This window comes from Mesoplodon bidens, assembly GCF_964165515.1.
Source record: "Mesoplodon bidens genome assembly, chromosome: X".
NCBI lineage: Eukaryota > Metazoa > Chordata > Mammalia > Artiodactyla > Ziphiidae > Mesoplodon > Mesoplodon bidens.
Window position 1 is genome coordinate 79,162,290 of NC_138163.1, and position 72,089 is coordinate 79,234,378.

Sequence of the window (72,089 nt, forward strand, 5' to 3'; positions counted from 1 at the left end):
TTGCAATTCCTACCAAATCGCAATTCACATCACACTTCCCTCCAGGCTTACTTCCTAATTTACTCGTTTAAAAATTTATTTATTGGGGCTTCCCTGGTGGCGCAGTGGTTGAGAGTCTGCCTGCCGATGCAGGGGACGCGGGTTCGTGCCCTGGTTCGGGAGGATCCCACATGCCACGGAGCGGCTGGGGGCCCGTGAGCCATGGCCGCTGAGCCTGCGCGTCCGGAGCCTGTGCTCCGCAACAGGAGAGGCCACAACAGTGAGAGGCCTGTGTACCGCAAAAAAAAAAAAAAAAATTTATTTATTACTCATTAACCAAAAAAAAAAAAAAAAACAAAAGGACTGAGATGCATGTCTGAGTGTTTGTTCTACTATCCTTAACTTCTATTTCTCCAGCTATTTCTTCACTTGGCTTGAGTGGATGGCTCATAATTTTCATCAGAAGACCTTTGATTGTTCCTTAGTCTTTTTTTTTTTTTTTGATTTAGTTCCCCAACCAGGGATCGAAACTGCACCCTTGGCAGTGAAAGCACGGAGTCCTAACCATGGGACTGCCAGGGAATTCCTTGTTCCTTAGTCTTTAATGCCACAACCTTGATTTTAACAAATAATGCCACTTGTAAATGAGACCTAGAGAAGGAATGCAGAGGAGAGAAGATAAAAGGAAAGGAGACTGAGTTTGAATTGTGCTTATCCTTCTTCTTGGATTGATCTTTTCCTGATGAAGAAGAAAATTGCTACTCAGTTCAGCTCCCACATAAGGCTAGAGATTTGGGATTGTGCAGTGGGGGAAAGTAATGGATGAGAGAAAAAAGATAGGAAAGAAAAGAGGAGTGAGTGAGCATAAGGGGTAGGTGAGTGTGGGTGCAAGTGTGGAGCGTGAGCAGGATCCAAGTATCAGGGTAGAATGATAGAAGCAAGTGCTGAGGTGAGCGTTAAGGAGTGGGAAGGGAGGTGGGGAGCAAGGAGAGATAAGTGTTGAAGGAGAAGCCCTAAGGTTTTAGTCCCAAGCACTGCACATTTGAGCTACTGCAGCTCAGAAGTATGTGTTCGTGTGTGCGTGTGTGTGCTTAAGAGCTGGCATCTCAGAATTCTGTTCTTGATGGCACACTCAAAAATGAATCTCCCTGCTGTATAAAAAGTAAATAAAATAAAAATTTTTAAAAAATGAATCTCTATTCACCTGTTTTCCCAGGAACCAAAACAAGAGAAAATGAGTTAGACGGATCTTGGCAGTCTTTGAATAGAGATTTACACTTGAGATTGGCCCCAAGAACTTCCAAAACGATGCACAGCTGATCAGAGTATTAGTGGTGGAAAATACTCCATTAGCAAATGTAGCCTTAAGGACTTTTCAGAGAAGTTGTTCAGTGTTTGTTCCGAGTGGCAACCTCTAATCTTCCTCAGCCAAGGAATTTGGAAGTGGAGAGTAAGCAAGAACATGAATATGGACATGTAAGACGTTTTTCTTCTTCAATATGGTAAGGGTAAACTCAGCTTTGTCCTATCAACAGATTTTATTCCCCCCACTATTTCCACCCAGGTTGCCCCTACCTTCAGCTGAATTTTTCCAACTCAGGTATTTGGACACTTTTGCCTATAAGAGCTCCAGGCCAGTATTGTGCTGCCCCCGGGTTTCCCCGTACAAACCGAACTATCTGGAGCTCAACCATATTTCATTCTACTTCTCACTCTCACCTTCTTCTATTTATGCAGGAGAACAGTAATGGTGTCATCTTCCTGGAGCAAATCAATTGTTCCTTCTCATAGACTGGTGGCTTTGTTTGTGTCTACTCGTCACTGACTATAAATCTACCACCTCATGTACCTCCTGTTCCTTGATTGACATGAGTCTCAACATCCCCATGCTGCTGGTAGCCAACAAGGATGACCTGCTATGGAACCACCCCCCGTCATCAGAAGACATTGTGCAGGTTTCCAGTGACTTGGATAGCAAGCTCTCTGCCAGGGAGTATGTATCATACCTTCCAGAAGCTATGTCAGGAAGAGGACCACAGGCATATTCAGCTTGGTGACAGGGCCAACCACAGTGCTCAGGTCAGTGGGGATCAGGAGGCAGTAATAACAGTGCGAACAGCAGCAATGAGGGCAATGCAGAAAAACATTGGTTCCTGTTGGTTCCTTTCTCACCTCAAGTCTCCCAACGTACAAGCAGGCACTGACCTCTAAGGGCAGGGCATCTTCTACCCATACTTGAAGAGTCAGAAGTGGTGGGCTGAGAATTGGAGCATTTTTTTTCTTTCTCTTCCTATATTACTGAACTTCTTGATTTCAAAGTTTGTGGTTTTCTGCTCTCATTGATTATTTCTTATGGAAGCAGAAACTCTCTGAGAAGATCCATCCCTTCATACCACCAGATGCCTCTTCATCAGACTACATCTGCCCTTAGCTCAGAAAAGGTAGAATTGGGTTCCCTAAAATTGTCACTGTTGCTTAGTAATTTAGGGATTACCCCATTGGTCTTTAGGTCTTTTTTTCCTCCTCTCCATCTTATTCATTTACTTTTAAAGTCAAATAAATGAACTTGCTCCTGAGATTTTGTTTGGGTTCCTCTTCTTTTCCTCAAGATGATCCCAGGGATTGAAGAGCTACATGTAAAAGAATGAAATTAGAACATTTTCCTCATACCATATACAAGAAAGAACTCAAAATGGATTAAATACTTAAATGTAAGGCTGGAAACCATAAAACTCCTAGAAGAAAACATAGGCAGTAGAGTCTTTGACAGAAGTCTTAACAATATATTTTTTGTATCTATCTCCTTAGGCAAAGGAAATAAAAGCAAAAGTAAACAAATGAGACCTAACTAAATTTACAGGCTTTTGCACAGCAAAGGAAACCATCAGCAAATCAAAAAGACAACCTACTAAATGAGAGAAAATATTTGCAAATCATATGTCCGATAATGGATTAATATCAAAAATAAATAAACAGCTCATACAACTCAATATCAAAAAAACAAACAACCATATCAAAAATGGGCAGAAGGGGCTTCCCTGGTGGCGCAGTGGTTGAGAGTCCGCCTGCCGATGCACGGGACACTGGTTCGTGCCCCGGTCCGGGAAGATACCACATGCCGCGGAACGGCTGGGCCCGTGAGCCATGGCCACTGAGCCTGCACATCCGGAGCCTGTGCTCTGCAACGGGAGAGGCCACAACAGTGAGAGACCCACTAAAAAAAAAAAAAATGGGCAGAAGACCCAAATAGACATTTTTCCAAAGAAAACATACAGATGGTCAACAGGCACATGAAAAGATGCTCAATGTGGCTAATCACCAGAGAAATGCAAATCAAAACAACAATGAGATATCACCTCACAACTGTCAGATGGCTATTATCAGAAAGACAACAAATGACAAGTGTTGGCGAGGATATGGAGAAAAGGGATCCCTAGTACACTGTTGGTAGGAATGTAAATTGGTGCAGCCACTATGGAAAACAGTATGGAGATTTCTCCCTTTTGGCTATTGTGAATAATATTTTTAATTTCCTTCTAAAATTGTTCATTGCCAGTGTATAGAAACACAACTGATTTTGTACCCTGCACTATTGCTGAAGTCAGTTATTAGTACTAACACTATTTTTCCGAATGTTTTATGACTTTATGTATATATATGTATAAAAGATTGTATCACCTATGAATAGAAATAAGCTTACTTCTACTTTTCCAGTTTGGATGTCCCTTATATCTTTTTTTTTTTTTTTTTTTGGTACGCGGGCCTCTCACTGTTGTGGCCTCTCCCATTACAGAGCACAGGCTCCGGACACGCAGGCTCAGCAGCCATGTCTCACGGGCCTAGCCGGTCCGCGGCATGTGGGATCTTCCCGGACCGGGGCATGAACCCGTGTCCCCTGCATCGGCAGGCGGACTCTCAACCACTGTGCCACCAGGGAAACCCCCTTATACCTTTTTCTTGCCTAAATGCTCTGGTTAGAACTTCCAGGACAATGTTGAGTAGCAGAGGTGGAAGTGAGCATCCTTGTCTCGTTCTTGATCTTAGGGCAAAAGCTTTCAGAATTTCACCACTGAGTCTGATATTAGCTGAGTTAAAAAAAAAAGCCCTTTATGATGTTGAGGAAGTTCCTTTCTATTCTTAGTTTGCTGACTTTTTTATAATGATAAAGCATTGGATTTTATCAAATGCTTTTTCTGCATCAATTAAGATGATCATGTTGTTTCCTTCATTCCATCAATGTGATGTATTACATAGATTCATATTCCTATGTTGAACCGCTCTTGCATTCCTGGGATAAATTCTGATTGGTTGTGGTTGTAATCCTTTTAATATGTTGCTGGATTCAGTTTGCTAGTATTTTGTTGAGAATTTTTGCATTTTTGTACATAAGGAATATTGGTCTGTAGCCTTTTGTAGTGTCTGTCTAGCTTTGGTGTCATGGAATGAGACAGGAGATATTTCCTTCTCTTTTAACTGGTGTTAATTCTTCAAACTTTTGGTAGATTTCACTAGTGAAGCCATCTGGTCCTGGAGTTTGCTTTGTTGGAAGGTTTGACATTACTGATTTAATTGCCTTACTTGGTATAGGTTTGTTAAGGTTTTCTATCTCCTCTTGAGCCAGATTTGGTAGCTTGTGTGTTTCTTGGAATTTGCCCATTTCATCTGGGTTATCTACATTTTTGGTCTTCAGTTGTTCATAATAATCACTTATTACTATGTAACCATAGTGATTGCATTATTACATGATAATAGTGATCACTTATTATAATCTTACAAACATAAAAAAGTAAGGTCTTTTTATTTCTGTTAGGCTGTAGCAATGTCTATAAGGTTTTTAAAAATTATAAAACAAGGTCTATTTTCTCCCTTCTGACACAATAGTTGTGAATGCTGCCACCCCCACAGAAGATGCCCCGCTGAGAAATGGGGAGTGGTAGGTGGGTAACCAAAGGTGCCATAATGCTCTCTTACTGTATTTTTCTTTAGCAATCTTTCTTCATTAAGCACTCCTCTAGTTGCTCTTAGTTTTTTATTAGATCTCAGAGTTCTGAAAAAGTTGATTCTGACCGTTTTTCCCAGCCTAATGGTGGTAGCTTTAGTGGATGGATGAATCCCTGGAGCTTCCTCTCCTTCATTCTTAGTGATGTCATCCCTCCCCCCAACATTTTATTTTGATTATGAAAACTTTCAATCACACAGCAAAGATAAAAGAGTAGTACAGTGAAGACCTACCACATAGATTCTACCACAGACATGTTTTATACTTGTTTTTAATCATATAATCATTTATCTATGAATCCCTCTATCAATCCATTAACTCATCTTATGCTTTGATGCATTTCAAAATAAATTGCAGACTTCCATAAACCCTCTGACACTTCCATATGTATATCATTAATAGAGTTCAATATTCCTTTTAGTATTTTAAACTCTGATGTAAAGTATACCTACGATGAAATACACAATTACTAAGTATACATTCACTGAGATTTGACATGTGTAACTTTGACATTTGAGGAATGTCCCAAATACTCTGATGAGGTTAGTAGGATCTTGAGATAGTTAAAAGATCCTCAGGGCATGTGGCCCAACTTTTCTATCTGAGGATTCTCTCCATAGCATCCCCACAAAATCCACTATTGGCTTCTATACCTTCAGGGATTGGCATCTCACCAATACTGGAAGTAGTCTGTTCCATCTTTGGACAGCTCAGAGTATTCAGACGTCCTTATTCAGATATCCTAGAGCTACACACAACAAGATGAATCATCTTTCTCCCACTGCAGACAGTCCTTATGAGCTGTAAAGAGCCCTTCCCCAAGTATTCCCTTCTCCATAATATGTCTTGGTTCCTTTAACTGCTTTTCCCTGCACCCACCAGCCTGCTAATTCGACTCGGAATGCTGTATCAAAGTCTTCTTTAAATGGCACTGTGTCGAAGCCAAGGACAAACTCCCACTAAGGTGGGCTGTTCAAATTAGAGGGAGTTGAGTACTTTTCTTTCACTCTTTCCTCTGATGCTGAACGTCTATAAGACTTTTGCCCCTTTGACTCAGACCCTAGTCGAGCTTGCTATAAGACGTTGACTCTTTTCCCCCAGGCGACTCAGTGTTTCTTTGATTATTCCATGCTGCCATCTGGTGGCTAGATCAGGTAGTTCATGCCTTTTTTTGTTTGTTTTTGAACTATTGGAGCAGGGGAGAGGAACTATAGGTTAAGAAGTAAAATAAGCGGAGTCTTAAGAAGAGGACTTGATTCCTTCCCCTCATATAATTCCTGCTGTATGTCATGCATACATACTTTGGGAGCCCAAAGTATAGTGCGTGGACACAGCTAGGTTATGGCCACAGAAAGTATGTCGGGAACATGCCATTTCGGTCCAAATCTGACTAATTAATTTTGAGCAAGTCACTTTTCCTTCTAGTGTCTCAGTTTCCACACCTTGATCCCAACATATTTATAAAATGAAACCAAGCAGAAGTGAAGGCAAAGCCAGGTTGTGAAAGGAGGAATGTGAAGTGGAGGACTGAGGGCTGAAGTGAGGGAGGGGGCAGCAGGAAAGGGATAAGTAAAGCCTGAACATGATAAACAGCAGGAGAATGCAGGGCTGCTGCAGGGCTGCTGCAGGACATGCTGGGTCCTAGGCTCACATTTCGGGGGCCTGCCTTTCTATATAAGTAGTCCCTTTCTATAAATGTCATGGACCCATGAGAGGTGTAGTGATTTAGCAATGAAGATTTAGAATGATGGGTAGAGAAGAGGTACTTATACACTTGTTTATTTAACAGTTCATGTGGAAATTCTCCATAATGTCTGAGTACTATCTCTTCATTTTTAGGCCTAGAAACCATTTCTTCATGTTCTTTATTGTCAAATGCACCATACCTGGCTAATTTCATGTCTTCCATTACTAGAAAAAGGTAGCAACACTGTTACCATTTCCAATGCAATGGCTCTTTGGAATGTTTGTATCCTCTGCAGTTCTTTTAGCTCAAGTCTTGGCAGTGGACCTTGGTAGCCTAGAGCCTTAAAATGTTCTGTGTCTGATGTGAGTGAGAGTCACCCCAAATCAACATGTCAACACCATTTTGGCGGCCTAATCTCACCCGATCCCATGAAAGATTACTATGACAGCCAATGGGAGTAATCTGCTAATCTGGCCACCCTCCCAGAACCAGAGCCTGGCTGCAGAACCCCGGAACAACCAGTTTATAACTTGTCTTTTCACCTTTTAAGGTGTTTTTGTGAAACAAAAGATTTTGATTTAAAAAATTCAAATTTATCAATTTTTTAGTAGTGGATGCACTTTGAGTCTTATTTTAGAAAATTTTCCCTAACCCAAGGTCTAAAAAGTATAGAACATTTCCACGATTGTAGAAAATTCTATTGCACAGGCCTAGTTACCCTAATAATTGGTACCCTGTGCTAAAGACAAAATAAGCTGAAACAGGTTAAATTCTATAGTGGGATCAGATTCTTGGTGATACTATTAGTTTGTGGCCTATAGAGAAGGAGCTTAGGACCTGATAGTGTTGCTGCTGGCGATAGTTGACTTGCTTTTTAGGTCTTGCTGGTTAGTCTAGGCTGAGATCACAGTAGTTCTTACATAACAACCACTTATATAATCATTTTTTTCCTGCTGACTGAAATTATATCAAAATGTTTGTCACTATTTACTGCCTTTTACAGGTATGGTTATTTTTCAAATATACTGTGATCACTACAGTAATTTTAAACTCCATTTAAATTCCACAATTCTCACTAGAGAGATTTGACATGCAAGGCAGTCTTCTCAACAGAGATATTTTACTAAAGTGCAACCAAAATTATCTGAGTCCAAGGACCTCTACTGTGGGATCCTCTTGCTGCCACTAGTTTTTAAACCAAAAGCAAAGAAAACAACATCCCTCAATCTCAATTTACCACTCTATGCAACAAAAGACTTCTTTTCCTCTATTTGTCACATTAGAAACTTGTGAAAGACTAAATTAGGGTGAAATTTTAAAGACTTTCAGAAATATATATATATATATATATATATATATATATATATATATATATATATAATATATATATATGAATCCCATTTCCTTCCCCAAATCTGGAAAGCATAACAAATTTGTTTGTAGGTGTTTGCTTCATAGTTTAATTTTTTGAGTGTTGAGGAAAGGTCCTATGGAAAATTATACTACTTTTACAATGCAATATCCTTCATTTGGAATAAGTCAGATTACCTTTTTGTGTGAACCAAGAGCACTTAGAAGATGGAGTGTGTCCTTTAAGGAAGAAAATTTTGCATACTTTATTACTTATTTGGAGACTGGAGGGCATCCTTACCTGATACTATTTGGGTTAATAGTTACACTTTCCAGTTCAGCCACTGGGAGGGCAATGTATCCTTTGATTTTCTAGGAGTTGTGAGTAATACTTAGTTTCTATCGTCTCCCTCAGTTTCTCTATTGTTTCTCTGATAAACCGTATAGGATGGTTTAGGAGATTAATTGCTTCTCACCTAAATAGCCAGCTTTCTGGGGGAAGCTTTGGCTTTTATATGAACATTTTCCTACCAGTTACTGGCAGCGGGTGAACTTCTCCACTCTACTCTTATGACTGCTTCATTGTGGGGGTCATTAGGTTCATGGAGGAAGTAGAAAAATACTAAAGATTAAGTTTTCACAGTTTAAAAATTACAAATAATATAGATTATTTAGGGGCTAAATCGGCATTCTGTTCAATATCTTTTCCTTCCTCTCTCTTGTTCACTTAGAAGCACTTCCAGTCTTCTATTATCAGGGGCCACACAGGCAGAGTGCTGGAGTAGAAAATACACTGACTCAGAATCATGGTGTGTGACTCTGAGCACATCGTGTAACCTTTATGGGTCTTTTTTTCGAGTAAACCTTCACTATCACATTAGATAACGGAATGGAAAGTCCCTTGAAGAGGGTTCTAAGCTTAATGTATTGCCCCTTCCTAGCTTCTTTGGCTCAAACGTTTGGTGGGGCAGTTATACATTCTGGCTAAATGAGGTATTTGAATACTTTATTAACATATCAAAGCTCCACTTCCCCTTTCCTCCTATTTCAAAACCAAATTAAACTAAAACCTTTTCATTTGCTATACTGTTTGTGGAGAATTTTAACATCAGTTATCTAATTTGATTTACTCAACGTACCTATTTTACAGATGCGAACCCATTGAAAACCCTTTGAAGTCGTGGCTCCTAGACTAGAAATGAAGCCTACCTCCAGTCTAATGTTCTTTTTAGTATGTTGCCGTTTTTTTTGAAATCTCTCTTTTTCTTGTTACCGGGTAAATTTTTGAGCTGGCTAAACTACAAATATGTCTGGCTTTCAATCTTCTAGGCCACTCCTCTTCTACTCCCTCCGCCCTCAGTCCCCTCCCTCTCACTTCTTAAAGCGCTGCACTTTGCTGCGACCGCCATATTTCTTCTTTCCCCGGGGTAGAAACTTGCTCGTATTGGATCTCTTTGCCTGTGTGGTTCTTTCTGGAACATTTTCCAGCCCCCAACCATGCCTTATGGCGTATTTCTTTTAAAAAATTCACCAAAACTTCATAAAATATTTTTAAAAATCTGAAATTTCTCCTAGTATTTTCTTGACACCTCGCTATTTTACAGATATTTGGGATTTTTTAGGCAGTTTTCCATTTTAAAGGAATTTTTCTTTGGAGTGATTTTTGATTGACTCCTCTGTTTTTTTGTGGTTTAGTTTTCTTTTTCTCCCCCTTTTCTATATTTTGCCCATCGGGGCTGTGGATACCTGGTTTTAATATTGTTATTTTTTTGCCCATCGGGGCTGCGGATACCTGCTTTTATTTTTTTTTCCCTTAGCCCATCGGGGCCTCGGATACCTGCTGTGTACCCTCTCTCTCCCCAGCCCTCTGGCCCAACGGGGCAATGGATACCTGCCTTTTTTTTTTTTAATTTATTTTTTGGCCCATCGGGGCCACGGATACCTGCTTTGATTTTTTTTTTCCTTCCCATCGGGGCCACGGATACCTGCTTTAATTTTTTTTTTCCTTGCCCATCGGGGCCGCGGATACCTGCTTAGATTTTTTTTTTTTTTTCATCGCCCATCGGGGCTTTTTATGGATGGAAAAGTGTTGGGTTTTGTGGTTCGTTGTACTATCTGGAATGTCTACAAAATGTTGCTGCTAATCGTTTGGTGTTGTGTGAGTGGACCTACGGCTTTGGCTGGGAGATGACTTTGCAGTTAGGCTAGGGGGTTGGTTACGCTGGGGAGGAAAGATGGCGGCCACTTTAGAATTGCCGCCCAGCTTGGCTGAGGGCTAGTTGTTTGTGCTAAGTATAAACCAGGAAGGTAAGATGAATAGTGGGACAGGCAGAGGAAATGATATGCATTGCATGAGTTAAGTGTTTTGAATGAGCTGATTTGGGTCATGTTAGGAGTTTTGCATGAATTGTGGTATCATGGTGGAAAAACAGGATCATCCTGTGTCACATTACAAAAGACTAATCGAAAATGAGAGGGCGAGGACCTAGGCGCAGGGTTCAAAATGGCGACTTTGACTTTGCAGTATTGCTTAGCATGGCTCTCTGCTTTGTTAGAGTGTTCAAAATGGCGGATCCATTTTGCCGCAGTGTTCCAGTGGCGGGAAGCCACATCATGGGTGTCTTTGTTCTAGTGTGCAGCATGGCGGTGGAAATATTCTGTTACATAGTAAAAGATGGCGGCTTAAGTACTTGCCGCAGTCTAAAACATGGCGGGCCTTTGTCTTTGCCGTGTGCATTTCCTGACAGGTTTTGCTGCAGGGACAATATGGCTGACCTTGTCATGTGGTTATCATGGCAGTTTGTCACGTGGACGTCATGGCAGGGGTTAGCGACTGTTACATTCTTGGCGGGCTTTGCACCAGGAGGGCCTGCCGCATTGTTAAAGATGGCGGGCTTTGCCGCGGAAAAAGTGAAAGGAGGGATTGGCAGTGTTGGATTGCCGCATGACCCACCCAATCAGAAAGGATGGTGGAATTGGTCGCAGCCAGTTAGTGGAGGATGGAATTAGACCGAGTTAGCACAGCACCTCGCTACCGTCTCTATTCAGCCAGTCAGGACGGGCCACGTTTGTACTACTCCCAGTGGGTGGTACCAAGGTCTTTCCAAGGACATTTGGCCTTTCCACCTCCCTCCCCTTTCACTTGCTCCCTCCCCTCCAGCATTGCCACTTGCAGTGCAGGATATTAGGTTGTTCGGGCTGAACTTCACGCCATTCCTCTGCATTGGTGCCGTGGCCTAAGGCTAGTGTACTACCCGCCCCCGCCAACCCCGCCTCTGCTCTTCTGCACTTTGGCCAGGGGCAGTGCTCCATGCCTGCCAAGTGTGAAAATGGCGGTGAGTCGTGGCAAGGACCAGAATGGATCGCAGATGATCGTTGGCCAACAGGTGGCAGAAGAGGAATCCCTGCCTTCCTCAAGAGGAACACCAACCCCGTGGCTAATGCTGGGGTCGGATTTTGATTTCTATTTGTTTCTTGGATATCAGTCATACATAGTTTGATTATGTGGTTTGCTAGTGTTCGATTTAAACCTTAAGGGACTACTATGGAAATGTATTTAGGGGCTTTATTTGTAGACTTCATTTCAGTTACATTTAATTGGTTTACATGTTTGGGTTCCTTTAAAATTCCTTAAAGTTTTCAGTTTCTTTTTCTACAAATTACTTAAACTTTTATTGTCTTTAGATATTCAAAGTAAAATAATAAGCCATTTTAAATTTTTTACTATTTTTTACTTTGGGGCTGACTTAATAAACTACTTCCCTTTGGATTTTTGAAGAGTCTTATAGCACAGAAGTAGTTAATTTAAAATTTAACGTTATGACTGAATGTAAAAAGGAATATTTGAAGGTCCACTCCGGTCCAGGCCTTGCTTTGTTCCCACCCTTAATGCTGCACTAATTGACTAATGACCCACCTATATGCAGGAAACTTGAATTGCTGTGGGCTTGCTTCTTCTATTCGAACTTATTATATTGGAGTATTATTGCTCATAATTTCAATTTTCTGTGTTTCCTTGACTCCACAGCCTCTAGCTCCACCCCAGCCCTGTTCCCAGCAACCCCCTTTCTGGCCCCAGCCCCGGCCCCAGCCCTGGCCCCAGCCCCAGCCCCTGCCCCTGCCCCAGCCCCTGTCCCTGCCCCTGCCCCAACCCCAGCCCCAGCCCCAGCCCCAGCCCCAGCCCCGCCCCAGCCCCAGCCCCAGCCTCAGTCCTGTTTCTCCCTAAAGCCCATGAAATTTGCATTGATTCAATGCTAAAAATAAGTTGTCCGTGGCTCACCCAGTAGACTGGGATACCCTGTCTGCCTCTAGCATTGCAGATCTTGAATGCTGACTACCCGAGTCACTGTTTTCAATTAATGTACAGAATCCCTTTTGTCCATTGTCCCATGTTAGAACAAAGAATCCACACACCCTTTGCATTAATATTAGGAAATGTTAATTAATTGAGAGCTTTCATAAGTCTAGTTACTCAATCTTCTCAATCCCCTGTCCTTAAGGAAGGAGAAACCATTCCTCTGTCATTGCTGCAGTAGTCACAATCCCAGTTTTCTGGACAGTGCATATATACTGTGCTGACCACCTAAACTCTTTCACTGAGTGAAATTCTAATTGTTCATAATCCTGCCCATTGGATTAGATCCCAGTCAAAAACCCTTTTGTATTGAGCAGGGGGCACAGAAAACCCAGATTTTTTGTTCCACAGTTAATGTGCTCAGTCCCAATTGTCATAGCCTTGTCCATTAAACAAAGGCATCCTACCAATTTTGCTCTGCTTTTCGGGAGTCCTGCTGTTCTTGGACAATTAAAGTACCAAACTGTACATCATCTTCCCCATTAATCAATGACCCTCCATCCCATTCGCATTGCTATTAGGCAGTGCTGACTACCTGAGACCATCTTCTTTGAATTATTAATGAGATAATAATTAAGCCTATTAACAGTCCCAAGTACACTCTGCAGTCATGCAAAGGGATTTAGACAATCCCAATCGTTCATTACACAAGTCCTTTGCAACTTTTTTGCACTACAGCAGAAGTGCTCATCCTCAAAGTCCTTTACTTTGGCATATTAATGGGGACAATCACTGTTAGTCATGGTCCTGCCTAACAGGTAAGACCCACCCATGCTCTTCATTGCTCCTAGGCAGTTCGGACTACCTATCACTTTGCATTAATATGTAAAATCCTCTTTTCCCATGGTGCCACCCATTAGTCTAGGATATCCCTTACTTCTGTGCCATTTCTTCTGAGGAGTTCTGATTACCCAAAGTCCCTTCTCTTATTAAACAATTGATGTTCATAATTGAATATATCTATGGTCCCATGCAATAAAAAATGAAATCCCACACTCGGTGGAATACTGCTAGGTTGTGCAGATTATTCAAGAACTCAGCTTTTGGACAGTTAATTTGCACAGTTGCAGTTGTCCAGAGTCCTGTCCATTTTAATGGGCCACTGTATCCCATTTGCATGGTAGATGGGTCAAACTCTCAAGGAACCTTCTCTTGAATTGATAATTTTCACAGTTTCATTTGTCAATGTCCTGTGAATTAGTCACACCCACCTGCTTTGTATTCCAGCAGAGGACCCTTACTATTTAAGAACTCTGCACTAGGACATTTTATGTGCACAAACCTAATTGATTACACCTGAGCCTTTTGTATCAGGAACCCTGCACCATCTTTACTTCTGAAAGGTGCTAATTATTTAAGGCCATTTCCTGACACTGTTCACATGCAAAATTGCAGTCCCAATGACTCCTTTCTTTAAACTAGAATCCCATCCCCAACTAACTGCCTTTGTATTACAGCAGAGGATACTTTCGGCAGTTAATGGGCTTGATTGCAGCTACAGACCCCTCTGTTAGTCTAGCACCCATTCCCCTCCTAGATGATTTACGTTACTACAGGCAGTACGAGGGACTGATAATGGACTTACATGGCTACAGTCCCTTATGTTAACCTAGGAACTCATCCCCACCTAACTCCCCTTGAGTGAGGAGGGTACTGCGGAGGGTACTTGGAACTGTTAATGAGCTTTATTGCAGCTACAGTTCCTTTTGTCACTCTAGAATCCATTCCCTTCCTACTCGATTTGCATTATCACAAAGGGCACAAGGGACTGTTAATGTGCTTAAGTGGAGCTACAGTCCCTAGGAACCCATCTTCCCCAACTTCTTTTGCATTAATACAGAGCCTACATGGACTTGTTAATGGGCTTAATTGTACTGCTGTCCCTTCTGTTAGTCTGGAATCCCATCCCTCCTACTCAATTTGCGTTACCCCAAAAATGTATGAGAGACTGTTACTGTGCTTAAATGCATCTATAGTCTCTTATGTTTACCTATGACCCCATTCCTGTCTAAATTCCTTTGCATGACTGCAGAGGGTACATGGGACTGTTAATAGGCTCAATTAGAGCTACAGTCCCTTCTGTTAGTAGAGTCGCATGCCCTCCTACTCTATTTGCATTACCAAAAGGGGGACAATGGACTGTTAATGGGCTTGATTGCAGATACAGTCCCTTCTGTTAATGTAGAAGCAGTTTCCTTCTGACTGGATTTGCATTACCACAGAGGGTACAGGGACTGTTAATGTGCTTAAATGCAGCTGCAGTCCCTTATGTTAAACTTGGATTCCATCCCCAACTACCTCCCTTTTCATTACTTCAGAGCCTACATAGAACTTGCTAATGGTCTTAATTGTACTACTGTCCCTTATCTTAGCCTAGAATCCCATCCCCTCCTAATTCCCTTTAGATTACCAAAGAGGACACAAGGGACTGTTAATGTACTTTTAAATGCATGTACAATCCCCCCCTCCCCGTTTTTTAACCTAGGATTCCATTCCCACCTCACCCTCTTTTCATGACTTCAGAGGGTACTTGGGACTGTTAATGGGTTTTATTGCAGCTACAGTCCCTTCTGTTAGTCTAGATTCCCATTCACTCCTACACGATTTACATTAACACAGAAGGCACAAAGGACTGCTAATGTGCTTAAATAAAGCTACAGTCCTTTATGTTAATCTAGGATCCCATTGCCACCTAACTCCCTTTTCATTACTGCAGAGCCTACATGGACTTGTTAATGGGCTTAATGGCACTGCTGTCCCTTCTGTTAATCTAGGAGTCCATCCCACCTACTCAATTTGCATTATCCCAGAGTGTACAAGAGACTATTACTGTGCTTAAATGCATCTACAGTCTCATGTTTACCTATGATCCCATCCCCACTTAACTCCCTTTTCGTGATTGCAGAGAGTACTTGGGACTGTTAATGGGCTTTGTTGCAGGTACAGTCCCTTCTGTTAGTCTAGAATCTGTTTCATCCTACTCCATTTGCATTAACACAGAGAGTACAGGGACTGCTAATGTGCTTAAATAGAGCTACAGTCCTTTAGGTTACTCTAGGATCCCATTGCCACCTAACTCCCTTTTCATTACTGCAGGGCCCACATGGACTTGTTAATGGGCTTTATTGCACTGCTGTCCCTTCTGTTCATCTAGAATCCCATCCCTCGTACTCAGTTTGCATTACCCCAGAGTATAGGAGAGACTGTTACTGTGGTTAAATGCATCTACAGTCTCTTATGTTTACCTATGATTCCATTCCCACCTAACTCCCTTGCACTACCACAGAGGGTACAAGGGACTGTTACTGTGCTTAAAAGCAGCTACAGTCCCTTATGTTTATCTAGGACCCTATTCCCACTTAACTCCCTTTTAATGACTGCAGAAGATACTTGGGACTTTTAATGGGCTTACATGCAGCTATAGTCCCCTGTCTTAACCTAGGATCCCATTCCTAATTATCTCCCTTCCATTATTGCAGAGCCTACATAGAACTTGTTAATGTCCCTTCCGTTAGTCTAGAATCCCATCCCTACCTAATTCCTTTTAGGTTACCAAAGAGGATACAAGGAACTGTTAATATGCTTAAATGTAGAAACAGTCACTTTTTTAAGGTAAGATCCTATTCTCACCTAACTCCCTTTGCATTACCACAGAGGGTAATGGGCTTACATGCAGCTATAGTCCCCTGTCTTAACCTAGGATCCCATTCCTAATTATCTCCCTTCCATTATTGCAGAGCCTACATAGAACTTGTTAATGTCCCTTCCGTTAGTCTAGAATCCCATCCCTACCTAATTCCTTTTAGGTTACCAAAGAGGATACAAGGAACTGTTAATATGCTTAAATGTAGAAACAGTCACTTTTTTAAGGTAAGATCCTATTCTCACCTAACTCCCTTTGCATTACCACAGAGGGTACAAGGGACTGTTACTGTGCTTAAAAGCAGCTACAGTCACTTATATTAACCTAGGATCCCATCCCCAACTATCTCCCTCTTCATTACTGCAGAGCCTACATAGAACTTGCTAATGGGCTTAATTGTACTACTGTCCCTTATCTTAGCCTAGGATCCCATTAGAGCTAATTACCTCCTAATTCCCTTTAGATTACCAAAGAGGACACAAGGGACTGTTAATGTGCTTCTAAATGCAAGTGCAACCTCCACCCCCCCCCCCCCCCCCCGCTTTTAACCTAGGATTCCATTCCCACCTCACTCTCTTTTCATGACTGCAGAGGGTACTTGGGATTGTTAATGGGCTTTATTGCAGCTACAGTCCCTTCTGTTACCCTAGATTCCCATCCACTCCTACATGATTTGCATTACCACAGGCTCTACAAGGGACTGTTAATGGGCTTAAAAACAGCTACAGCTTCTTATGTTAACCTAGGATCCCATCCCCACCTAACTCTCTTTTCACGACTGCAGAGGGTACTTGGGACTGTTAATGAGCTCAATTAGAGCTACAGCCCCTTCTGTTAGTCCAGATTCCCATGCCCTCCTACTCAATCTGCATTACCAAAGGGAGTACAATGGATTGTTTATGCGCTTAAATGGAGCTACAGTCCCTTATGTAACCTAAGATTCCATTTCCACCTAACTCCCGTTCCTGACTGCAGAGGGTACTTGGGACTGTTAACGAGCTTACTGTAGCTGCATTCCCTTCTGTTAGTGTACATTCCCATCCTCTCTTACACGGTTTGCATTACCACAAACTGTATAACTATTAATGTGCTTAAATGCAACTACAGTCCCTTATGTTAACCTAGGATCCCGTTCCCACCTAACTCCCTTTTCATTAATGCAGAGCCTACATGGGACTTGTTAATGGGCTTAATTGCACTGCCTTCCCTTCTATTAGTCTAGATTCCCAGGCTGACCTCGATTTGCATTACCAAAGGGGGTATAATGGACTGTTAATGTGCTTAAATGCAGCTACAGTCCCTTTTATTTTTATTTTTTTTAGCTAGGAACCCATTCCTACCTAACTCCCTTTTCATGACTGCAGAGGGTACTTGGGACTGTTAATGGGCTTAATCACAGCTACAGTCCCTTCTCTTAGTCTAAATTCCCATCCCCTCCTACAGATTTACATTACCACAGAGGATACAAGGGACTGTTAATGTGCTTAAATGCAGGTATAGTCCCCTTTATTGTTTCACCTAGGATCCCATTCCCAACTAACCCCCTTTGCATTACCACTGACTGTACAAGGGACTGTTAACGTGCTTAAATGCAATTATCGTCCCTTATGGTAATCTTGGATCCCACCCCCAACTAACTCCCTTTGTATGACTGCAGAGAATACTTGGGACTTTAAATGCAATTGATTGCAGCTACAGTCCTTTCTGTTAGTCTAGGATCCGTTCCCTTCCTTCTTGATTTGCATTACCAGAGAGGGTAGAAGGGATGGTTAATGTACTTAAATGGATCTACAGTCCCTTATGATAACCAGGATCCCATTTCCACCTAACTCCTTTTGCACTACCACAGAGGCTACAAAGTACTGTTGAAGTGCTTAAATGCAGCTACAGTCCCTTATGTTAACCTAGGATCTTGTTCCCACCTAACTCCCTTCGCATGACTGCAGAGGGTATTTGGGACTATTAATGGGCTTTACTGAAACCACAGTCCCTTAGTCTAGGATCCCATCCCCTGCTACAGGATTTATATTACCACGGAGGGTACAAGGGACTGTTATGGTGATTAAATGCAGGTAGATTTCAAGGATCCCATTTCCACCTGCCTCCATTTGCATTACCAAAGAGACTACCAGGGACCGCTAATGTGTTTAAATGCAGGTACAGTGCCTTGAGTTAACCCCGAAATCACACCTAACTCCCTTTTCATGACTGCAGATGGTAATTGGGACTGTTAACAAGCTTTAATGCAACTACGGTTTCTCTCTTAGTCTAGAATCCCATTCCCTCCTACTTGATTTACATTACCACAGAGTGTACAAGGGACTTTTAATGTGCTTAAATGACACTACAGTCCCTTATGTTACCTATGATCCCATTCCCACCTAACTCCCTTTGCATGACTGCAGAGCCTACTTGGGACTGTTAATGCATTTACCTGCCTATACAGTCTCATCTGTCCGTCTAGTTTCCCATGCCCTTCTACTCAATTTGCATTATAAAAGAGGGTACAAAGGACTGTTAATGTGCTTAAATGCAGTTACAGTCCCTTTGTAAGGTGGGATCCCATTCCCACGTAACTCCCTTTGCATCATCCCAGAGGCTACAAGGGACTTTCAATGCGCTTAAATGCAGGTACAGTCCCTTATGTTAACCTTGAAGTACATTCCCACCTAACTCCCTTTTCATCACTGCAAAGGGTACTTGGGACTCTTAATGGGCTTCATTGAAGCTGCTGTCCCTTCTGTTGGTCTAGATTCCCTCTCCCTCCTTGATTTGCATTACCACAGTGTACAATGGACTGTTACTGTGCTTGAATGCAGGTACAGTCCTTTTTTTTAACCTAGGATCCCATTCCCACCTAACTCCCTTTGCATTTCTGCAGAGGGCACTTGGGACTGTTTTAATTGGACTCCTGTCCCTTCTGTTAGTCTGGGATCCCATCCCCTCCTACTTGATTTGCGTTTCCACAGGGGCTACAAGGGACTGTTAATGTGCTAATTAAATGCAGGTACAATCCCTTATGTTAACCTAGGATCCCATTCCCACCTATCTCCTTTTGCATGACTGCAGAGGTATTTGAGACCTTTAAAGTGGTTAGTGGCAGCTGTAGTCCCATCTGTTAAGTGTACTTTCTCAAGCACTCCAATTCCCTCAAGTAACTTGGGAACATATTTGGGACTGTCACTGTGCTCGTTTTTGGCTGTGGTCCCTTCTGTAATTCTAGGATCTCATCCCTTTCTACTCATTTGTATTACTTGTTGGTATTAGGACAGAAAGGTGCTTAAATGCAGCTGTAATCCGTTTTGTTAATCTAGGATTCCATGCCCTCTAACTCCCTGAACATTACCTAGGAGTGTATTTGGGACTGTTGAAGTGCTTAATTGCATCTGTGGTCCCTTCTGTTAGTCTCACTTCCCATGCCCTCTTACTCCCTTTGCATTACAGCAGAGGGCACTTAGGCCTATTAAAGTGTTTAATTGCAGCTGTGGTCCCTTCTCTTAGTCTGGGGTCCATGCCCCCCAGCTTTGTTTGCATTACCACAGAAGGTACTTGGAACTGTGAATGTGTTTAAATGTAGATGTGGTCCCTTTTGTTAGTTTCGGATCCCATGACTCCCTTTACGTTACCTGGGAGGGCATTTGGGACTGTCATGATGGTAATTGCACCTGTGTTCCCTTCTGTTGGTCTAGGATCCTGTTACCTCCTACTCCCTTTGCATTACATGGGAGCGTTTTGGGGACTTTTAAGATGCTTAACTGCAACTACGGTCCTTTCTGTTAGTCTAGTTTCCAGTCCCTTTCTACTCTCTTTGCCTTACCACAGAGGGTACTTGGGACTGTTGTTGTGCATCCCATCCTCTCACACCCTGTCAGCATTACAGCATAGGGTCCTGAACACCAAGGCCCCTTCTTTTCACTGTTAATGCACAATTGCATTTGTCCTTCTTCCTCTGCAGTATATAAAGACCTCACTAATTTCCCTTGTATTCAGTGGTGGATGCCCTTTACTCAAGACCTTTGTACTAGAATAAAGTGAACCATGGTAATTGACCACAAATAAATCTTTCACTTAAGTCCCTTGTACTCTCTTTGTTTTATAAGAAGATGTATTAATTACCTCCATTACTTTTTCTGGGAGTATTTACATGCAAAATTCCAGTGTTCAAGGCCCCTCTCTTTAAGCTAATATCCCTCCCTTTCTGTATTATATCAGGAGATGTTAGTGACTCAGAGTCATTCTCTTGGGACTCATTGTGCATGTGCCCTCGTGACAAGCTAATATCTTGAGTTCTTAGTATTATAGGAGGGACTACTGACTAGTTTCTCTTTTGGACAGTTAATGTGCAAAATTACACTAGGATCCCATCCCATTTCACCTCCTTTGCATCAGTGGTCCTGATCAACTGTGGCTGCTTTTCCTCTAGAGTTTAAATGTGCATAATTTCAGTAACCCATGCTCCCTTCTGTTAGATTAGGATCCCATTTCCTTGCCCCATTTACGTTACTGCGGGGGCTTCTGACTAGCCAAGATTCGTTTTCTTGGACTGCTAATGTATATACTTACATTTGCTCCTGTACCTGTACACCAGGTAAGGACCCTCCCCATTCTATTTATATTCCAGAAGGAGGTGCCTACTACTCAAGATCTTATACACTACTGCAGTTAATGTGCACAATCTTAGTTGTCTTGTACACATTCTCAGTTGTCCACAACTGTGCTTTTTAGATGAGGACTCCACTTATTGAAGCACAGGTTACTTACTACCTTAAAGCCCTTGTTTTGGGACTGTGACTATGTGTAATTACAATTGTCCATGGTCCTTTGAGTTAACTTGTGTCCCTGACTCTTTTCACACTCTCTTTGCTTTACTGCATGGGGTACTGTCCACTTAAGGCCCCTTTCTCAAATACGTGTAATGACAATTACATTAGGATCCTTCCTCTTCAAACCCCTTTGAAGTACCACAAAGATTTTGACCCCTAAGGTCCCATTTCTTGTCCTGTTATTGTATTTGTCTGGGTTCCTGTGCACTAGACAAGGACACTTCTCCATTCCCTGTCCTTCCAGCAGGAAGTGCCCCCTCCATAAGACTGTTAAATTTGGACAGTCAAGGTGCACAACTGTAACTGACCACAACCAGTCACCTTGGACATTAATGTGCATAATTGCACATGGCTCATCCCATATGGATAAGATCCTATCCTCTCAGACCCCTTTTGTAGTACAGCAGGGGTACTGATCACTAAGGCCTCTTTTTATGGCTTGTTATTGTGCATAATTGCATTTGTGCATGTTCCTGTAGAGTAGATGGGGACACCTATCTCCCCACTCCCTTTGCCTTTTAGCAGGGAATGCCCGCTACTTTAAGATCCTTATATTTGTACAAGGTATACGATTTTAATTGACCACACCATGTCCCTTCGACATTAATGTACATAATTGCAACTTAGTTCATCTTATCCTGTTGCCCTCCATTTGCAGTATATCAGGGTTGCTGACCCCTAAATCCCCATTCCTTGGCCTGTTAATGTGCATAATTGCATTTGGTTTTCGGGCAGTAGACAAGGATCCCCCCCGCCATTTCCTATGCCTTCCAGTAGGTTGTGCCCACCACCAAGACCTTTCTATTTGGACAGTTAATGTACAGAATTGCAGTCTTCCACAACCCTGTTACTTCTAGGACTATTTTATCTCCTTTGTAATACTTCAGGGGATACTGTTTTCCCCCAAGGTCCCTTCTAGTGGACCGTTAATATACATAATTGAAATTGTTGTCTTTATCAGTAGACTAATGTCATATCCCCTCAGCTAACTATCATGACCTCAGCTCTTGGACAATTAATATGCACCAATAACATATCAAAAGTATGATCATTAGATAGGACCCCTGTACCCTCACTGTATACCTCAGGGGTACTGACTAAGGCCCCTTTTTTGGACTGATAATGTGAATATTTGCAATTATCTATTCTCCCTTCTTATTAGAGTAGGATAGCATCCCCTTGCACTGTCTTTGCATTACTGCAGGGGCTGCTAATGACACAAAACTTCTACTGGGACTGCTGATGAGCACAATGGCAATTAGCAATGGGTTTTTCCTCCCTGGCTTTGTTAGGCAAGCATTCCCAGCTCCAGCTTCCCATGGCATAATAAAGTATAAACACTGCAGTATGCTGTGAACTTGTCCATCAAACAGTGACCCATACTCCCACTCCTTTTGCATTGGCTCCAGTGTATCAAATTCCAAGTAGTCATAGTCTTGCCATTATCTTCCCTCTCCAGACCCCTTGCCTGCCCTTAGACCCTTCTTATGGAATATTAATGCTCACAATTTCAGGTGTCCATGTGTCCAGATAAGATTGTGGTCTCTTGCCCGTCCTGCTCCTGCCCTGCCCCTTTTGCATTATTGCTGGGAAATGTTGACTGAGCAAAATGCTTTTCTCTTGGACTTAAAACGTTAACAATCTCAGATGTCATTGTTTTGCCCATTTTGAATTTCTGTAATACCTTGGTTGCACTTTCTTTGGTCCAGCCCATTAGACACAGACCCTTCCACTGCCTTCTTTGCATTACTTCTGAGTAGTGCTGACCTCCCACAACCACTTCGGTGTTACTAACACAGTATTAATCGTCCCATTTTTTAGCCCATCAGCCCCAGATCTCCCTACCACTTTGATGTTGTGTTTGTGCAGTACTGACTACCAAAAGCAGGCCTGAACTAGGTGGCTGGGCCTTCACTCCTTTTCCTGCATTTGTTAATGATCCCAGTTCCAATTATTTTCACATTCTGGGGACAGGAACCATTACTGCCCCCCTCTTACTGCTTTACTAGGCAAAATGCCCAAGGCAAGTCAGACCCAAGGGAACTGGATTGCTACCCTTTATTTTGGGTTTTCATTATACTTAAGTATCAATTGAAAATTGTCTCCCCAGGAAGGAAGTTTAGCACTATCTGTGCATTCTTCCTTTCAAAGCAGATTGCCTGGCTAAGAATCTCTCCTCTCTTCTTGTATATTGCCATTGTATAGTGTCAACTGCCAAAATACAACCAAAAAGTTGCTGTTAATTTTTTATGTTGTAAGGAAGATTGCAAGGTAGAATTGATAACCTGGTCATTGAAATTTTGAAGTCTAAAAACCTATTTATACCATGTACCTGATGACCAGTGTCTCTCATTTTACTAAGGGTGGTGGGTCTGTGGATAGACCACTGTGACTTTGATATTTAGTATGATCAAAGGAGTTCTAGAGTGGAACTCTTAAGACCAGTATCTTTGGGCTCTACTACCATTTTCAAACCATTCCTTGTTTGGGCTTTAACAATTTTCACTTTCAGAAAAACTACCTAAACCTCCTAATCCTTAAATTTTTTCATCTGGAGCTCCAACCAGCCCCTACTTATTTCAAGAAGATTGCTGTAAAAGGATAAAATGAGAGAACATATGCTGAAGTGCTTTTGATAACCATAGATCAATTTACTTGATTAATCTATTACATAAAATGCCCCCTGTTTAATTCTGCTAATTTAAAGTAGCCTAAAGCACCACATTGAAGTGAGGACTTAGAAATGATGGAACCAGTTTCCCCATTTTATATGAAAAGAAAAATAAGGCAAGATCTAATCATTCTGGGCTTCCCTGGTGGTGCAGTGGTTGAGAGTCCGCTTGCCGATGCAGGGGACACGGGTTCGTGCCCCGGTCCGGGAAGATCCCATATGCCGCAGAGCAGCTAGGCCCGTGAGCCATGGCCGTTGAGCCTGCACGTCCGGAGCCTGAGCTCCGCAATGGGAGAGGCCACAACAGTTAGAGGCCCACATACCACAAAAAAAAAAAAAAAAAAAAAGATCTAATCATTCTTTCGGATATAAATTTCAACAGTGAGATAGCTGCCTGGTAAAAATGAATAATATTCCAGCTCTAGTGTACAGGGTGTTTGGTGGCAGAGAAGTATTTAATATGGAACTGCTGGAGCAAATAACTAGTTATCACTACAGCAGTTCTTTGTAATCATTGAGAAAGGATACTCTTCTCTGAGAAGGATGTCAAAAGATTCGCCCATCTCAGGGTGCTGTTTGCACCACTAGCTTCTTGGACAGCTGTAAGAAGTCTCTGGCTCTTTAGAATACTGTAAGTACTACTTTGTAGTTATTAAGTAATCTTTTCCTTGTTCTGTTTTCTTTCTTTTAGATGCTACCCATAGAAAAGTCAGAGGGTCCTATAAGTCTCCTTCCATGTTTCTACCTCATCTGCAGTTTATATATCACCATATGAGTTAACAAACAAAATTACAGAGTTAGTATTGTGTATCTGGCCCTATGCTCGGTTACACTGAAGTGAGGGGTAGAAATGATATAGTCCCATATAATCTCATCCTCAAGATGGTTGTCTTGTTAAAGGAGCTAATATAAGCACACTTGAAATAACTCTAGGATATGATAATCAAGTGATGTCTTGTGTGAATTATAAGTTATAGAGCTTTAAAAAGGGAGCACACTAGGGTTTGAAGTTAATAGGATAAACTTAAAGGAGGTGGGTTAACTTTTTGTCTTTGGTCCAGGACGTGATTAATATTGCAGCCATCTGGGTAGTACAATTGGTTTATTTTAATGTCATTTGGTTTTTACCTGTTTTGGAGGCATGGAAAGTGATTAGAGATAAGGCCTAGCCAGTGTGTTTGGCTATATGCCAAGGCTGACAAATTGTTGATTGTTAATTGTTTGAAGCTTATGCTTTTCAAGCTCTAGGTATTGGGGGTATAAATCTGATATGCTAGATCTCTGCCCAAGAACAGATGAGAGTAGCAATGTCTTTTTAGTTTGAGATATTTGTGGAACCTGTTTGGCAAGAGGGTAATGGAGAAGTATGTTTTATAAGAAAACCATGACCTCGCCTACTTGATGATGAAGTTGATATAATGTTCTTCCCCCCTCACCTTTTTCAACAGATACTTTGGTAAGAGAAAAAGCTTAGCCTCTTTGATGTTAAACAAACACAAAGATCCAGCTGAAAAATATTAACATCAAACTTGAAGCATTTTGGGCTTCCCTGGTGGCGCAGTGGTTGAGAGTCCGCCTGCCGATGCAGGGGACACGGGTTCGTGCCCCGGTCTGGGAAGATCCCACATGCCGCGGAGCGGCTGGGCCCGTGAGCCATGGCCGTTGAGCCTGCGCGTCCGGAGCCTGTGCTCCACAACGGAAGAGGCCACAACAGTGAGAGGCCCACATACCGCAAAAAAAAAAAAAAAAAAAAAAAAAAAAAAAAATTGAAGCATTTTTTTGTGCATATACATGTATCCCAGCAGGAGCAAGAAGAATCATATTAATGAATTGGGCTTCTCTTACTGCCCATTTTAATTCATATCCGTATTTCCTCACAGCTTGTTTTCCCCCCTGCCAATGCCTAAAGACATTATTTTTCTGACCGACTGGAGGTAATATACGGATGATCCTGAGCCTTCTTGGAAACGTGGTCTATGCCATTGTTTCTCAAACTGAAGTAGCTTGTCAGGATTCAACACCTTTTAAAGAAACAAATTTTTTTTGAGATCCTAAAGAATATGTATTTTGAGGAACACTGACTTAAAGTTATTTGCAATATAAACATGTTTTCCAATTTCAAGATATCTTTGTCAAAGACATATAATTTTTAAAATAATTTATGTAGAACTTGGGGATCCATGAGAATATATCCATAAACCCCCAGGGATCTTATCACCCCAATTTGAGAAACACTGGTCTATGCTTATGAAATCTGTTACTGCTGCTAATCAAATTATCATTCAATATTAATATACAACTATATTTATTGGAATTTCTTTTAAAGGGGTGAATTCTGAGCTGGTACCCCCACTCAAGAGGAAGGATGGATCGATTTTAGGTGGATTGAAGCCTGCCCTAGACAGCATCCAAAGGTTAATCTTGGAGTTGTATTTCAGTTCATTGCTTGAAATAAAATCTCTAGCAGTTGTAGAAAGAGATGCTCTGGGAATGTGGGCATCTTCAAACTTGAGATAATCCTTGTGCAACAAATATTTATTGGACCAGGCACTGGAATAAATAGTAAAACCAAAGACATAGTTCCTGTCCAGGAATTTGCTATCTCATGGAGGATACAGAAATGAACAAATCATTATGGTGTTGGGCAATTTGATGAGTACCGTAAAAAGTTTTTGGAAATTCTGTGGGACATAGAGGAAGAAGAGTGGGGGAAAAACACTCTTACTAAGCAAAGTGATAGCACGGGGTAAATGCAAGGTGTGCCTAGGGAGCACCTTGATCAGTTGGGTCAGGAGCTGTGTAAGCTGAGGGCTTACAGGCACTACTCCAGTATTCCTTGCTTTTTACAAATGCATTTTAATGAAGCACTAGTTTTCTTGGATGGAGTGAATCACTATTCTTTTTCTTGGGTTTGGGGGCAGAAGGAGTGAGATGCTGGCAAGATTATGAAAAAAGTTCTGAACCGAGAATAAGAACACAGCTTTTGGTCCTGGCTCTGACTTTGGATCAAATCACCATCCATCTCAACTTCAGTGTCAAGGACTGCTGATGAATTAAGACAGGGACTTGAATTAAATACCTCAACCTCTGAAAATTACATTTTATCATTTTCAAAGGATCAAGAAAGGAAGCACTTAAATTTTTTTGGCATTTCTCTAAATGGTTATTGTGATTTCTGATTTTCCTCCTTATAGAACCTTAATATATAGGATTAGAGAGAGTTTTCTCACCCTGGTTTTGTGTGTCTTTTCCTATATCCTCCTTGAGCTTTTCTACTATCTTTCTGTAGCTTATCTATACATTTCTCTAACCACCTCCCTAAATTATAGAAGATCTTAAGACCCAGGGCTGCTATGATATAGTTTCTTTTCATGGTAGCTGGGCCCTGATCATCAAATGTACACCTGGATGGGAGTTTGCAACTTGAAGTAAAGAATTAAAAGTTGATCTGTGGTGGCTGCTAAAATATTATATGTGAAAGCATCCTGGGAAAATATTTTTACCAGCTTAAAGAGAAGGAAACTGATATCTGAACTTAACTAACTGTTCCCCCAAACCTTATAAGCTCTGATGGCAAAGAGTATAATTGTTTATGGTTAAACAGAATTAATGCCTTCTTCTGCCTCAAGTCTTAAGGACTCATTTGGAAGAAAACTATTTTCCCGCTACCATATTTTTGGCTACAGACAGTTAGCACTTTACACTGGTGTCTGTCTTTCAAAATCCAACTCAAGTTGGATCTCAAGTATTTGTATGAAACTTAGCTGACATGCTAAATTTAACAAAACTAGAGGGCTTTGATGCTAAAGTAGCCATACTCAGTAAATATGCTTCAGAGTGGTTCAGAAGACCTGGAGAGACTGAATAGTTGTTTCCTTTTAGGTACCTTAACTAAGCAGTGTATAAATGAATTTGAGCTTGGATTCATTAATTTTAAGATTCTCTGGGTAAATTTGATTGCATATGGATTGTCCACTTAACTATCATTAATGGAGTTTCAAGAAGGAGCCAGAGTAGATATATATAAATATGTATGAACTGCCATGTTTAACTAGAAGTCTTTACTTAGCAATGAAGTATCTAATCTTAGGTTAAGTAAGGATGGAGAAGGATGTTACCAAAAGACTTTGAAGCTTGTTCTCATATTGGGAACATCATAGAATACCAGTTTGGCTTTATTGGACATCTTATCTAGAGAATAGAGTTGAATAAGTGATCTTTCACAGACTAGGATTTGTTTGATATTGACATAAAGGTCCTTATAATATGGTACTTCTTGATCAGGGATCTGGAAGCCATACCTTGTGCTTTCCACACCATACCATAACATAAAAAGTGCTTTCAAGATTGCAAACCTGACTTAGACATGTTTCAGTGAGCTCCTATCCTATAGTAAGGGCAGGTAGCCAATTATTAAAAATGGTCAAGGCAATTGTACTTCCAGGCAGTAGTAGAAATTGCTCTACTACCTTGTATCTTGAAGTATTTTAAGCATCTTTAGGCCACACATTTAGTCAGCCCTTAAGGTGGCTATTGGTTTGACCCATATTTTCATTTAGTTCTTTTTCTATACTTGCCTAGTCCTTCTGTGATACTGCCAGTGCTTGCCATTATAGGACCTTAAGGAGACAACAGGCTAGAGAGGAGAGACAGGAGACACCTATATCTAATGCTTCAGGTTAATGCTTCTTAATGGCTTTGTTTTGTTTTGTTTTGTTTTATTGTTGTTGAGGTTTCCTCAGCAGTTTTGGTATCTTACTGAGCCCTGTTTTTCTTCTCAAGGACATTCTGAGCATGTGAGACCTGAGGAACTGCAAGCAGCTTTAAGAAGCTCTACATTCAACAGGTCTTTCCTTTTGAGAATCTGGATAAGCTCCAACCAGTCTAAGAGGATGGCTTGCCGGCTCCCTGGAGAAAAAGGTAGTGTAAGGAGCTTATTATTGTGTGGATTCTATCTTTGGGTTTAAGGGCTTTAACTTCCTGCACTTCTCTTTTTAAAGCAGAACATGGACCAATTTTCATCAATTTCTACACAGTTTTTTTTTTTTTTTCTTTTTGGGTATAAGGGTAGAATAACAGAGACCCAAGGGCCTGTGTAAGCTACTTATTGGACCCCTAGCCTACTGTACCTAGTTTTTCCTTTTGCATAGATTTGCTTAGTTGTTGTAATAACTGGGGTTTTATATACCTGTAGCCATTCTTGATTTTTCTGAATATCCTGGCACTTTGGTGGTGCCTCATTTTTATAAGCTGTTCAAGAAATATACCATGTAGACTGAGTAGAAAACAGTTCTGTTTACCTTGGCAATGCTCCAGCATCTTACTACTTAATACACGAATTAAAAGAGGGGAATGCTACAAAACTAGGTGAGAGAGAGGCACTTTGGTTGAGATAGATTGCTCAGTTCTTAAGATAGATAGTACTTTATAAAAGAAGCCTGAGGCAATGTGAAGAAGAATTCTTACAGAACTCATACAGTCAGACCACACTGGAGCTTTTCTAAAGTGTCTTGATGGCTCTCTTGGTTGAGAAAGCTTTAACTTCTCCTTTTATTATTTTCAGCCCCTTAATTTCTTGACCTCCATTGTATTTTATGAGAATACCAGGACATTAAAAATCCACACTCTCTAGAAGACTGTTCGTCAGTGGAGACTGGCGACTAAAACACAATACAGGAATTTTGGTAATTATTCAGCTCTAAATTGCTCTTGGAGATGAGGGGAAGTACAAGGAATGGAGCTTGAATGAGTAGAAGAATTTGCATGTTGTTAGACTGGTAGCTAGAAAATAGAGTTCTACATAGTTCTAAATCTCCAGTCCTCAATCCATCTGAAGAAAATGGTAGACATAGTTTAATTTAACCCCTAGTTACTCATTGGGACAGACTTTCCCAGTGTACTGCATTTAAGTAATTTATTTTTCTTTTATCTCTTCTCCAGATCTTCCTCAGAAGAATAGGCTTGTTGCTTTACAGTGTTAATGACCCATTCCCTTTGACGATCCCTAGGTGGAGATGGGGCATGAGGATCCTCCAAGGGAAAAGCTCACTATCACTGAGCAACAACCCTAGGCCAGGAGGTTCTACCAAGATTCTTTCATGGGCCCAGTTAGGAGGACGAAATCTCAAGACAACCACCACACATCCAGAGGTGGGTAAGCTGTCCCTAAAAGCATAATACATAGTCTTTAATTTCTTGTTTTTTAGTATTCATTGCACTTAGCTTTCCATTTAGATTATTTTCATCATTGTCAACTATGTCTGCTTTGGTAAAAACTGCTTCCTAATTAACCTGGGAAGCAACTGGGTGTGACATGGGTGAAAATGATGATGTGAAGAGAATAGCAGGCTGTATGAGTTAGGGTGTTTAGGGTGGGACTGTAGTATGTGGTAGAGGGTTTCAGCTAAATTTTCTTTCTTTTAGGAGAACATGGACAACAACTGCCACATCTGTGACATTGATCATGGGCAGATCATCATTCTGGACCCTCTGGTCTCCAAAGTCTCCCTTGAGGCCCTGTTGGAGAACTTTGCCAGTCATTTACATACTTCAAGATGCCTTGGGATAGCTGTTGGACAAAACAGAAAACAAACTGTTTGAGAAGGTAAAACAGAGTTGTGTCTTTTTATGCTGTGCCTGCTAATTGACAGAAGCTTCACAACTATGAGTGGGAATGTGACTAGAAGTGGCACAAAGTTATCTATCATCAGGCTGGATCTAAAGAACTAGCACCCTGTGTATTCTAGGTCAGTGATGAGAGAGGGTGGTTAGGGGGATGTAGGTTGGGAGATAGAGGTAACTGTTCAGTGTAGTAAGTCCTGATTGTACAGGCTTTGTACAGATTACTATCCAACTAAAGGAATAAGGCTGTGATTGATGGTGTTGTTTCCAGTGGCTCACCAAGTGTTATTAGGCAAGACATTTTCCTATTTATGCCATAGTTTCCGATTCTGTTGAATGAGGCAGTTGTGTTAGTTTTATCTCTAAAGACATAAAAGCTTCAACTTTATACTTTTCTAAGCTCCGTAGAGATAGTTTCTATAGCTCATTAATTTGAATCTTCCCATAACTCTAGCACAGTACTCAGTTAATACTTCTTTATGGCATTTACATGGTTTCCTTCTCGTTTTTTGTAGCTCCTGATTGTTCCCTTCATATCTGTGCAATCATTATCTTTCCCAGAAGCAGTGCAAAGAGCAAGACATTTGAACACACCAAAGGAAGATCAACATGCCTGGCACTCTAGGATTTTAGAATAGCAGAATGAAGTAAGTTGGTGGTGGCATAATCCTGTGAGGATCACTTTAGAGCTAATAGCTGTTTGTTGGGATGGGGTATGGTGATCTAATGTGCAAGGGGAGCTGAATGTGAGATGGGAGAATGACCAGTAATCTATTTACCAATTGGTTTCCCTGAAGCAACTCAAAGATGATATAGTCTGTCTACCAGTTGTGTCACAGCGTAATTTAGTTTTACCTTGTCTGTTCTTTATCTTCACTGCATAAAACTTTTGCCACCCTTAGAGGCCTAAACATATAGAAACTTAAACCAAAAATGTTTTTGTTTTTTGCTGAAAGGGTGGGCCTTTCTCACCTCTTCTTTTGAGAGAATCTGCAGTTAAGGTTTAGTGTTATGGAAAACCCAGTCCCTGAAGCTGCCATTATAATTGTGAACGGTGTGAAAATCAAGTCAGTTTTATAAGGGATGGGGAAAGGTGAAGATATAAAATGGGAGGGTTAACTAGGTGCTCTCTAAGGACCCTTTTTTACAATATTCACTCATCTGTGGCACCTCGTTTGGCTCTACTGGAAATCCTAGGAAACGGTTGTAACAGAATGTTAAGAGGCACATATTGTGTTTAAATCCTCTGCCACTCATTAGGTGAACAGCCTTTGGCAATTTCGATTCTGATTAGACTTGTCTGTGAAGGTTAAATGAAATCATGTATATAAAGAGCTTAGTACAGTGCCTAGCACATGGTAGGTTAAAGGTAACCTAAGAAGTTTCATAAGTTCATTTGACACAATACAAGTGACCACTAATACCATCTAGTGGCACAGAGTTGGTGTGGTTTGGTCCTATGTAAGAAATTCCTAAGTTAAAAGTTTAAGTAGAAGAGTATCTGTGTTGGTGGTGATTGTTGTTGTTATTGTACTGTTATTATAATTATTATTGTTAGTGGTAATATAAATAGTATTGGCACTAATAATAGATCATTGCAATTATTAATGCACTTTTTTGTTTTCTTTTGTTGTCTTCTCTTTGTGATGCTTCTTGTGCCTACCATGCTCCTCACTGTATTTTGTCTCTTCTATTTCTTACCTTCTTCCACTGAATGTCTGCCTTTGCTTATCTTTTAAACTCATAAGTGTGTATTTGTTTGCTTATCTATTTCTTCTTTGAATGTCTTTTGTCTTTCTCCTCTAACTAAAGTGTGTCTTACCCATTTCTGTGATTCTCTTACTAGTTTCTTCTCTGTATATTTTTCTCTCATTTTCTTTTTTGTACCCGAGTGGTCTGTGTCTTGTCTTAGATGTTTCTCTCTAGCTTTTTCATTTTGTTACTGATTCTCCTTGCTCTCCTAGATCTGGCTCTTCTTTCACTGCTCTTCTCTTTGTGTCTCTTGAGTCACATGCTGTGTGCCTTTTGCTCATTTCTTGCTATGCCTACCTCTCTTCTTTTTCTCTTTGTGAACTGTTTGTCACCCCCTCCCCTTGTTGGTTTGACATTTCACCTTTTCTCATACTGGCCACCCTTCTGCTCTTTCTACTCTTTATCTTGCATTGCTCTTTTCTACATATTCTTTCTGCCTCTCTTGGGCCATTTTCTCTTTTTTTCCTGCTTTGTGTGCCCCAGTGTCTCTTTGTTCTTTGTGATTTTCCATGTCAGCATTCATCTCTGTGTTCTCTTATTTCTTCTCTGCTTTTGCCTTTCTACTTACCTTTGAGTATTTCAGTCTCTTCTTGAGTCTATGTCTCCCCCACTTTGATTTCATGCAGTCCTCTCTCCTTGCATATTTTTTGTGCATGTGTGTGTGCATGCTTTTGTGTGTGTGTGTGTGTGTTTGTAACAAAGGGGCCTCCTAACCCCTTCCTAATAGGTGAAGAGTGTCAGCTATCAAAATATAAGCATTGAAGAGCTGTTCCTTATGCCAGGCCGCCTGTGAGATGATCTAAGACCAATAACAGGCCTAAGGGTCTAGACTGGAGTTGGACGGAAGACTCAAGTCTCGGTGAGACAGAAGGCCAAAGACCCAGGATGGGATGAAAAGCCTTGGCTTGAAGACCTATGACCCAAAAATGGAAGGGCCCAAGCACACATAAAGACCCAGGACTCAAGCCTGTCTATATAGACAGAAGGCCCAAGAGAGACAGATATCTCCAGACTAAATTAGGCGGGAAGCTGGAGGCCCATGACCCAGAATCCAGGAAGGATAGAAGCCCCAAGACCAAAGGAAATTCCAAGATGAGAAGCCTAAACTGCAGCTCTTTTCTATTGTTCTCCTCCCTACTCTTGGACATTTTCAGTTCTCTCTTTCCTGTTCTCATATCTCCATTTAAACCCACTTCTTTTGAGATGTCCTTTTTGATGTTGCTGCTACTTTAAAGAAACACACCTTTAGATCAGTAATATTATGCCTGGGCCAGTCTTAAGCCAGTTTTTAATCACAGTTTTAAGCCATTTATTAAGTTTTGGTGTTTTGCAAATTTCCATTTCTCTTCACCTCCTCTCCACTTGAGAGGGACACATAAGTGACATTATATTTCAGTCCCCTCTTTCCTCAGAAGCTCTAGGCTGATGAGAGAAGGAAAGCATCAGGTTACTGAGTAGAAAAAAAGTGCCACGCTATCTAGAGAAAATGTGAAGAGATGCTTCAGGCCAATGAGAAGAACTAGACAAGAAATACACAGATGTGCCAGCTTGCTGAGAAGCACCAGCCAGCAACATATTACTTCTTTGAGCTTGGGTGAGCAGGATTCCTGAGGTTTGGGGTTCCTACTGATAGTTATGAAAAAGGAGGATTGGGCCTGGGAAAGAGTGAGGCCCCAAGGAGGCAGCCTGAACTCCCTGCTCATAGTAGTGGCCTAATAATGTGGTGAACTGTACCAATCCTGCCCCTGGGTTTAATACCTACCTCTAGGCATAAAGGTGAGAGAAGTTGGGAATATTTAGGAGGTTTAATCCCTTCCTTGATTTTTTTCCTCTTACCATGAGGAAAGATAATTTTAATGATTGAGTATATATATGAAAGCACTGTAAAACACAGAAAAAAAGCAAGGCATTCTCATTAATGGTGTATTGGCATCCATGCACAGCTAACATTTGAAAACACACTGTCAGTTGTGAAGCATTATGTAAATCGGGGTCATCACACCCTTTCTGAAAGGGTCGGATGGTAAATATTGTAGGCTTTATGGGCCATTTGTTCTCTGTTGCTTTTTTTTTTAAAAAAGCAAGTGAATTTGGTCTGTGGGCCACAGTTTATCACCCCTGATGTAATTGCCAGGGACTGTGTGCTGAACAATATTAATTTCCTTCTGTGTGCCTGTCCCTGTGTTAGACACTAAAGATGCAATGATTATGATTATATCTAGGTGATCTGAAGAAAAATATGTGAATGTGAGTTGTAAACTATAAAGCACTTTAAAGACTTACAAGTTTCAGAGTTGATGAATGAACATTGATTACATAGTATATACATTCTAGGCACTGTAGATACAAGGAATAAAAGAAGCATGAATAAAGTGCTTTGTCAAAAGTAAGTAATACTGTACAGATATTAGGAATTAAGTGTTTGATAAATGAATAATTCATGTATTTCTGGCCATTGTGTTTCTGTGGCTATGGTGATTTTGAGTAAAAATACAATATTCCAAGTCGCAGAAGAGAAAACATAAAAACTGCTTTTAAACTATAAATACACTGGAAAAACAGGGGATTTAAGCTATTGTGATCACTTATAATGTGCCAGATACCATGCTAGGCACTACAGATGTCAAAGGGAAAAATATGTTCTCATTATAGAACAATAAAAAATTTTAGATAGGCAGTATATATTAAAGTGCTTTGTACTAAAGCACTGTATAAATACCAATGGGCTATATGTTTATGAATGAATGAATAAGTATTAAGTGCCTTATATGTACCAGCTATTGTTTCAGGTACTATGAAATCCAAGATAATCCTCCCAAGTAATAAGAGGGAGGTTTATGTCCAATACTATTTAGATGTAAGAATTAGATCTTGCTTATTTTAATCAATAAAGACTTTACTGGTGATATCAAATTAAATTATTACCAGTATATTTTCCCTGGTAGCAGAAAAATGAAATGAATGAGATTGAGCTTTCTAACTATAAAGTGCTGTGTAGGGGCTTCCCTGGTGGCGCAGTGGTTGAGAGTCCGCCTGCCGATGCAGGGGACGCAGGTTCGTGCCCCGGTCCGGGAAGATCCCACATGCCGTGGAGCGGCTGGGCCCGTGAGCCATGGCCGCTAAGCCTGTGCGTCCGGAGCCTGTGCTCCGCAATGGGAGAGGCCACAACACTGAGAGGCCCGCGTACCGCAAAAAAAAAAAAAAAAAAAAGTGCTGTATAAATATAAGACATTAGATGTTTTCTATGTGAACAAAACTTATGTGAGACAGGCATGGTCTCTACAAAATTCTCATTGTGTGCTTGACCCATATGAGAAAGGTAGTATAAATAGTTATACAAACTGAGGGTTTAAATGCTTGTTAAATGAATGGATTATTAATATCAGTTGACTACTATGTGAACTCACTATTATAGGCATAAAGAGACATACAAAATTATCATTTTATTGTGCCTAAAGCTGAGAATAAGGCAATGTTAGCATTTTGTGGACTCTGAAGCACCATATAAATGTAACTATTGATTTTTTCATTTGGTGTGCCTAGTACTAGGTTTACAAAATTATATCAGTTATTATACCATGAAAAAAAGTCAAACAAGTTGAGGAAGGATTGTTAACTATTGAACATTTTTATATGTAAAGGATTAGATATCTGATGAATGCAAGACTGGATAATAATTATCTATTATATGCCAGTCTCCTTGATAAGCGTCAGGGATGTGAAGATAGTCCATCTTTATTGTGTTCTGGGCAGCAGAAGGTAATGTATAAAATCAATTTGTAAGTCTTAAACTGGCATATATAAATATATAAGCCATATCTGCTGAATGGACATTGATTACTTACTCTCTCTTATTCCCAGAGATAGCAACTGGGGATGCAAAAATTCACTGTCATTATTATTGAACCTGCAACAGAGATCTGTGTGTAAATTTTACAAAGCCTACTGTTCTATACAGATATAAGGAATTAACTGTTGGCTTAATGAATGATTACTGATTCCTTTCTATGAGGCTCAGAACTGCACATGCCCTAGGATATAAAAATGATTTTATCCTTATCAGATGGTCACAGGAGGAAATGAGGTAACAGGTGTGGGAATCCAGACTGAAAGTTAATTAACCACTGCCAAGCCTATTTGATGAAATTTAAAAACATGGGCAAAATGGAATTGTGCAAGGCAGTATGCTGAATGCTGAGCTAGGTGGAAAGATAAAATCTATACCAGAAGGCTACTTGCTCCCTGGCCTGACCAAAGAAATGGGAATTTTTTTTTTTTTAAAGCCAGCTGTTATGGTTCTCCATTGGTCTTTTAAATGCTGAAGATGGAGGTGAATTAGATCCACTCTGGCCTGGCTTAGAGACATTAAAGGAGTAAAAAATGGCTCAGGTTGGCTTTTAGATTAATTTGATTAACAGAGCATCTTTTATGTGGAATACATCATTCTAGGTCCTGAACATAACAATTGAAACGGGCCTAGTCTAAAGAGCATTAGATAGATCACAGATCATAGCTGAAGATCCAGAAACACCTTTGATTTTTGAGTAAATACTTGAGTTCCTGTTCTCTGGATGAATTAGTAGATTAAGTCTGGTCCAGAAAACCTATTGACTTGTCTTAGAGATTGAAAAAATAGGGGAAAAAAAAGATATGGTTCTTTCAATATAAAATGAAGACATTTTTCCTGGCTCTAGATAGTCCCAATGTCACTTGCTCATTGACCTAGATTGAAGCCAGAAGACTGATAAAAGGCCTTAGGGTTTGTCCTTTAATTCTTTAACATTCTGCTTTTATTATAGTTAAATGGTTTAAGATGAGAATTAAGATGAAACAACTAGTTTTAAAAGTATTTGCTCATTGGCCTGGCATAGAGTCAGGAAGCCACTTAACAAAAAAGATTCTTCCTAAATTTTCCATATTTTGTAAATTATTCACTTGAATGAAATACTGTTCTGCTGAGGAGAATGAAGAGATTTAAAAGACCTAGACCAAAATATACTTTAATCTAACTAGTTTATGGAGGAAACACAAGAGCAAATTTAATAAGAGACTGCAGTTCTTTCATTAGTTGAAAAAACTTCATTGAGCAGCTGTGATATTAAGACACTGAGATGGAATGATTAATTAGATCACCTTCTCTTTGGCATGTTTTGTAGAGTAGGAATAAGCTTTTTAGTTATTCATTCATACGAACACTGAAGAAGGTGATGCTAAATGAAATTGATCTGGTACAAAAAGAACTTGGAGATGCAATTAAAAAAATAAGAAATGGAGTGAAACTCTTCATTGAATAGAAGTGTCTATTCTATTTCAGATCTTGACTGAAAGACACTTGCTTGGCTTAGAAACTGTAATATAAGAGGAGAGGTTACTGTTCATTTTTTCATTTATTCATTCACTCTACAAGTATGTTTGAGTGCCTATTGTGTATAAGCTCCTTAGCTAGGTTCTCAGTTGGCCCCAGAGACATGAAAAAATGAATACCTTCCCAGAGAACTTTTAAAACTTGCCTTTTGGCCTGTTTTCTGGTTAGGGATATAGCTTAGTTCCTCAGTAATAATGTGTGGTTTAATTCCTACTCCATATTTCTTCTACCACTCTGGCCACTACAATAAGCAAGGGTTTCTACTGAGCTTGCTCCTTAAGTTGCAGGAACCTTCCTTATAATAAGCACTTCAGTTTTCCTAACCCATCCCTCATGAAAAATGGCTGTGACTATTGGTGGGCAGAAAGAGGGATGAGAAACAACTGATTCCCAAACCTCAGTCTCATTGGTACAAACCTCAGTCTCATTGGTACCAGCCTTGGGGAACCACTCATACTTAAGCCACAATTGGTTTTGAAACACACAGGTTTTGTCTATTTTCAATTCTTTACCTTTTACATTCTAACAAATATACACTGCCTAAATAGATCTTTTTAAAAAACAATCCTCTGGTAGTACTTAGCAAGTTTGGAGATGGAGACATGATTTCTGTTTTGCAACAGCTTCTCAACTTACAACTTAGAAATTGTTTCCTTTTTACCAGCAAAACCTGCTTAAGAAAAGACTTATTATAATTAAATAATGCAGTGAATGAAAATAGCTTAACAATTTACCATGCTTAAGTTTTAAGAATGATAAAAATTGGAAGTAATTGGCAAAAATTGGAGGGAAAAATTATCAAAAAAAATCTTCTATATCTAGACCCAAATGGGCTTTGGCCTTTTCTGTTTTTTAAATCACTCACAGAGGGTGGGATAGGAGGAAGAGTGAAAGAAAAGGTCAAACCTGATTCTAAAAACGGTTGGTCTTAAAAGCATTACTACCTCTGGATCTAACTTGGGGATTGCTGTTTTTAGTTTAATGCAATTCCAGTAACTGGTCACTGTTGAGATGAGGACAAAGTCCTTTGTCCCCACTCATTTCTGTAAGTTTTTGAGAAACAATTTTTTGTTTAATGGTTATTGATTAAGCCTTGGGTTAGATAATTATGGAATTTATTAAATAAATCTATGTTACCTCTCCATCCTAAGGTAGTCTTAAAGCTAAAGTCAAAATTCACTTCAAAGGAACAGGACTTTATTGTTCACTATAATTCTAACATACTTTCAAACCATCTAAACTTTAGTTTACATGGCAAGCCAACAATAACATAAGTAAATGGAGAAGGAAATAGGTGAATGACAAAAGATAGTTGCTGGAGGGAGCAAATTTGAAGAGGATTTGAAGGTGATGTTTCTAGTTTTTGCTTTGTACATTTTAATTTAAGCATCAGGTATATCTGACATGTTAATGTTTGGTGTTTAATATGTGCTATTAGTTGGATTCAGTAACTTCCCTTTCTTCAGATGGGGGTGGGGGGTGCATTATTGGAAAGTAGAAAGGAGAAAGTAACTAAGAGCCTTCCTTTCACAGTTTCTGGCATCCTAAGACTACCACTACTGCTAAACAAGAATAAGAGAACATGCTATCATCTGATTTTTGTGGCATAAATGAAGTTGTGAACAAATCATTTTTTAAAAAGGAAATGGCTTCATCTTTATCCTTCTACCTCAAAGGGAATCTATGCCAAAATGCTCCGATGAATGGAAGACACACTTGGACTTGTGAACTGATGTGAAATGCAGAATCTCTGAGCCATGGTTGTTTTGAAGATCGAAAAGTCTTGTTCAGCATGGGTGACCAGCAAAAAAACAATCTAGAGCTGTCTGTATGTCACAACTGAGACAAATTGGGGAGTTTGTTGTTTAATGTCAAAGAAAAATGTACTGTTTTGAAAACTTTGTAACAAGTTCTACCTCACTGTCCCTTCCCAACCACATTAGTTGCCTCAATTTTTTAAAAAAAATATATCTTAATCACCCAGTTTGGGTAAGTATTTGAGGTCTCTTTTTTTTTTTTTTTTCTAGCTTCAGTTGCTTTGGTCAGGAATACTGAGAAGCACAAACCCAATGTTAAAAATGTGAGAAGCAAAAAATTATTGAAGAAGAGGGCTGGGATAGGAATAGTGCATAAAAATATTTTTAAGGCTGTTGGAAGTAGGATGTATTCAGGAAGGTAATCACTGTAATTAAAGAAGGTAACAAGTCCAATCCCTGAGTAGGTGAAGGGATCTTTGACATTCCTATACTTAAATACCTGAATGTTAGATTGGTGACTTCACAGGCATATGACCCCAATGTTTATAGGCAAGTTTCTACTCCTTTGTTGGCATCTTACACCATTCTTTTTTTTTTTTTTTTTTTTACTATTTATTTATTTGGCTGCACTGGGTATTAGTTGCGGCATGTGGGATCTTTAGTTACGGCATGCGGGATCTTTTAGGTGTGGCTTGTGGGATCTAGTTCCCTGACCAGAGATTGAACCTGGTCCCCCTGCATTGGGAATACGGACTCTTAACCCCTGGACCAGTGGACCAGCAGGGAAGTCCCTCTTAAATGCCATTCTTAATTGAGCCAGAGACAGTGCTCAACTTCCTCTTTCCAATGCCAATCCCTATGCACTTTTTCCTCCAACGAAGTTTTGTTTTTGTTCTTACCTGTCCATCTTTGGAATAAGACATGCTGGAGTAATGGCCAGTATTAGAGGAAATAAACCTGTAAGGGAAGTCACAGAAGAGGCAGCAGGATTTAGGATAACAAGGCACAGAAGGACCCATTATTAAGCAAGGGCTCTCATATCCTAGAGTCCCAAAACATATGTTAATTTAGTGGGGAGGACAGTCTGCACATTTACTTGATAGGCTGATTAACCAGGTACCAATGCCATTTTAGTTGCTTCTATAACCCTTGCCTATATTCTGATCCTTTCTCACCTTAGTGTTTGCAGCTATTATCCTGCCAAGTGCTCTCTGCCCATTTCCTAATATCTCTGAAACCACATTCTCACTTTTATAAAGCTAGACTGATATATAGGTAGAGCTGTATAGTGCCTGTGTGATGTGATTTCCAAGGTACAAGAAGGCCTTATTTCTCAAGCTTGTGTCTCTCCTTCTTCGTAGCTGATGTCTGATATTCCATTATCTGGAGTTGAGTCTCTGATTCTTCAATATGTGATAAAGCAGGACTGTTTATCTTTATACCTGCACAGAAACTAACAACAGTGCCTTGCCCATAGGAGATGCTCAACAAATACTTGTTGAATTATACTTAAACTTCAGGACCCTCTAGGAGGGAAAACATGACATTCCACACCTAAGGGAAGAACAGCTAATACATCACAGTTTCTTTCAATCCATGGCAGATGGTATTAAACAATCCTAACATTTATTCCTGCTAAGCCTAGTCCCTAGAGACTGCTAGTTGCCCACCAAAATATATTATCCCTTGTTTAACATGTGGCTGCCCAGCTAGACTACATTTCTCAGCTTCCTTTGCAGTTATGCATAGCTAGATGATTATAATCAACGAAGTGTGAATGAAAGTGATGGATGCCAATTATGGGCCTGGCTTAAGGTATGATCACCTCTCCACTCTTATCCCTTCCCACCAGCTGCAACCTAGACAATGGCTATCCACCTTCAACCTTACAGATGACAGATCCTTCCTTATGAGATGGAAGAACAGTGACTTGGAAAGAAACTAAGTCCCTGAACAACTCTAAGAAACAGAGATGTCCTTCAGCTCTGAACTTTTTACAATGACACTGTCATGTAAGGAAGAAATAATATTTCTTTAAACCACTGAATTGTTGATTTTTATTCTTACAGTAGACTATTATTTTTCCCATAACTAAAAACAACTGGATGCTGCCCCACAATCCTTTATACAGCATTTCAGATAGCTACTACTAATCAATTAATAAACTTTCAGTTATGACCTCATAAAAAAGTCTTTCCTTTGTTCCTCATCCTACTTTCTTTAAGATATGTAAGATTTTAGCTGTGCTGTTGAGGCCAACTACTAAGTTTTCTACTTTGTTTCCCAACAAAATCAGAGGAATTTTAGAACTCAGCTATGGTAACTTACAGGTTATAGATCTACCATCAAGTTGTCGTCCATGATGTGCAAAGAGGAAGGAAATGAATCTAGGTTCATCAAGCCATAGACTTGGTACTGCTTGACATAATTAAGGCTTCCAAGTGTCTTCAGTAAATCCATAATTAAAACAGTCAGATGAATCAACACCTTCAAATAAGCAATTAAAGCCAAAAGGGCAGAAGGAGATTGATTAGTACATTTAAGAAATATTTATTTAATCCTTACTAAATGATAGTCTTAGGCATTGGTGAATAAAACCCCAACAGACATTGTCCTTGACCAAATAACTTAAAATCTATTAGAGGAGACAGACAATAACCAAGGAAACATGAACTTATAGTTATACATTTTGATAAGAACATTAAAAGGAAATAGGATGCAGTGACAAGGGAGAGGGACATATTTACTTTAAAAAGTGTGGTTAAGAGAAGGAATCTGTGCTGAGGTCATATTTAAAGACAAACCTAAGGATAAAGAAGTCAATCCAAAGGGAGTGGATTGTACTTGCCATGTAATGTATGTAAACCGTGGTCAGCAAACTACAACTCATGGGCCAAATCTGACCTGCTATATATATATATAGTATGGGCTGAATCCTAAGAGTGGTTTGTACATTTTTAGATAGAAGGAAAAAAACTAAAAATGAATAATATTTCATGACGTCAAAATTATATGAAATTCAAGTATCAGTGTCCATATATAAAGTTTTTTTTGAATATAGCCAAACTAATTAGTGTTGTCTATAGCTGCTTGATGTTAAAACAGCATAGTTGAATACTTGTAACTGAAACCATATGACCCAAGTTTAAAATAATTACTATCTGGCTTTCTACAAAAAATGTTTGCCAACCCCTAGGCTAGAGTATAGAAAGTAAAGATAATGGCATGAAATAAGGTTGTAAAGGTAGGAAAGAACAAGATCATGCAAGATCTTATAGGAAAAAGAAATGAGAGAGAGAGAGAGAATGAATGAATTAGTTTAAAATGTATTACTTTAAAAAATTTGCTATATGATGTGAAACCACTGAAAGATAGGAAGCAAAGGAGTGTCATGATCCAATATACATTTTAGGAAGATTATTAGGACGTTTGATTTTAAATCATAATATAGAAGATAGTGAAAGATCATCATTCCCATTATAACAACTATAGAAGAAACCTAAACAAATAAGATACTACCAGACTTCAGGAATTTCTAGATTCCACATAAGACATAGAAGGCTGGAAAAAGCATCACTCTCACAACAACAAGAAAATGCCAGATAAACTATAAAATCATAACTTGAATCCATTAGAGAGCTGAGATTACAGGGCAACCAACTAGCCTGAATTGTGAGGAAAGATGTGTGCTTTAGGCCCATGAGCCACAACTACTGAGCCTGCACGTCTGGAGCTCCACGACAAAAGAGGCCGCGATAGTGAGAGGCCCGCGCACCACAATGAAGAGTGGCTCCTGCTTGCCACAACTAGAGAAAGTCCTCATACAGAAACAAAGACCCAACACAGCCAAAACATAAATAAATAAATAAATAAATAAATAAATAAATCAAAACAAAAACAAACAACTGGATTAAAAAATGGGCATAACTTTATTTTTTTATATTTTTGCTGTGTTGGGTCTTCGTTTCTGTGTGAGGGCTTTCTCTAGTTGTGGCAAGTGGGGGCCACTCTTCATCACAGTGCACGGGCCTCTCACTATCGTGGCCTCTCTTGTTGCGGAGCACAGGCTCCAGACACGCAGGCTCAGTAGTTGTGGCTCACGGGCCTAGTTGCTCCGTGGCATGTGGGATCCTCCCAGACCAGGGCTCGAACCCATGTCCCCTGCATTAGCAGGCACACTCTCAACCACTGCACCACCAGGGAAGCCCGGGCATAACTGAGTAGACATTTTTCCAAAGAGGAAATGCAGATGGCCAACAGGCACATGAAAAGATGCTCAACATTGCTAATGATCAGGGAAATGCAAATCAAAACCACAGTGAGGGGCTTCCCTGGTGGCACAGTGTTTGAGAGTCTGCCTGCCAATGCAGGGGACACGGGTTCGAGCCCTGGTCTGGGAGGATCCCACATGCCACGGAGCAACTAGGCCCATGAGCCACAACTACTGAGCCTGCACGTCTGGAGCCTGTGCTCCACAACAAGAGAGGCTGCGATAGTGGGAGGCCCGCGCATCACGAGGAGGAGTGGCCCCTGCTTGCCACAACTGGAGAAAGCCCTCGCACAGAAACGAAGACCCAACACAGCCAAAAATAAATGATAAATAAATAATAAGTAAATTAAAAAAAAAACACAGTGAGATACCACCTTGCACCTGTCCGAATGGCTATCATCAAAAAGAACACAATAGGCCTTCCCTGGTGGCGCAGTGGTTGAGAGTCCGCCTGTTGATGCAGGGGACACGGGTTTGTGCCCCGGTCTGGGAAGATCCCACATGCCGCGGAGCAGCTAGGCCCGTGAGCCATGGACTCTGAGCCTGCACGTCCGGAGCCTGTGCTCCACAATGGGAGAGGCCACAACAGTGAGAGGCCTGCGTACTGCACACACACACAAAAAGAACACAATAAAGAATGTTGGTGAGGATGTGGAGAAAAGGGAACCCTCATACACTGTTTGTGGGAATGTAAATTTGTGCAGCTACTATGGAAACAGTATGGAGGTTTCTCAAAAAGTCTAAAACTAGATTTGCCACATGACCCAGCAATTCCACTCCTGGGTGTACATTTGAAAAAAACAAAAACACTGATTGGAAAAGATACATGCATCTCAATATTCATAACAACATTATTTACAATTGCCAAGATATGGAAGCAACCTAAATGTCCATCAACAGATGAATGGATAAAGAAGATGTGGTGTATACACACACACACACACACACACACACACACACACACACGCACAGTGGAATACTACTTGGCCATAAAAAAGAATGTAATTTTGCCATTTGCAGCAACATGGATGGACTTGGAGGGCATTATTCTAAACGAAATAAGTCAGACAGAGAAATACAAATACTGTATGATATCACTTATATGTAGAATCTAAAAAAAATAAAACAAACTTGTGAATATAACAAAAAAAGAAGCATACTCACAGATATAGAGAACAAATCAGTGGTTATCAGAGGGGAGGGAGGAGGGGCAAATAGGGATTGGGGAGTAGGATGTACAAACTATTGGGTTTAAGATAGGTTACAATGATGTATAACACAGGGAATACAGCGAATATTTTGCAATAAATGTAAATGGAAAGAAACCTTTAAAAATTGCATAAAAAATTTTAATGACAAAATCCACATTTAAAATGGCACGGAATTTTGTGGAATCTTTACTTGTCCTTGCTCCATCCCTGCCCTGCACAGCATAGCGCAGATGGGAGAAGCAGTAGTCTTATCCCTTGTTACTTTTAGTGAAGTAGAGAAAGCTCGACTGAATTTGCTATGTTCTAAACTGTCTGTGCACTGTGTAAGGGAATGATATCTACAATGCTTAACTCAGAGTTCAAAGGACTGAAAATAGCTTGGATCTCAGGCTAAGGGTAGCCTTAGGAATCTGAGAGCATGGCTAATGAAAATCCACCAGATGCCTGCATGCAAAAGGTTATTTTGTGGGGATTTTTTCCCAGCTTTATTGAGATACAATTGACACATAACATTGTGTAAGTTTAAGGTGTACAACATGTTGATTTGATACATTTATAAATGCAACTTGATTACCACCATAGTATCAGCTATTATGCAAGAGATTTTTTTTAAGGGCCATTTATTCCTTTCCCAAATGTTACAGTAAAACCAGGTGGAAGAGAATGGTTTTAGCAGTTAGAAAAAAAAAAGTACAAATCTGAGGTTTGGCCATTAAAAGTTATTTACAACAATGGGAGGGGAAAAAAGACAACAAGCAGTTGTTTCACATTACAGAACTCCCCCCAACCCCAAAGCTCAATACTTGATTACCAAGTAAAAAAAGAGATACAGTTGATTCACAAGCTGGAGGTCTGAACTTGAGTAATACATTTATAAAAACCTAGACAGGGGTAGTGTCCTCTCCAGCCTAGGTGCCACTAGGCACAGCACAAGAGACTAAAAACTCAACAGGGGAAGGCTGGACACTCAGGGTTTGGGAGTGTAGGCATCCCCACATGTGGCTCTGGGATTTGGGGAGTAAACAAAGCCTACTTGGAAAAGAATTGGGGAAGAAAACCAGCAACTGCCTTATGCATGGGTGGGGACAGGGAAGCGGTAGGGCCAGGGGCAGGACCATTTCCCATCACTAACCTAACTTGGGAAACTGCAAGGGACCATCTTCAACTGGCCTTAAGAGGAAGACCAGATGGATGATGGGAGAATCCACATAGGGAGAGGAGGAGAGGGAATGTGGCTAGCGGGGCAACAGCCCCTTCCTTTCTGGGCGCAGGAAGTCAGCCAGGGCACCAGGTCCAGTCAGTGACCTCACAAGGACAGCACAGTTTTTTCAGCTTAGAGATCACCCACCTGCCCCCACCCAGCTGCTCATTCTGCTCGCTCGCTGGTGTAGGGCCACTCTCTGGCCCGGAGGGAGTGGATGGCTCTGCGCCTGGGGCCCTGCCTCTTCTGTGTCTCCTCCTCCCTTGGAGGAAACACTAGCCTCTGCCCCTTTGGCCTGGGGCTCCTGGCTCCCAGGGTGGTGGCAGCCTTCCCTCCCTGGGCAGTGCCTTCCTTGCTGCAGGCACCAACCCTCCCTGCCTTGCTCCTGCCCTTCCTCTGGGTGAGGAGGCAGACGGATCACCCCCAGCCCCCGCCTTCCGATTTCTCTTGAAGGACAGGCCACTCAATTTGGAAGGCTTATTGAAAGAGAATTTCTTCTTCTTCTTGGAGGTCTCCTTGGCAGGGAGTGGGGGGGCGGGGGGAAGCTCCCCCTTGACCTCAGAGCCCTGGCTAGGTGGTGCCGGCTCGATGGCATCGCCAGTGGCCCCGGCTTCCTCCTCTGTTCCGTTCACGGGGGAGGGCGACCCCCCTCCACCTTTGGGGGATAAGTCTCCATTGCTTTTCACGTGGCCATTCTCCCGTCCATTGACCTTAGCGGGGAAAGCGCTTGCTGCTTCCTAGGCGGTCACGTCGCCCCAGGGAGCCTTGGAGCTCTGGTTGCCCATGGTGGGGGTTCTTCTGGGGGGCGCCAGGAGCCACCCCCTGCTCACGCCATAAGGGATAGTTTGGTCAGGTGGGCCAGGCTGGCAGAGGGGAGGGGCTGGCACCTGAGAGGGAAGGGTGTGTGTGTGGGAAAATAAGCTGCACCCCTGCTCCACACCTCACCGACTAGCTGCACCCGCCACTGCTCTGCTCCTCACCAGAATGCCCATGCAAGAGATTATTGATTGAGGAATACAGAACAGCTAAGGCACAATAGAAACAGGGGTAAGCTTCTAAGGGAAAGGAAGGCATTTAAAAGCAGCTATGTATACACTTCCCAATTTCAAATTTTACTACAAAACTACACTAATCAAAAGAGTGTGGTAAGTTTTGAAATTGGGAAGTGTATACATAGTTGCTTTTAAATGCTGTCCTTTCCCTAAGAGGCTTGAATGGATTTGAGGACCTGGGGAGTGGGAAAGGTAAGCTGGGACTAAGTGAGAGAGTAGCATTGACATATATACACTACCAAATGTAAAATAGATAGCTAGTGGGAAGCAGCTACATCTCAAGGGGAGAACAGCTCAGTGCTTTGAGACCACACAGAGGGGTGGGATAGGGAGGGGGGAGGGAGACACAAGAGGGAGGGGATATGGGGATATATGTACACATATAGCTGATTCACTTTGTTATACAGCAGAAACTAATACAACATTGTAAAGCAATTATACTCCAATAAAGTTGTTTAAAAAAAACAGTGTGGTAATGACAGAAAGACAGATATACAAACCAATGGAATAGAATTGGGAGTCCAGAAATAAAGCATTGCATATATGACCAAATGATTTTCCAAAAATGTGCCAAGCTCATCCAATGGAGGAAGGACATTTTTCCAACAAATGGTGTTGGGAAAGCTGGGTATCCACATGCAAAAGGATAAAATTGGATCCTTACACCACATATGAAAATTAACTTAAGATGGATCAAAGACCTAAATGTAAGAGCTAAAATTATGAAATTTTCAGGAGAAAATATAGGGGGAGGGGACTTCTCTGGTGGTGCAGTGGTTAAGAATCCGCCTGCCAATGCAGGGGACACAGGTTTGATCCCTGGTCCAGGAAGATCCCACATGCTGCGGAGCAACTAAGCCCTTGCACCACAACTACTGAAGCCTGTGGGCCTAGGGCCTGTGCTCCACAACAAGAGAAGCCACTGCGATGAGAAGTCCGTGCACCACAACGAAGAGTAGACCCCACTCTCCGCAACCAGAGAAAAGCCCACGCACAGCAACGGAGACCCAACGCAGCCAAAAACATAAATAAAATTAAAAAAAACGAAAATATAGGGGGAAATTGTCATGATACTGGATTTGAAAATGATTTCTTGGGTATGACACCAAAAGCATAGGCAACAAAAGAAAAATGAATAAATTACACTACATTAAAATTTTAAAAAACTTTTGTGCATTAAAGGACACTAACAACAGAGTAAAGAGGCGACCAGTGAAGTGGGAGAAAAATGTATGCAGATCAAATAGCTTAGTAGGGGGTAATATTAAGGATATATAAAGAACTTCCACAACTCAACAACAAACAGAAAAAACCCAATTGAAAAATGAAGAAGGCTTCCCTGTTGGCGCAGTGGTTGAGAGTCCACCTGCCGATGCAGGGCACACGGGTTGGTGCCCTGGTCCGGGAAGATCCCACATGCCGCGGAGCGGCTGGGCCCGTGAGCCATGGCCGCTGAGCCTGCGTGTCTGGAGCCTGTGCTCTGCAACGGGAGAGGCCACAACAGTGAGAGGCTCGTGTACCCCCCCCCCCAAAAAAAAGAAAGAGATTAAATAGACAGTTCTCCTAGGAAGATATACAAATGTCCATTAAGCCAATGAAAAGATACTCAACATCACTCATTATTAGGGAAATGTAATAAAACCACAATGTAATACCACTTCTCATCCATTATGATGACTTTTTTTTTAAAGTAAATAACGTGTTGACAAGGATGTGGAGAAACAGGAACACTTGTGCATTAATGAAGGGAATGTAAAATTATGCAGCCACTGTGGGAAATAGTATGGCAGTTCCTCAAAAAAAGAAAAAAAAGAATTATTGTATAATATGATCCAGCAATTCCACCTCTGATTATATACCCAGAATTGAAACCAGGAACTTGAAAAGATATTTGTAAAACCATGTTCATAACAACATTATTCACACAATAGTCAAAATGTGTAAGGAAAAAACCAACAGAGTGGAAGAAAATATTTGCAAACCACATGTCTGATAATGGGTAAATAGCCAAAATATATAGGGAACTCCTACAACTCAATAGCATAAAAACAAACAACCTGACTAAAATAAGGGCAAAACACTTGAAACATGTCCAAAGAAGACATACAAATGTCAAACAGGTATATGAAAAGGTGCTTCGCACCTCTAATTATCAGGGAAGTTCAAAACCACAATGAAATGTCACCTCACATCTGATAGGATGACTATGATATTTTTTTAGATCAAAATTACAATGAGATACCACTTCATATCCCTTAGAATGGCTATTCTTTTTTAAAGCAAAAGGTAATTTTGTCATGATGTGTAGAAATTGGAACCATTGTATGTGGTTGGTGGGAATGCAAAATGGTGCAACTTCTACAGAAAACAGTATGGGGTTTTCTCAAAAAATTAAAAATAGAATTACCATATGACCCAGCAATCTCACTTCTGGGTATATATCCAAGAGAATTTAAATCAGGATCTGCAGGAGATATATTCACTCCCATGTTTATTGCAGCATTATTTGCAATAGCCAAGATATGGAAACAACCTAAATGCCTATTGACAGATGAAAGGATAAGGAAAATATAATATATACATACAACAGCATGTTATTCTTTCTTACAATGGAAGAAAATCCTGCCATATTCAACAGCATGGATGAAACTGGAGGATATTCTAAGTGAAATACACCAGTCATAAAAGGACAAATACTGCATCATTCCACTTAAACGAGGTCTCTAAAATATTCAAATTCAGAAAGAGTGAGTAAAATGATAGATGCAGGGGCAAAGGGGAAGAAACGGAATTGCTGTTCAAAGCGTATAAAACTCCATTTATGCAAGATAAATAATTTCTAGAGACCTGCTATCTCTAGATTGCACTTGTTGTTAACAATAATGTATTGCATACTTAAAAATTTAACAGGTTAGATCTCACGTTAAGTGTTTTTACCACAATAAAATATATTTTAAACTACATGAAAATGAAAATACAACTCATTGAAATTTCCAGGATGCAGAAAAAGTAGTGTTTAGAGGGAAAATTGAATTAGAAAAGAAGAATTAATTTTAGCTATTTCTTCATTAGAAAAGAAGAAATAGCTAAAATAAATAATCTAATCTTCCCCTTCAGGAAACTAGAAAAATAAGAACAAATTAAATTCAAAATAAGCAGAATAAAAGAAATAATAAATATTAGAGCTGTGAGGATTTCTACCTTCACCACTCCTACTCAAAATCATACTGGAATCTCTAGCTATCAAGAGAAGAAAAGGAAATAAACATATACAGTTTGGAAGAAGGAAATAAAAAATTACCCCAATATTATATGACTCTTTGTGTAGAAAAATATCAAAGAATCAACAAAATATCTCCAGGAACTAATAAGCCATCACAGGAATGTTTCAGATAGAAGGTTAATATACAACTGTCAGTCCCTTTCTTATAGACCAGCTATGAACAACCAGAATTTTAAAATATAAGTACAATGCCATTTACATTAGCAACAACAAAGTGAAATACTTAGGTATAGATCTAATAAAATATGGGGAAAATCTTATGAGAAAAACTACAAAACTCTAATGTAAGAAATCAAAAACCACAAATCAATATTGGTTTATCAATTGTTTAATAAAGAATTAACCTCGGGCTTCCCTGGTGGCGCAGTGGTTGAGAATCTGCTTGCTAGTGCAGGGGACATGGGTTCGAGCCCTGGTCTGGGAAGATACCACATGCCATGGAGCAACTGGGCCCGTGAGCCACAACTACTGAGCCTGCGCATCTGGAGCCTGTGCTCTGCAACAAGAGAGGCCCCAATAGTGAGAGGCCCGCACACCGCAATGAAGAGTGGCCCCCGCTTGCCACAACTAGAGAAAGCCCTAGCACAGAAACGAAGACCCAACACAGCCCCCCAAAAAAGAATTAACCTCAATCTTTCTCAATTTCAAATAACAGAAGTGATTGGAACACTAACTTGTTCTATGAAGCCAGTATTTATCTGATACCAAAGGTAAACAGTAGCATCACAAGAAAACTATAGACCAATAACCTTTATGAATATAGATGCAAAATTCTTCAATGCAACTCCAGTAAATGGAGTCTAACAGTATGTTAAAAGAATTATTCACCATGAACAAGTAGAATTTATCCTAGGAATGCAAGGTGGCTCAATATACAAAAATCAATGAGTAATATACCACATAAACAGAATGAAGGAAACAACCCATCTCTACTGATGCAGAAATAGCATTTCACTATATTCAACACACTTTCATGATAAGGGTCAATTAATAAACAAAGAATAGAAGGTATATTAGTTTGCCAGGGCTGTTACAACAAAACGTCACAGACTGAGTGGCTTAAAGAACAGAAATTTATATTCTCACAGTTCTGGGGGCAAGAAGTCCCAATTTAAAATGTTGTCAGGTTTTTTTTGGGGTGTGTGTGTATCCTTTCCTTGGCTTGTAGATGGTTGAACTTCTCACTGTATCTACACATGGTCATGTGCACGCACAACCCTGGTGTGTCTTTGCGTGTACATAATTTCCTCTTCTTATAAGGACACCAGTCAGATTGGATTAGGATCCACTCTAATGGTCTCATTTTAACTTATCTACCTCTTTAAAGGCCTTGTCATCAAATATAGTCCCATTCTGATGTACTGGGGGTTAGGGTTATGACATATGAATTTGGGGACTACATAATTTAACAGAAGGGAACTTGCACAACCTGATAAAGTACATCTACCACAGCTAACACACTCAATGGTGAAAGACTAACAGCCTAATTCCATTAGATGAGGATGTTCATTTTTACCACTTCTATTCAATATTGTTCTATAAGATATAGCCAGAGAAATTAGCCAAAAAAGAAATTAAAAGCATCCAGATTTGAGAAGGAGAATGTAAAACTATCTTTATTCACAGTTGACATATTCTTTTTTTGCATTTTAATTTTTTGAATTTTTATTGGAGTATAGTTCATTTAATGTGTTGTGTTAGTTTCTGCTGTACAGCAAAGTGAATCAGTTATACATACATGTACATCCGCTCTTTTTTAGATTGTTTTCCAGTATAGGTCATTACAGAGTACTGAGAAGAGTTCCCTGTGCTATACAATAAGTCCTGATTAGTTATCTATTTTACATATAGTAGTGTGTATATGTCAATCCCCATCTCCCAATGTATCCCTCTCCCTCTTCCCCCCCCACCACTCCAGTAACCATAAGTTTGTCTTCTACATCTGTGACTCTATTTCCATTTTGTAAATAAGTTCTTTTGTACCATTTTTTAGATTCCACATATAAGCGATATATATTTGTCTTTCTCTGTCTGACTTAATTCACTCAGCATGACAATCTCTAGGTCCATCCATGTTGCCACAAATGACATTATTTCATTCTTTTTTATGGCTGAGTAATATTCCATTACCTTTATTCACTCCTCTGTCGATGGACATTTAGGTTGCTTCCATGTCTTGGCTATTGTAAATAGTGCTTCAATGAACATTGGGGTACAACAGATGACATATTCTTATACAGAGAAAACTTTGAAAAATCCACAAAAATTATTTCAGATTATAAACACATTCAGCAATGTTGCAGGATACAAGATCTATGTACAAAACTCAGTTGTATTTCTATACACTAGAAATGATTAATCCAAAACTGAATTGAAGAAATTCGTCCATTAATAATACCATGAAAAAGAATACAATATTTAGGAATAAATTTAATCAAGGAGATGCAAGACTTGTAAATTGGATACTACATAACAGTGAAAGAAGTTAAATGAGGTCTAAATAAATGGAAGGACATCCAGTGATTATGGATTGTAAGAGTTAACATTGTAGATGGTACTACTTCCCAAAGTGATCTACAGATTCAATGCAATCTGTATAAAAATCTGTACTGTCATTTTTACAAAAAATGGACAAGCTGTTCCTAAAATTCATATGGAATTGTCAGGGACCCCAAACAGTCAACACAATGCTGAAATAGAATACAGTTAGAGTACCCATAATTCTTGATTTTAAAACTTACTACAAAGCTCAGTAATCAAATCACAGTAATATAGGCATAAGAATAGACATGTAGATCAATGGAATAGAATTGAGAATCCAGAAACAAACCCATGTATCTGTGGTCAGTTGAGTTTTGACAGGGTGTCAAGACCATTAAACCATTGAACCATCAACAAATGGTGTTGGGATAACTGGATATACCCTTGAAAACGATGGAACTGGACTCTCACCTCACACCCTATTCAAAATTAACTCAAAATGGGCCAAAGACTTAAATAAAAGAGCTAAAAGTATAAGAAAATTTAGAAGAAGATATCCAGGTAAATCTTAATGAACTTGGATTTGGCAGTGGATTCTTAGATCTGACAACAAAAGGACAAGCAACAAAAGAAAAACAGATAAATTGGAGTTCAGCAAAATTAAGAATGTTTGTGTATCCAAATAACAAAAGTTGGTGAGGATGTGGAATAAAAGGAACCCTCGTACACTTTTGGTTGGGAATGTAAATTGGTGCAGCCACTACGGTTTCTCAAAAAACTAAAAATAGATCTACCATATGATATAGCATATATCAAATGATATACCCACTCCTGGGTATATATCTGAAAAAAACAAAAACACTAATTCAAAAAGATACATGCGGCTCGCCCGCTGGGTGAGGCGGCAACTCCGGTGCTCGGAGCCCAGTTAGGGAGGAAGATGGTGGAAGAGTAAGACGCAGAGATCACCTTCCTCCCCACAGATACATCAGAAATTCATCTACACGTGGAACAACTCCTACAGAACACCTACTGAATGCTGACAGGAGACCTCAGACCCCCCAAAAGGCAAGAAACTCCCCACATACCTGGGTAGGGCAAAAGAAAAAAGAATAAACAGAGAAAAAAGGATAGGGACAGGACCTGCACCAGTGGGAGGGAGCTGTGAAGGAGGAAAGGTTGCCACACACTAGAAGCCCCTTCGCGGGCGGAGACTCTAGGTGGCGGAGGGGGAAAGCTTCGGAGTAGCGGAGGACAGCACAGCAACAGGGGTGTGGAGGGCAAAGCGGAAAGATTCCCGCACAGAGAATCGGGGCCGACCGGCACTCACCAGCCCGAGAGGCTTGTCTGCTCAGCCGCCGGGGCGGGTGGGGCTGGGAGCTGAGGCTCGGGTATCGGGTTTCAGTCAGAGCGCAGGGAGAGGACAGGGGCTGGCGGCAGGAAGAGACTGAAGGGGTTGGTGCACCGCAGCTAGCCCGGAGGGAGTCCAGGGAAAAAGCCTGGAGCTGCCGAAGAGGCAAGAGACATTTTCTTCCCTTTTGTTTCCTGGTGCGCGAGGAGAGGGCATTAAGAGCGCTGCTTAAAGAAGCTCCAGAGACGGGCGTGAGCCGCGGCTCAAGGCGCGGACCCCGGAGATGGGCGTGGGATGCTGGGGCTGCTGCTGCCGACGCCACAAGGCCTGTGTGCGAGCGCAGGTCACTGTCCACCCCGCCCCTTCTGGGGAGCCTGTGCAGCCTGCCACTGCCGGGGTCCCGGGACCCAGGGATGGCTTCCCTGGGAAAGCGTACGGAGCGCCTCGGGCTGGTGCAACGTCACGCCGGCCTCTGCCGCCACAGGCCCACCCCACACTGCATGCCCCTCCCTCCCCTCGGCCTGAGTGAGCCAGAGCCCCCGAATCAGCGGCTCCTTTAAACCCATCCTGTCTGAGCGAAGAACGGACACCCTCCGGCGACCTACGTGTAGAGGCGGGGCTAGGTCCAAGGCTGAGACCTGGGAGCTGTGAGAGCAGAGAAGAGACAGGGAAATCTCTCTGTGCAGCCACGGAGGCAGCGGATTAAAGCTCCATGGTCCGCTTGATGTGCCCTGCATCTGTGGAGTGCATGAATGGACAGCGAATCATCCCAAATTGAGGAGGTGGACTTTGAGGACAATATTTAAGATTTTTTCCCCTTTTCCTCTTTTTACAACGAATTATCCCAAATTAAGGAGGTGGACTCTGAGAGCAAGATTTTCGATTTTTTCCCCCTATTCTCTTTTTGAGAATGTGTATGTGTATGCTTCTGTGTGAGATTTTCTCTGTAGAGCTTTGCTTCCACCATAGGTCCCAGGGTTCTATCCATCCATTTTTTTTTCAATAATTACTTTTTTATTTTTAATAACGCTACTATATTTTATACTTTATTCTATTTTACTTTATCTTCCCTCTTTCTTTTTTCCTACCTTCCCTTCCTCCCTCCCTCCCTCTGCCCCTTTCTTTCTTTCTTTCTTTCCTTCCTCCCTCCCTCCTGTCTTTCTTTCCTTCCTTCCTCCCTCCCTCCTTCCCTTCTTCCTTTCACTCTTTCTTTTTCTTTCCTCCCTCCCTCCTTTCTTTTTTCTTTCTGTCCTTCCTCCCTACCTCCCTCCTTTCTTTCTTTCTTTCTTTCTTTCTTTCTTTCTTTCTTTCTTTCTTTCTTTCTTTCTTTCTTTCTTCCTTCCTTCCTTCCTTCCTTCCTTTCCTTCTTCCTTTCTTTCTCTCTCTCTTTCTTTCTTCTACTAATTCTTTCTTTCTACTTTTTCTCACTTTTATTCTGAGCTGGGTAGATGAAAAGCTCTTGGTGCTGCAGCCAGGAGTCAGTGCTGTGCCTCTGAAGTGGGAGAGCCAACTTCAGGACACGGGTCCACAACAGACCTCCAAGCTCCACATAACATCAAGCGGCAAAAATCTCCCAGAGATCTCCATCTCAACACCAGCACCCAGCTTCACTCAACGACCAGCAAGCTACAGTGCTGGTCACCCTATGCCAAGCAACTAGCAAGACAGGAACACAACCCCACCCATTAGCAGAGAGGCTGCCTAAAAACATAATAAGGCCACAGGCACCCAAAAACACACCACCAGACGTGGACCTGTCCACCAGAAAGACAAGATCGAGCCTCAACCACCAGAACACAGGCACTAGTCCCCCCCACCAGGAAGCCTACACAACCTACTGAAACAACCGTAGCCACTGGGGACAGACACCAAAAACAATGGGAACTATGAATCTGTAGCCTGCAAAAAGGAGACCCCAAACACAGTAAGATAAGCAAAATGAGAAGACAGAAAAACACACAGCAGGTGAAGGAGCAAGATAAAAACCTACCAGACCTAACAAATGAAGAGGTAATAGGCAGTCTACCTGAAAAAGAATTCAGAATAATGATAGTAAAGATGATCCAACATTCTATTTCCAAGATCGAAAATCTTGGAAATAGAATAGACAAAATGCAAGAAACAGTTAACAAGGACCTAGAAGAACTAAAGATGAATCAAGCATCGATTAAAAACACAATAAATGAAATGAAAAATACTCTAGACGGGATCAATAGCAGAATAACTGAGGTAGAAGAACGGATAAGTGAGGTGGAAGATAAAATAGTGGAAATAAGTGATGCAGAGCAAAATAAAGAAAAAAGAATGAAAAGAACAGAGGACAGTCTCAGAGACCTCTGGGACATCATTAAACACGCCAACATTCGAATTATAGGGGTTCCAGAAGAAGAAGAGAAAAAGAAAGGGACTGAGAAAATATTTGAAGAGATTATAGTTGAAAACTTCCCTAATATGGGAAAGGAAATAGTTAATCAAGTCCAGGAGGCACAGAGAGTCCCATACAGAATAAATCCAAGGAGAAATACACCAAGACATAAATTAATCAAACTGTCAAAACTTAAAGAAAAAGAAATCATATTAAAAGCAGCAAGGGAAAAACAACAAATAACACACAAGGGAATCCCCATCAGGTTAACAGCTGATCTCTCAGCAGAAACTCTACAAGCCAGAAGGGAGTGGCAGGACATAATTAAAGTGATGAAGGAGAAAAACCTGCAACCAAGATTACTCTACCCAGCAAGAATCTCATTCAGATTTGATGGAGAAATTAAAAGCTTTACAGACAAGCAAAAGCTGAGAGAGTTCAGCACCACCAAACCAGCTTTACAACAAATGCTAAAGGAACTTCTCTAGGCAAGAAAAACAACAGAAGGAAAATACCTACAATAACGAACCCAAAACAATTAAGGAAATGGGAGTAGGAACATACATATCAATAATTACCTTAGGGGCTTCCCTGGTGGCGCAGTGGTTGAGAGTCCGGTGCCGATGGAGGGGACACGGGTTCGTGCCCCGATCTGGGAAGATCCCACATGCCGCGGAGCGTCTGGGCCCATGAACCATGGCCGCTGAGCCTGTGCATGCGGAGCCTGTGCTCTGCAATGGGAGAGGCCACAACAGTGAGGAGTCCGCGTAAAGAAAAAAAAAATTACCTTACATGAAAATGGACTAAATGCTCCCACCAAAAGACACAGATTGGCTGAATGGATACAAAAACAAGACCCATATATATGCTGTCTACAAGAGACCCACTTCAGACCTAGAGACACATACAGACTGAAAGTAAGGGGATGGAAAAAGATATTCCATGCAAATGGAAATCAACAGAAAGCTGGAGTAGCAATTCTTATATCAGACAAAATAGACTTTAAAATAAAGACTATTAGAAGAGACAAAGAAGGACACTACATAATGATAAAGGGATCGATCCAAGAAGAAGATATAACAATTGTAAATATTTATGCACCCAACATAGGAGCACCTCAATACATAAAGCAAATACTAACAGCCATAAAAGGGGAAATCGACACTAACACACTCATAGTAGGGGACTTTAACAGCCCACTTTCACCAATGGACAGATCATCCAAAATGAAAATAAATAAGGAAACACAAGCTTTAAATGATACATTAAATAAGATGGACTTAATTGATATTTATAGGACATTCCCTCCAAAAACAACAAAATACACACTTTTCTCAAGTGCTCATGGAACATTCTCCAGGATAGATCATATCTTGGGTCACAAATCAAGCCCTGGTAAACTTCAGAAAACTGAAATTGTATCAAGTATCTTTTCCGACAACAACACTATGAGACTAGATATCAATTACAGGAAAAGATCTGTAAAAAATACAAACACATGGAGGCTAAACAATACACTACTCAATAACGAAGTGATCACTGAAGAAATCAAAGAGGAAATTAAAAAATACCTAGAAACAAATGACAATGGAGACATGACGACCCAAAACATATGGGACACAACAAAAGCAGTTCTAATGGGGAAGTTTACAGCAATAGAATTCCACCTTAAGAAACAGGAAACATCTCGAGTAAACAACCTGACCCTGCACGTAAAGCACTTAGAGAAAGAAGAACAAAAATCCCCAAAAGTTAGCAGAAGGAAAGAAATCATAAAGATCAGATCAGAAATAAATGAAAAAGAAATGAAGGAAACGATAGCAAAGATCAATAAAACTAAAAGCTGGTTCTTTGAGAAGATAAACAAAATTGACAAACCATTAACCAGACTCATCAAGAAAAAAAGGGAGAAGACTCAAATCAATAGAATTAGAAATGAAAAAGGAGAAGTAACAACTGACACTGCAGAAATACAAAAGATCATGAGAGATTACTACAAGCAACTCTATGCCAATAAAATGGACAACCTGGAAGAAATGGACAAATTCTTAGAAATGCACAACCTGCCGAGACTGAATCAGGAAGAAATAGAAAATATGAACAGACCAATCACGAGCACTGAAATTGAAACTGTGATTAAAAATCTTCCAACAGACAAAAGCCCAGGACCAGATGGCTTCACAGGCGAATTCTATCAAACATTTAGAGAAGAGCTAACACCTATCCTTCTCAAACTCTTCCAAAATATAGCAGAGGGAGGAGCACTCCCAAACTCATTCTACGAGGCCACCATCACCTTGATACCAAAACCAGGCAAGGATGTCACAAAGAAAGAAAACTACAGGCCAATATCACTGATGAACATAGATGCAAAAATCCTCAACAACATACTAGCAAACAGAATCCAACAGTACATTAAAAGGATCATACACCATGATCAAGTGGGGTTTATTCCAAGAATGCAAGGGTTCTTCAATATATGCAAATCAATCAATGTGATACACCATATTAATAAATTGAAGAAGAAAAACCATATGATCATCTCAATAGATGCAGAGAAAGCTTTCGACAAAATTCAACACCCATTTATGATAAAACCCCTGCAGAAAGTAGGCATAGAGGGAACTTTCCTCAACATAATAAAGGCCATATATGACAAACCCACAGCCAACATTGTCTTCAATGGTGAAAAACTGAAACCATTTCCACTAAGATCAGGAACAAGGCAAGGCTGCCCATTCTCACCACTCTTATTCAACTTAGTTTTCGAAGTTTTAGCCACAGCAATCAGAGAAGAAAAGGAAATAAAAGGAATCCAAATTGGAAAAGAAGAAGTAAAGCTGTCACTGTTTCCAGATGACATGATACTATACATAGAGAATCCGAAAGATGCTACCAGAAAACTACTAGAGCTAATCAATGAATTTGGTAAAGTAACAGGATACAAAATTAATGCACAGAAATCTCTGGCATTCCTGTACACTAATGATGAAAAATCTGAAAGTGAAATCAAGGAAACACTCCCATTTACCATTGCAACAAAAAGAATAAAATATCTAGGAATAAACCTACCTAAGGAGAAAAAAGACCTGTATGCAGAAAATTATAAGACACTGATGAAGGAAATTAAAGATGATACAAATAAATGGAGAGGTATACCATTCTCCTGGATTGGAAGAATCAACATTGTGAAAATGACTCTACTACCCAAAGCAATCTACAGATTCTATGCAATCCCTATCAAACTACCACTGGCATTTTTCACAGAACTAGAACAAAAAATTTCAAAATTTGTATGGAAAAACAAAAGACCCTGAATAGCCAAAGCAATCTTGGGAACGAAAAATGGAGCTGGAGGAATCAGGCTCCCTGACTTCAGACTATACTACAAAGCTACAGTAATCAAGACAGTGTGGTACTGGCACAAAAACAGAAAGACAGATCAATGGAACAGGATAGAAAGCCCAGAGATAAACCCATGCACATATGGTCACCTTATCTTTGATAAAGGAGGTAGGAATGTACAGTGGAGAAAGGATAGCCTCTTCAATAAGTGGTGCTGGGAAAACTGGACAGGGACATGTAAAAGTATGAGATTAGATCATTCCCTAACACCATACACAAAAATAAGCTCAAAATGGATTAAAGACCTAAATGTAAGGCCAGAAACTATCAAACTCTTAGAGGAAAACATAGGCAGAACACTCTATGACATAAATCACAGCAAGGTTCTTTTGGACCCACCTCCTAGAGAAATGGAAATAAAAACAAAGATAAACAAATGGGACCTAATGAAACTTCAAAGCTTTTGCACAACAAAGGAAACCATAAACACCACCAAAAGACAACCCTCAGAATGGGAGAACATATTTGCAAATGAAGCAACTGACAAAGGATTAATCTCCAAAATTTATGAACAGCTCATGCAGCTCAATAGCAAAAAAAAACAAACAACCCAATCCAAAAATGGGCAGAAGACTTAAATAGGCATTTCTCCAAAGAAGATATACAGACTGCCAACAAACACATGAAAGAATGCTCAACATCATTAATCATTAGGAAAATGCAAATCAAAACCACAATGAGATGCTACTTCACACACAGTAGGATGGTTATAATAAAGAAAACAGAAGAAAGCAAGTGTTGACAAGTATATGGAAGAATTGATACACTCATACATTGCTGGTATGTTTGTTAAATATTGTAGGTCTTGTGGAAAACCTTTTAGCTGTTCCTCAAAAAGTTAAACATATCATGATCATATGACTCAGCAATTCCACTCCTACATATGTACCCAGAATTGAAAACTGGTGTTCAAAGAAATAGTTGTAGACAAATGTTCATAGTAACACTATTCATTAGCAAAAATTGAAAAAATTCCTTTGTCCATCCACTAATGAATGGATAAACAAAATGTAAATCCATACAGTGGAATATTATTCACCCGTAAAAGGAATGAAATACTGATATATGGTACAACAAAGATGAACCTCAAATACTTTATGGTGAGTGAAAGAAGCCAGACACAAAAATCTATATATGATTTCATTTATGTATGAAATGTTCAGAATAGGTCAAATTAACAAAGACAAAGCAGATTAATGGTTGTCAGAGACTGGGGGGAAGGGGAAATAGATAGTGACTGCTTAATGTGTATGAGGTATTATGGGGGGGCAGTGATGAAAATGCTCTGAAATTAGACTGTGGTGATAATTCTACAACAATGTAAATGTTCTAAATACCACTGATTTGTTGACTTTAAAATGGTAAAAATTGTGAAATTTATGTTATGTAAAGTTTACTTAAATAAACAAATGCACTAAGTATTCCTGCAATTAACAGAAAAGTAGTTTGGTTTTGTTTAGCTGATAGATCAAAAATTAATATATAGGATACTCTATATTCACCATCCTAATTAGGATAAACACAAAGTAATATACATCCAGACACATAATAGAGAAATGTCGAAATCCTAAAACAAACAGAAAATTTTGAACAGAGCAAGAGAAAAACAACTTGTCATGTACAATGTGTAACCCCAGTAACATTCATAGCTCTCTAGTAATCAGAAACAATGGAGGTCAGGAGGCAGTGGGATGACATACTCAAAGTGCTGAAAGAAAAAAAAACCATCAAACAGTAACCTTTATCTCTCAGAATTATCTCTTAGAAATGAAGGTGAAATAAAGACAGTCCTAGAAAACAAAGACTGAGAGAATTCACTGACAACAGACCCTCCTTATAAGAAATAATAAAGGAAATTCTTCAAGCTGAGAGCAACTGTGATAGGCTGAATAATGGGCTCCCCAAATATGTCCATGTCCTAATTCCCAGAATCTGTTACCTTACATGGTAAGATACTTTGTATGTGTGATTAAGTTAACGATCTTGAGGTGGGGAGATTATTCAGGAATATATGGTTGAGCCAGATATAATCACAAGAGTCCTTGTAAAAGGAAGTCAAGAAGGTCAAAAATAATAAGAAATGTGACAGCGGAAGCAAGAATCTGCAGTAATGTGAGGAAAGAGTAAAGAAACAAGGATACAAGCAGCCTTTAGAAGATAAAATAAAGGCTTCTCTCCTGAATTCCAAAAGGAAGAGAGCCCCCTGAAACCTTGATTTTAGAATTCTGATCTCCAGAAATATGAGAACAAATTTGCATTGTTTTAAGTCACTAAATTTGTGGTAATTTGTTACAGCAGCAATAAGAAACTAACAAAACACATAAACGCAGACACAATTCAAATTCACATTTAAAAAAAGAGTGCAGTAAAAGTAATTATGTTAGCAATTCCAAAAGACAGTGTAAATATTTCCACTCCTTTCTTCTCTTAACTGATTTAAACAGCAATTGTATAAAACAATTGTTATATAATTGTATTGGTGATTCTATATAGAAATATATTTGGCAATAAAAATGTAAGGGAGGTGATTAAGGACAAAGTTTCATTTGAGTAGCTAAATGATACCAGATTGTAACTCAAATCCAGAGGAACAAATGAAGAGAACCAGAAATGATAAATTAAAAAGTTAATATAAGAAAGTATAAATATACACTTCTTTCTATCCTCAGCTTTTTAAAAGACATAAAAGTGTATGATACAAGTTATAACAAAATATTGTTGTTTTTATAAAATACACAGATGCAATATGTATAACAATAATAAGACACTAAAAGGGACAAGAGAGCTGAGCTGCATAAGAGTTTCATTTGTGTATCTCACTGGAATTATGTTAATATAAATATAAAATAGATTTTCATAATTTCAGATGTATAAGTCCCAAAGCAAACACTGAGAAAATGAGTCAAAAATACAGTGCATAAAATGTTAAAGGAATTTAAATATTACACTAGAAAATATTTACCTAATACAAAATAGGTAAAGAAGTAAAGCAGAAAGAGGAACAAAAAAAGACATGGGGCATATAGAAAACAAAAAGTAAAATGGCAGAAGTGAATCCAACTATATCAAACTTAACATTAAATGCAAATAGGTTAAACAATCCAATCAAAGGAGATTGTCAGGTTAAAAAAAAAACAAGAACCTACTATATACTGTCTACAGTAGACACAATAGATTCAAGGATACAAATAGGTTGAAGATAAAGGACAGAAAAAGCCATAGCATGCAAACAGCAACCATAAGAAACCTGGAGTGGCTTTAAAACAAACAAAAAAAACTGCTACTAAGATAAAGAGGGACATTCTATAATGATAAGCAGGTCAATACCTCGGGAAGATATTATAAACATATATACACTTAACAAGAGAGCTACAAAATACATGAAGCAACCAGTGACAAAAGTGAAGGAAAAAATGGACAATTTAATGATAATATTTGCAGTTTTCAATACTACGCTTTCAAAAATGGATAGAACAATTAGGCAGAATATGAACAAGGAAATAGAAGACTTGAACAACAGTGTATAAATCAACTAGACATAACAGATATCTACAGAACAACAGAACTCCACTCAACAATGGTAGAAAAACCCTTCTTCTCAGGTGCACAAGGAACATTCTCTAAGACTACAAAGTAGGGCATAAAATAAATCTCAGTGATTTTTAAGGAACTGAAATCATACAATGTATGTTCTTCAACCACAATGGTATGAAATTAGAAATCAACAAGAAAAATTTTGGAAATCCACAACTATGTGGGTTCTAAACAACACATTTCCAAGTAACCAATGGACCAAAGAAGAAATCAGAAAGGAAATTAGAAGATACTTTAAGATGAGTGAAAATGAATACACAACATAACAAAACTAATGGAATTCAATGAAAGCAGTAATTAGAGGAAAATTTGTAACTGAAAATACCTATATTATAAAAGAAGAAAGATTTCAAGCCAGTAACCTAACCTTCCAATTTAAGACACTGGAAAGAGAAGAGCAAAATAGCCTAAAGCAAGCAGAAGAAAGAAAATAATAAAGATTTTAGGGAAAATTAATGTAGAAAATTAATAAGGAACATCAATGACACCAAAAGTTGGTTCTTCGAAAAGGTCAACTTAATTGACAAATTTTTAGCTAGACTTAGCAATTAAAGCAGAGAACAAAATCAGTAATAAAATGGAAAATGTTACTACCAATATTACAGAAATAAAATGATTATAAGGGAATATTATAAACTGTATTTCAACAAGTTAATAACTTATATGAAGTGGAAAAATTACTAGAAAGTCAGAATGTACCAAAACTGACTCAAGGGAAATAGAAATAGACCCATAAAGACTAAAGAGATTGAATTAGAAATTGAAAACTATCCACAAAGAAAAGCCCATGCCCATGAATTCTCTGGTGAATTCCACCAAACATTTAAAGTGGAACTATTATCAATCTTTACAAACTGTTCAAAAATATAAAAGAGCTAACACTTCCAAAATCATTCTATGAGGCCATTGTTACCCTGATACCAAAACAAGACAAAGGGATCTCAAACAAAGGAAAACTGTAGACAAATATTCCATATGAATACAAAGGTAAACATTTTTGAAACAGTAGTAACAAGCTGAATCCAACAACATTAAAAAACATAATAAACTATGACCAATGGGGATTTATTCCAGGAATGTAATGTTGGATTATTGTATGAAAAAGCAATCAAGGTAATACAACACACTAATCGAATGAAGGAAAAAAAAACTACATGATCATCTCAATTGATGCAGAAAAAGCATTTGATAAAATCCAGCATTCTTTCATGATTAAAACACACACACACACACACACACACTCAACAAACTATAGAGAGGTGAACTTCCTCGACCTGAAAAAGGATATTAATGAAAAATCCACAGCTTATATCATATTCACTGCTGAAAGACTGAATGTGTTCTAGCTACAACTAGGAACAAGGATATATACCATTGCTACTTTTATTCAACTTTTTACTGTAGGTTCTAGGCAAGGCAGTTAGGCAAGAAAAAGAATTTAAAGGTATCCAAATTAGAAAAGAAGGGGTAAAACTGTAATTGTAGATGACATGATCTTATATTTAGAATATCATATGGAATCCAATAAAAACATATTAGAAGTAATAAACAATTTCAGCAAAGTTACAAGATACAAAAATCAACATATAAAAATCAATTTTATTTCTATACACTAGTAATAAAATCTGAAAGAAAATTCTATTTACTATGGCATAAAAAAGAATAAGATATTTAGGAATCAATTTAACAAAAAGTGCAACACTTCTGAAAGAGGGGTCCAAGACGATAGCATAGGAAGACCCTGAGGTCGCCTCCTCACATATAGAGCAATTCCTCCTGAAGAACAACTGATTGATTGAACAGCTACTGCATAGAGAAGGATCACATAGAAATGGGTAGGAGAGATGGGAATATAGTATCCACAAGGATCCACCCCTGATGTAGAGACCTGTAGTAGGGAGGGATATTGCTGAGGGGCCTGAGCACAGACTCACCCACCTTGGGACACAGTGAAAAAACAGCAATTTAAAGGGTACCAAGACTATAAGGGAAGGAAATCTATGTACTAACCCTAGAACTTTGGCTGAATGGGCAGGGAACTGTTGGAACTCTCTCCAGGGTTGGAGGTATCAGTGAATGGCACTGTTTGTGTTCCCCAGGCACTCCCCCAGGCTCATGACCACTCCAGCTCCAGCCATCCCACCAAGGCAGCCTCAGGTGAAGTATGCCCATAGACAGTCCCAGGCCTGTGCCTGATCCAGCTCCAGCTGTTCTGCCATGGAGGCCTTGATGCAACACTTCCTGAGACTGACCCCAGCCAAGGCCCACCCCAGCTCCAGCTGTCCTGCCAAGGTGGCCCCAATGTGGCACTCCCCATGGAATTACCCTGGCCCAGGCCCATTCCATCTCCAGCCATCCCACCAAGGTGGTCTCAGGAACAGCAGTCTCTGGGGACAAACACCAGCCCAGGCCCACTTCAGCTCAAGCCACGGTGCCAAGGCTGCCTCAGTTCAGCACTCCCCAGGGACTTCCCCTGGCTCATGCCCACTCCAGTTCTAACAGTTGGCCAAAGTTTCCAGGTGCAAGCAGTCTACATGAGGGATGCTCCCACAAAAGACCACTCCTTTAAGACCAAGAAAGGTAGCTGTTTCACCTAATTCATAGAAACAAAAACCAAAAGTCACAAAATGAGGAGTGTCACAGGAATATGTTCCAAATGGAGGAATAACAACAACAAAAATCCCAGAAAAAAGTCCCTAATGAAATGGAAATAAGTAACTTACCTGATAAAGAGTTCAAAGACATCTTTGTCTGGTTTTGGTAACAGGGTGATGGTGACCTCGTAGCATGAGTTTGGGAGTGTTCCTCCCTCTGCTATATTTTGGAAGAGTTTGAGAAGGATAGGTGTTAGCTCTTCTCTAAATGTTTGATAGAATTCGCCCATGAAGCCATCTGGTCCTGAGCTTTTGTTTGTTGGGAGATTTTTAATCACAGTCTCAATTTCAGTGCCTGTGATTGGTCTGTTCATATTTTCTATTTCTTCCTGGTTCAGTCTTGGCAGGTTGTGCATCTATTTACAATAGCCAGGCGATGGAAGCAACCTAAGTGTCCATCATCGGATGAATGGATAAAGAAGATGTGGCACATATATACAATGGAATATTACTCAGCCATAAAAAGAAACGAAATTGTAGTGAGGTGGATGGACCTAGAGTCTGTCATACAGAGTGAAGTAAGTCAGAAAGAGAAAAACAAATACCGTATGCTAACACATATATATGGAATCTAAGAAGAAAAAAATATGTCATGAAGAACATAGGGGTAAGATGGAAATAAAGACACAGACCTACTAGAGAATGGACTTGAGGATATGGGGAGGGGGAAGGGTAAGTTGTGACAAAGTGAGAGAGTGGCATGGACATATATACACTACCAAATGTAAAATAGATAACTAGTGGGAAGCAGCCGCATAGCACAGGGAGATCAGCTCGGTGCTTTGTGACCACCTCGAGGAGTGGGAGAGGGAGGGTGGGAGGGAGGGAGATGCAAGAGGGAAGAGATATGGGGACATATGTATATGTATAACTGATTCACTTTGTTATAAAGCAGAAACTAACACACCATTGTAAAGCAATTATACTCCAATAAAGATGTTAAAAAAAAGAGTTCAAAGAAACAATCATAAAGATACTCAATGAACTCAGAAGAGTGGAGGAACTCAGAACTTCAACAAAAACTTTAAAAAAATAGGAAAGAACCAACCAGAACTGAAGAATTTAATAACTGAAATAAAATATACTCTAGAGGCAATCAACAGCAGATTACATGATACAGAAGAATGGATAAGCAATCAAGAAGATACAATAGTAGAAATCACCGAATAAGAACAGAAGAAAAAAAAAGAAAAGCAAAGAAAAAGAAAGAATTTTTAAAGTGAGGAGAGTTTAAGGGACCTCTGGGACAACATCAAGCATACTAACATTCACATTATAGGGGTCCTAGAAGGAGAAGAGAGAAAGGAAGGGACAGAAGACTTATTTGAAGAAATAATGGCTGGGGCAGAGTCAAGATGGTGTCCTAGGAGGATGCGGAATTCGTGTCTCCTCACAACTAGGGCACCTACCAAGCACTGGTGGGGGACCACAGACACCTAAGGGGATGGGAGGAACCCCCAGAGACTGGGTAGGATGTGGGGTGTGGGGGGAGTGAAAGGGGAGGATAAGTGGAGGCAGGATGTGACTGGCATCACTGAGGGGCAGGGATCCCACGTCCAAAGGGGGAAATTGGGGAACCATTGGGAGGGTAGAGGATCAAAAGGGAGCATGGTCAGGTTTCCCCTGCCACTTGGGGGCCCAGGATCCTGTTGAGATCCTGGGCCAGATCCTCTGCCCACCGAGGCCTCCTCCAGCCACGTGGGTCCTGAGGGAGTGGGAGGGAGGGAAGGGGAGCAAAAGTAAAGCCCAGACCTCCGGAACGGGCACCCTGAGGGGTGGCTCGGGGAGGGGAGGAGTTCCTACACCCAGCGGGACCCACCTATGGTTAGGGGGTCCAGCAGTGATGGGGGAGACCCTGGGGGAGATGGTGTGGGAGGGGTGCAAAGGAATGGAAGGGAATGCAGCCAGTGCTTTCCCTGTCCACTTAGGCACCAGGGAGCCTGTTGGGCTCCCAGGCTTAAATCTCTGCCCTCAAAGCCTCCCTCCTGCTGCACAGAACCCAAGCCCTGCCCCTACACCCCCACCCAGGGCCCTATCTCTACACTCGGAGACCCGCAACAATGTGCTGGGCCTAAACACCACCTACACAGCCTCACTCAGTGCCCTATCTCCAAACTCCAGAATTCCACACTCCAGAGGCCCTCCTCTCGACCTGCTGCAATTTCCCTTCTGCACAGGTCCTAAGCAGAGGCCCTGCCCCAAGCTTGAACGCTGCCCTGCCTAGGCCCTGCCCCACCCAAAACACTGTCCCTGTCTAAGTTCAAATCCCGCCTAAACTCCACCCCCATAGCCAAGGCTTTTTCTTTTTCCTCTTTTAGATTGGGGTTCTCTTTTACCCTGTTGATTCACTGTTGTTGATTCTTTTGTATTTTTATTTTTCCCAATAAATCTTTTAATTTTCTAATTTTATTTTATTCTTTATACTTTGATATTGTTCTCTCCTTTTGGCTTGTTCCCAGACCCACACTTGTTTTTTTTTTTTCTTTCTGTTTTCTGTTGTGGTATTATTTTACCTTGTTGCAGTTGTTCAGTTATAGTTTTATATTTCCTAATATATTTTTTATCTTTCTAATTATTTTTTCTTTTTGTGGTACATGGGCCTCTCACTGCTGTGGCCTCTCCCATTGCAGAGCACAGGCTCTGGACGTGCAGGCCCAGTGGCCATGGCTCACGGGCCTAGCCGCTCCGTGGCATGTGGGATCTTCCCGAACTGGGGCACAAAACCATGTCCCCTGCATCGGCAGGTGGACTCTCAACCACTGTGTCACCAGGGAAGCCCTATCTTTCTAATTTTATTTTGTATTTTATTCTTTGATATTGTACTTCTCCTTTTTCCTTTCTTCCTTTTCTTTTTTTTTTTAACCATACCACAAAGCTTGTGGGACCTTGGTTCCCAGGCCAGAGGTTGGGCCCAAGCTCTTGTGGTGGGAGCTCCGAGTCCAAACTGCTGGACTAACAGAGAACCTCAGACCCCAGGTAATATCAAGTGGAATGAGTCCTCCCAGAAGTCCTCATCTCAGCACAAAGACTGGGCTCTACCCAATTGCCTGCAAACTCCAGTGCTGGAGGCTCAGGCAAAATAACCAGTAAGACAGGAATACAGAACAACCAATCAAAAAAAAAAAGGAGAAAAAAATGAAATGACAAAAATATATGTTACAGATGAAGGAGCAAGGTAAAAACCTAAAGAGCAAATAAATGAAAATGAAATAGGCAACCTACCTGAAAAAGAATTCAGAGTAATGATAGTAAAGATGATCCAAAATCTCAGAAACAGAATGGAGAAAATACAATAAACATTTAACAAGGATCTAGAAGAACTAAAGAGAAAACGAACAGTGATGAACAACACAATTACTGAAATTAGAAATACTCTGCAAGGAATCAATAGGAGAAAAACTGAAGCAGAAGAATGGATAAGTGAGCTGGAAGATAAAATGGTGGAAATAAATGCCAGGGAGCAGAATAAAGAAAACAGAATGAAAAGCATTGAGGACAGCCTCAGAGATCTATGGGAAAACATTAAACTCACCAACATTTGAATTATAGGTGTCCCAGAAGAAGAAGAGAAAAAGAAATGGTCTGAAAATATCTGAAGAGATTAGAGTCAAAAAATTCCCTAACACGGGAAAGGAAATAGTCAATCAGGTCCAGGAAGCACAGAGAGTACCATACAAGATAAACCCAAAGAGAAACACAGAGACACATATTAATCAAACTATCAAAAATTAAATACAAAGAAAAATATTAAAAGTAGCAAGGGAAAAGCAACAAATAACATACAAGGGGATCACCATAAGGTTAACAGCTGATTTTTTCAGCTGAAACGCTGCAAGCCAGAAGGGAGTGGCAGGACATATTTAAAGTGATGAAAGAGAAGAACCTACAACCAAGATTACTCTACCCAGCAAGGATCTCATTCAGATTCAAAGGCGAAATTAAAACCTTTACAAATAAGCAAAAGTTAAGAGAATTCAGCACCAACAAACCAGCTTTACAATAAATGTTAAAGGAACTACTCTAGGCAGGAAGCACAAGAGAAGGAAAGGACCTACAAAAATGAACCCAAAACAATTAAGAAAATGGTAATAGGAACATACATATTGATAATTACCTTAAATGTAAATGGATTAAATGCTCCAACCAAAAGACATAGACTGGCTGAATGGATACAAACACAAGACCTGTATATATGCTGTCTACAAGAGACCCACTTCAGACCTAGGGACACACACAGACTGAAAGTGAGGGGGTGGAAAAAGATATTCCATGCAAATTGAAATCAAAATAAAGCTGGATTCTCTTTGTATAGCATCAAGTTATCTGCAAACAGTGACAGTTTTACTTCTTTTCCAATTTGTATTACATTTATTTCATTTTCTTCTCTGATTGCCATGGCTAGGACTTCCAAAACTATGTTGAATAATAGTGGTGAGAGTGGACATCCTTGTCTCATTCCTGATCTTAGAAGAAATGCTTTCAGTTTTTCACCATTGAGAATGATGTTTGCTGTGTGTTTGTCATATATCGCCTTTATTATATTGAGGTAGGTTCCCTCTATGCCCACACTCTGGAGAGTTTTTATCATAAATGGGTGTTGAATTTTGGCAAAAGATTTTTTCTGCATCTACTGAGATGATCATATGGTTTTTATTCTTCACTTTTTTAATATGGTGTATCACATTGATTGATTTGTGTATATTGAAGAATCCTTGTATCCCTGAGATAAATCCCACTTGATTATGGTACAAGATCATTTTAATGTGTTGTTGGATTCTGTGGGCTAGTATTCTGTTGAGGATTTTTGCATCTATATTCATCAGTGATATTGGTCTGTAATTTTCTTTTATTGTAGTCTCTTTGTCTGGTTTTGGTATCAGAGTGATGGTGGCCTCATAGAATGAGTTTGGGAGTGTTCCTCTGTAATTTTTTGGAAGAGTTTGAGAAGGATGGGTGTTAGCTCTTCTCTAAATGTTTGAGAGAATTCACCTGGGAAGCCATCTGTTCCTGCACTTTTGTTTGCTGAAGATTTTTAATCACGGTTTCAATTTCATTACTTGTGATTGGTCTGTTCATATTTTCTATTTCTTCCTGGTTCAGTCATGGAAGGTTGTGCTTTGCTAAGTATTTGTCTATTTCTTCCAGGTTTCTCCTTTTACTGGCATAGGGTTGCTGGTAGTAGTCTCTTAGGATGCTTTGTAGTTCTGTGGTGTCTGTTGTAACTTCTCCTTTCTCAATTCTAATTTTACTGATTTCAGTCATCTCCTTCTATTTCTTTTTTTTTTGTATTTTTGTATTTTTTGCTTTATAACAAATTAAATCAGTTACACATATACATATGTTCCCATATCCCCTCCCTTTTGTGTCTCCCTCCCACCCTCCCTATCCCACCCCTCCAGGCGGTCACAAAGCACCGAGCTGATCTCCCTGTGCTATGCAGCTGCTTCCCACTAGCTATCTACCTTACGTTTGGTAGTGTATATATGTCCATGCCGCTCTTTCACTTTGTCACAGCTTACCCTTCCCCCTCCCCATATCCTCAAGTCCATTCTCTAGTAGGTCTGTGTCTTTATTCCTGTCTTACCCCTATGTTCTTCATGACATTTTTTTTCTTAAATTCCATATATATGTGTCAGCATACAGTATTTGTCTTTCTCTTTCTGACTTACTTCACTCTGTATGACAGACTCTAGGTCCATCCACCTCATTACAAATAGCTCAATTTCATTTCTTTTTATGGCTGAGTAATATTCCATTGTATATATGTGCCACATCTTCTTTATCCATTCATCCGATGATGGACACTTAGGTTGTTTCCATCTCCGGGCTACTGTAAATAGGGCTGCTATGAACATTTTGGTACATGTCTCTTTTTGAATTATGGTTTTCTCAGGGTATATGCCCAGTAGTGGGATTGCTGGGTCATATGGTAGTTCTATTTGTAGTTTTTTAAGGAACCTCCATACCGTTCTCCATAGTGGCTGTACCAATTCACATTCCCACCAGCAGTGCAAGAGTGTTCCCTTTTCTCCACACCCTCTCCAGCATTTATTGTTCCTAGATTTTTTGATGATGGCCATTCTGACTGGTGTGAGATGATATCTCTTTGTAGTTTTGATTTGCATTTCTCTAATGAGTAAAGATGTTGAGCATCCTTTCATGTGTTTGTTGGCAGTCTGTGTATCTTCTTTGGAGAAATGTCTATTTAGGTCTTCTGCCCA

At 40.2% G+C, this 72,089-nt stretch overlaps 1 protein-coding gene and 1 pseudogene across 4 annotated transcripts; one reads left to right on the forward strand and one right to left on the reverse strand.

The window, feature by feature from the left end:
* The first annotated feature begins 16,037 nt into the window (after positions 1-16,037).
* On the forward strand, positions 16,038-39,145 carry LOC308608354 (uncharacterized protein). Of its 3 annotated transcripts, XM_081221325.1 has the most exons (9): positions 16,038-24,137; positions 25,833-25,920; positions 28,088-28,184; positions 28,289-28,431; positions 29,447-29,656; positions 29,930-30,110; positions 30,643-30,774; positions 31,876-33,473; positions 38,778-39,145. In XM_081221325.1, exons 4-6 carry the CDS (start codon positions 28,399-28,401, stop codon positions 30,104-30,106), a joined length of 420 nt encoding a protein of 139 aa, XP_081077451.1. In that variant the 5' UTR covers positions 16,038-24,137; positions 25,833-25,920; positions 28,088-28,184; positions 28,289-28,398; the 3' UTR covers positions 30,107-30,110; positions 30,643-30,774; positions 31,876-33,473; positions 38,778-39,145. The 3 variants fall into 3 exon arrangements, with proteins under 3 accessions (XP_081077451.1, XP_081077450.1, XP_081077452.1); XM_081221324.1 differs by lacking the exon at positions 28,088-28,184 and having other exon boundaries at positions 31,876-39,145; XM_081221326.1 differs by lacking the exons at positions 25,833-25,920; positions 28,088-28,184 and having other exon boundaries at positions 31,876-39,145.
* A 6,612-nt stretch (positions 39,146-45,757) lies between these two features.
* LOC308609358 (MARCKS-related protein-like) lies at positions 45,758-46,468 on the reverse strand (annotated as a pseudogene). The gene has a single exon. The product of its transcript is annotated as an MARCKS-related protein-like (transcript).
* Between the last annotated feature and the right edge of the window lie 25,621 nt (positions 46,469-72,089).

What these genes read in the sequence shown, in the direction of transcription:
- LOC308608354 (XM_081221325.1), top strand. Translation starts at nt 28,399, where the DNA reads ATGGCTTGCCGGCTCCCTGGAGAAAAAGGTAGT. An exon ending in TCCCTGGAGAAAAAGGTAGT is followed by an intron (nt 28,432 to 29,446) that starts GTAAGGAGCTTA and finishes TCTCTTCTCCAG; the next exon opens with ATCTTCCTCAGAAGAATAGG. An exon ending in CAACCACCACACATCCAGAG is followed by an intron (nt 29,657 to 29,929) that starts GTGGGTAAGCTG and finishes TCTTTCTTTTAG; the next exon opens with GAGAACATGGACAACAACTG.